General features: G+C 32.3%; 6 protein-coding genes and 1 non-coding gene across 7 annotated transcripts; 3 read left to right on the top strand and 4 right to left on the bottom strand.

Moving 5' to 3' along the window:
• Window positions 1-5,117: 5,117 nt before the first annotated feature.
• Window positions 5,118-14,787, bottom strand: LOC114378212 (GTP-binding protein TypA/BipA homolog). Its single transcript, XM_028336765.1, has 19 exons — window positions 14,452-14,787; window positions 14,276-14,350; window positions 13,652-13,802; window positions 13,071-13,139; window positions 12,796-12,968; window positions 12,247-12,384; window positions 10,681-10,806; window positions 10,294-10,392; window positions 9,953-10,073; window positions 9,771-9,834; window positions 8,854-8,908; window positions 8,655-8,779; window positions 8,026-8,099; window positions 7,710-7,759; window positions 7,461-7,547; window positions 6,739-6,789; window positions 6,580-6,663; window positions 5,608-5,658; window positions 5,118-5,215 (listed from the first exon to the last, which is right to left on the bottom strand). The coding sequence occupies exons 1-19, from the start codon at window positions 14,785-14,787 to the stop codon at window positions 5,132-5,134; spliced, it is 2,013 nt and encodes a 670-aa protein (XP_028192566.1). The 3' UTR covers window positions 5,118-5,131.
• An 11,462-nt stretch (window positions 14,788-26,249) lies between these two features.
• On the bottom strand, window positions 26,250-26,322 carry TRNAR-CCU. Its single transcript has one exon. It is a non-coding gene; the product is annotated as a tRNA-Arg (tRNA).
• A 1,383-nt stretch (window positions 26,323-27,705) lies between these two features.
• Window positions 27,706-29,725, bottom strand: LOC114379235 (rac-like GTP-binding protein RAC2). Its single transcript, XM_028337861.1, has 7 exons — window positions 29,392-29,725; window positions 29,202-29,289; window positions 28,901-29,010; window positions 28,739-28,802; window positions 28,576-28,640; window positions 28,411-28,476; window positions 27,706-28,047 (listed from the first exon to the last, which is right to left on the bottom strand). Exons 1-7 carry the CDS (start codon window positions 29,488-29,490, stop codon window positions 27,946-27,948), a joined length of 594 nt encoding a protein of 197 aa, XP_028193662.1. The 5' UTR covers window positions 29,491-29,725; the 3' UTR covers window positions 27,706-27,945.
• Window positions 29,726-34,859: 5,134 nt separating this feature from the next.
• Window positions 34,860-35,432, top strand: LOC114378749 (LOB domain-containing protein 2). Its single transcript, XM_028337376.1, has one exon. It carries the CDS (start codon window positions 34,860-34,862, stop codon window positions 35,430-35,432), a length of 573 nt encoding a protein of 190 aa, XP_028193177.1.
• A 5,465-nt stretch (window positions 35,433-40,897) lies between these two features.
• LOC114380563 (glucosidase 2 subunit beta-like) lies at window positions 40,898-45,214 on the top strand. Its single transcript, XM_028339678.1, has 6 exons — window positions 40,898-41,073; window positions 41,238-41,351; window positions 41,847-41,942; window positions 42,517-42,663; window positions 42,741-42,884; window positions 44,263-45,214. Exons 1-5 carry the CDS (start codon window positions 40,968-40,970, stop codon window positions 42,842-42,844), a joined length of 567 nt encoding a protein of 188 aa, XP_028195479.1. The 5' UTR covers window positions 40,898-40,967; the 3' UTR covers window positions 42,845-42,884; window positions 44,263-45,214.
• An 829-nt stretch (window positions 45,215-46,043) lies between these two features.
• LOC114378750 (ervatamin-B) lies at window positions 46,044-47,451 on the bottom strand. The gene is given in 6 exon segments (XM_028337377.1): window positions 46,044-46,346; window positions 46,348-46,514; window positions 46,516-46,679; window positions 47,013-47,209; window positions 47,211-47,289; window positions 47,292-47,451. Coding segments are annotated over 6 exon segments (1,032 nt in total). The 3' UTR covers window positions 46,044-46,081.
• Window positions 47,452-53,513: 6,062 nt separating this feature from the next.
• Window positions 53,514-57,249, top strand: LOC114378413 (basic leucine zipper 61-like). Its single transcript, XM_028337005.1, has 4 exons — window positions 53,514-54,563; window positions 54,870-54,960; window positions 55,077-55,203; window positions 56,057-57,249. Exons 1-4 carry the CDS (start codon window positions 53,965-53,967, stop codon window positions 56,230-56,232), a joined length of 993 nt encoding a protein of 330 aa, XP_028192806.1. The 5' UTR covers window positions 53,514-53,964; the 3' UTR covers window positions 56,233-57,249.
• Window positions 57,250-72,089: the final 14,840 nt, after the last annotated feature.

Below are 72,089 nucleotides of genomic sequence, written 5' to 3' on the forward strand. Positions count from 1 at the left end.
GTGGGCTCGATCGGTTGCTCATGAAAACGAATTTGTTGTAGTCATTATGATGTCTGACACACATACTGGTAGTAGAGAAAGAAGTTCATTTGTGTTAATTGGTTGTGAAAGGGGTGGTCAGTATAAATATAGGAAGAAAGAATTTGTTAGAAGAGCACTAGGAGTAGAAAATGTGGTTGTCCCTTCAAGCTTCATGGGAAACTAGTGATTGGAGGGCAAGGTTGGATGGTTAAGTTGATTTGTGGGATTCATAATCATAAATTGGCGAAATCATTAGTTGGTCATCCATACGTTGGGCGATTGACTAAGGATGAGAAGACAATTATTGCTGATATGACAAAGTCAATGGTGAAACCAAGAAACATCCTGCTAACATTGAAGGAGCACAATGTCAATAGTTGTACAACAATAAAACAAATATACAATGCAAGAAGTGCATACCGTTCTTCCATTAGAGGAAGTGATACTGAAATACAACATCTAATAAAACTTCTTGAACGGAATCAATATATTCATTGACATAAATTAAAGGATGAAGTAGTGGTACGTGATCTTTTTTGGTGTCACCCTGATGCAGTGAAGTTATGCAATGCATGTCATTTGGTGTTTTTTATAGACAGTACCTACAAAATTAACAGGTACAGACTCTCACTACTTGACTTTGTTGGGGTAACACCAACGGAGATGACATTCTCTATTGGGTTTGCATATCTGGAGGGTGAACGTGTTAATAATGTTGTATGGGCTTTGAAACGGTTTCGAGGTCTATTTTTAAGACATGATAGCCTCCCTGTAATTATTGTGACTGACAGAGACCTAGCATTAATGAATGCAGTGAAAATTGTGTTCCCCGAGTGTACAAACTTGTTGTGCAGGTTTCACATTGACAAGAATGTCAAGGCCAAATACAAATCCCTAATTGGTCAAAAAAATGCTTGGGAGTATGTCATGGATGTCTGGGGTAGTCTGGTTGATTGTCCTTTTGAACAATAGTTCCATGAGTGCCTTCAGAAGTTTGAAATGGCTTGTTCACCTTGACTAATGTTCGTTGACTATGTTAAGGTAACATGGATAATCCCACACAAGGAAAAATTTGTTACAGCCTGGATGAATAAGGTGATGCACTTAGGCAACACAACAACAAACAGGTATTAAAATGTTCAAGTTTTTCTAGTAAGGTTTATGAATTCATGGAATTTAATTATTGTATCTGTTTATTGTTTTTTGTGTGTTTCACATGTAGGGTTGAATCTGCTCATTGAGCTTTAAAAAGAGTATTACATAATAGTCTTGGAGACCTGTATAGTGTTTGGGATGCCATGAACAACATGATCACGCTACAACACTCAAATTAAAGCATCATTTGAAACAAGTACACATGTGGTTGGACATGTATTTAAAAAAACCTTATACAAGAAGCTTCTTGGAATGGTTTCAAGGTATGCTTTAAATGAGATTGTTGCTGAGTTTGAGCATGTGCATTATGCTGGCAAGAATCCTTCTTCTTGTGATTGTGTTATGAGAACCACACACGGTCTTCCTTGTGCATGTGAGCTATCTAGGTATGTTGTTGGCAGCATCCCTCTAGATTCAATACATATGTTTTGGAGGAGACTTAGTTTTTCAGACCAAGGGTTATGTGAGGCCGAAGTCACCATCAAGGAAGAGATCGAGACCATATCTAAAATATTTGAGGAACTTGATGTTTATGGTAAAGTTACTCTCAAGAGTAAACTTCGAGAAATTGCATACCCTGATCAAAACTCTATGTGTCCTCCTCCGTCAAAGGTCAACACTAAAGGTGCACCAAAGAAACCGATGAATAGAAACCAAAGATCAACAAAGCGTGACCCGTCTTACTAGAAGTATGTTGATGTTTTTCATTCTGTTCAAAGTAGCAACTCTTCAGTGAAGCATAGTACATCATCTTCTAACCAGCCAAAGCCAACAAGGATCATCCCGATGTTGGATCAATTTGAGCCATTTATACAGGGTTTCATTGACAACATTGTGGATGTGAAAGCGGACGGTAATTGAAGATATCGGTCCATTGCCGCTTTATTAGGTATGGGCGAAGATTCTTGGTCGTTGGTGCGCAACCAATTGGTTAAAGAACTTGGCAAATGGTCGGATGACTATATCAACCTCTTCGGTGACACAGACAAATTTGATGAATTAAGGCGGTCCCTACTTGTTGATGGGTTTTCCAAGGTATGTTTGTTTAGGTTTTCTTTTTTAAGAACTAACTTTAAATAACTTTGATGTGTATATTTGTTTGATTCAGGTTAGTGTGGATACGTGGATGGATATAACGGAGATGGGATATGTCATTGCATCAAGGTATAATGTAATCCTTGTATCATTGTCCCGACAACAAAGCATGACATTTTTTCCTCTTAGAAGTCAACCACCAACAGATTCTTCTATGCACCGCATTATATGTGTCGGTCATGTGTTTGGAAATCATTTTGTTTAGGTACATTGAAGATAGTTAGTCTTATTTTTAAATTTATGCAATCATTTGTGTTCATTTGAGTTAATAATGTTTGTTCACGTACAACAGGTTTATTTGAAAGACCGTTGTCCTTTATCGCCTCTAGCATTGTTATGGTCTAGGAATTCTCATCCTCAGGCAAAGCAGTGGTCAGCTCCATATATTAGTAGAATGCAGAAGTACATAAGCTTCATGATGTTCAAAAGAGACTATGTCGACATAAATGAAGACTGAACATGCATGGTTGTTATGGACTTTGACATGTGTTTATCTAATTTTATTAATTATGTGATAAAATTTGTTGTGGAGGGCCTAATATTGTACAATTGATTGACATTGAAAATCATTTTTGTGATTTGTTAATAAAATAGTTCATGGTTCGTATGATAACAAAGAAATGGCTTCATCCACTCAGGCTCAGCGAACAACACCAACCTCTGCCTCTGCCTCTATATTGTTGTCTTGTTTGATTCGTTGAAGTTATTGATTGCTATTTAGTTAAATATGACTTTCGATCACGTATGTATGATACATCGTTGTCATAATTGATAACACATTGTCAAATGCATGCGTATTAAAGTTTGAGCGTGACACGACATTGACAGACTTGACAACACATTCTGATGCACGATACAGCTTGACACCACATTGGTTTAGTTGGAAACACAAACACAAAGCATCTGCACGCGTCTCTATTCTTCTAAAAGTGAAGCAATATTAGTGAAAACCATCTATATATATGAGACACAACAACACTCTAAAAAATCACACATTCTCTCTCAACCCAATTTTTAGAACAAAGTATGACATTTTTGGGAGAAACTAGCAGTCAGACGATTGTGAACTCCACATTGGGTTTTATTTTTCCAAATGGATCGATTATTCACAACGATAGTGGTGTTTACTTTCAAACTTCCACTCCAGTACCCATTCAAGTACCTAACGCTTGTGATTTTGCAACGCTAAAAACCAGAATATACAATACCCTTAAGCTAACTGACAAACAATATCTGGATGAATCATACGGATGAACTTCTTTCGTATGACTCATACAATTGAAGTTCATCCGTATGACTCATACAGATGAAGTTTTCTTCATACGAATGAAGTGTTCTTCATATGAAAGAAGTTCATCCGTATGAACGTTACCAATTCAATCCTAAATACGGATGAATTACATCCATATGAACAACTACCTACGTCGTCTACCCTACATCTGTAAATCATCAAAAACCACCAAAGGAAATGGAGGAATAAGGAATAAACTTACCTCGACGGCGGAGCAGCAACAAAATGCACCAATGCAGGTCGTCAATGGCACCGAAAGCTCGAGAAGATGAAGCCTAGAGGAGAGCACCAGCGGAGAAGAAGAAGAAGCGTTCGCAGAAGAAGAAGAAGCATTCGCGGAAGAAGAAGAAAAAGCATTCGCGGAAAAAGAAGAAAAGGGTGTTGCTGGGTGGGCTTTTTCTTTTTAAAATTAGCCCAAGGACATTTTTGACCATTCAAGTAAAATGCTGGGTGCACCAGCAATAGTGTTGGGTGCACCTAACAACACCCCAGAGTGAATCACCTTTTAACCGATAAGAAAGCAATAAAAATTTGCATCGTTGACACAAAGCTACCGTGTTGTCTTCCGCTTGAAATTAAAGCCCAAAAAATCATCCACACAGATGCAAGGGATTAAAAGTATTTTCATCATAATTTTCTTTATTTTTTTTTTACATACCAAACCATTTTAATTCAAATATTTTTCATTCATTTTCACTTTATTTTTTTCTATAAAAAACCTTTATTTTTTTTCCTATTTCTCTTTTTTTTTTTCTTTTCGCATCTACCTACTTTTCCTATCTATTTCTTCTCTCAACCAAATGCCCTAAAGGATGCGTATAGAGTAACATGATTCTGAATTTCTAACCTGGCTGCTATAGTTAATATTGAAATTTGGAAGTTGATTTATGTGACCAATGAATACATAACACAAACTATTGACACAAATGATTTTCATACAAAAGTCGAGAAAAAAACACAAATCAATAAAGAAATTCATTTTTGTTTTAGGGTTGATTTGATGGTGTTCAAATAGGAAAGAAAGGAATAAAAATTTTAAAAAATTTATGCAAGTCCCACCTCTTTATCTCTCTACTTTAAGTCATTTATTTTTTTATTTTTTTTCCATCTCATTCCACTCAACCAAACACACCCTCAAGGAGACATTTTAGACTTGGAGAAAGGTGATTTTGACATATATCAAACCCATAGCATCAAGCCGACCACAAGGACTAGTAATTTTTTATTTTTGAGACAACGCAAAGATTGCTTTAGGAAATGTCAAAGTAAACCATTAACTCGTGCTCAAATGAAATGCCCTTTCAGAGTAGTTATAGTTTTAATCTTTTCACCAAACGTTTTTTGATATTACATCAAAATGAGCAACTTGTTCCATTGCTAATTATTAATCACTCTTTAGAAAATACAAAATTGAGTTGCCTTACCACTACCAAAGAATATTTCTTTCTGCTACTTGAATTATGGCAGAATTTGGTAAGAAAAAAATTGCTTGAAATGACTATATACCATACACTGATTAAATTAATTTTACAAAATTTAATCGAGGATAAACTCCTGGCTTTGTCCTCTTCATTCCTTTGGCCTTTTACTCATGGCTTTACGCTTGTTAACATCAAGGTATTTCTTCCTCAAACGGATGGATTTTGGAGTAACCTTCATGAGAACAAAAGAAAATGTACGAGAAATGCAACAGTGAGATCAATCAAGAAATATTATTGTGGCCAAACGAATATCAGCTATATAAGTCAGTTGTAAGTGCTATCAATGCAGCATATATCTATGTTAAAACTTAAAAGAATCAAAACAAGAAAATACAGATAAATTTTTATAGTGTTTTGGGAATGAGACTTTTTTTAGTGTATAGTGATCTCATTAAGATTCAAACTTATAATCGCATGTGTATTACTCCAATCCCCCACCACTAGGATTGGGAATAGGAATGGGATTGACGAGCACTGGGAAATGAAGCACCCGTAGGTCCTTTTTCATCAAAAGGTATCGGAAATATTTTGTACAATGATAATAAATTGCATGCAGAAACTTACCTCAATAAGCTCATCCGAAGCTACATACCCTATAGCTTCTTCAAGTGTCATCTGCAACCAAACCACCATCATTTGTAAGTAAATATGATACATGTTAAGTTAAGCCCAAGGACTATCACAATATTGCCGCTTTCCACTAGCTGTTTTTTAATTACGTACTAAATATTTCATACAGCCACAGTGATGCCAGGTCTAAAACATACAATTAGCTAGGTTTCCTTGAGAGATTTTGCCATAAATGCACGGTGGAATCCAAGAAACCAAAGGACAGAGTGCATTGAATATTGATGGTTTGATATTTCACCATTTGATATCACACTTCAAAATTATTCCATGCTTCATTAGTTTCCATATTTGAAAACCATGCGATGTGATAAAGAAAATTAAGAAAATATTTTCAGTGTTCAGTCAGTAAAATATTTAATTGAATTTTGAAGTGAGAAAGCAGTTGTAATATACTCATACAGAAATAAACCTGATATTTAAAAAAAATGGGTTAAATTACTCAGCTGGTCCATATGAACTATTTGAGAATTTTCAAGTAGGGTCCCTAAACTTTTTTTTAATTGGATCCTTGATCATGTAATTTTTTCTTTGATTCTGTCTGATTTTTAAAACCACCATAAATTGTCATTTTCTAATGGTTTTTAGTCGTCATAAACTAGTCCCAGTGAAATGCATAAAAAACAAAAAAATAAAACTAATCCCAGGGACCTACTATTTTAGTTTAGAGACCTACTTGAATATTCCCAAATATTTTAGAACCAATTGAATAATTTAACCTTAAAAATATTAGGGCATGTTAACTCATAACTAGGTCTAATCAAATGATGAATCATACAACTAATTGCTGAATAATCATATGCATGAATGCATAAAAATCATGAACCCTACTTGGTTATGTAGTTATAAGAATTCTCATTCTAAAACGAGGAAAATGTAAGAGCATAATTTTGTCGGATAAATACATACAAGGCGCGGGGGAGTCAGCTTCACATTATCATCTTTGGTAGCAGCACGGATATTTGTAAGTTCTTTAGCCCTCACAGGATTAACCTGAAATATCAGTCTTCGTCAGTGAGTCACCAACTTTGATATAACAATTTGATTCAAGCTAAGAATATTTCTTACATCAAGATCTGTATCCCGTGAATGTTCTCCAACTATCATTCCATCATACGCCTGGAAACCAAAAATCAATACAAGTATTATAGACAGCATAAGCTTATATATGTAATAGAAGCAAAAAAACTAGATGCACATCGTTAAGTTATTAAATTTAAGCCTCAATCCTGTCAAAGTGTTTCGCCACAATTTAGGAATAAAATACCCACGTGTTTTTGGGAAGAATAATCATCACTCGATTGATAGCAAAAAATTATCTTACAGTAAAATACTCAATTTATCTTCAGGAGTCCCAAACTCCCTAGACGAATAAAAGGCAATGCAGGAAAACTTTCAAACTAGATGGACTCGAGCCATTAATGCAATGTAGTGAATAAATATTATAATATCATATAATTCCTCATTCAGATAAATTATAACTAATATAAGCAAGAAAAACATGTGGACACAGTGCTTGCTGTCAGAAATTCATCTTGAATAAATGTGTACAATGAACTCATCATCAACCCATAGTAGGCAAAAGTGCAAAACAGTACGCAAAGAGGTAACAGAGACCTTTTTTTAGGGGAATAAGGTATTGAGGATCATTAAAAGAATGAAAATTGCAATGGAGACATGAGCAGCATATTATATTTGCTTTACAAGAACTTCAGATTAAAAGTGTTGAAGAACCAGAAGGGAGTCATTAGGTATAGTACATGAAAAAGAAATAGATGTGAAGTTCTAACCTCCATTCCAGGAGTTACAAAAAGAGTCCCTCGAGCTTCTAAGCTCATCAGTGCATGAGCTGTGATTGTACCAAAACCCATTGACACCTGTTCAATTAAGCAAACAGCATTCCACAAGAAATAGAACCACACTCAATACAAGTTTAATAATTTGAAACACAGAAGTATATCATGTGAGTAGGTAGTAACTCAGTGTAATTTAATTATTTTTAAACCCTTTTAAGTAAGAATAACAACCACCAAACATACCAGTACTCCTTTCCTGACATTGCCAAGAGGGCCTCGAAAATTTTCATATGCTGCAACATTACAATAAAATGCAATTATAAAAAATAAAATACTTAAAAAAGACATCAGACGATAAACTATGCTGCATTGCAAGAGGGAAAGGCTCAAACAAACTGTGGATGGTAAAATAAGAAACAACAAAGCCCTGCTAACATAAAATCTCATGGGGGCAATTAAACATGATTTGCAGAACATATAGCAAACAAATTGAAAATTGGCATATCATTACATGCCAGTTGGAAGAAAAAGATATTAATTTTAAGCAGAGAACACATACCATGGAAAGCACGATGCATGAATCCAGTTCCACGTGTGTCACTGCTGAACACGCTCCTGTACCCAACCAGCCCCCTGAACAAACAGCATTAAGGAAGTTACTAAATTCCTTGCATGCTTCATAAGATCAGATTTCACTAGAACCATAATGCCAAAGAAATTATATCTCTGGGATCCAACCACAGTACGGAAGCAACCAGAAATCTGGATTATGTATTAGTGAGTTATGCCTTCTGGATTCAATCACGCTACCAAAAGCTATTTTTGAGAGATATAAAAACTATATAAAAATTATAATTGAGTGTTAAACTGATGTCAATAAATTGAAAGGGCACTTAGAGATTATTCTCTTGTTTCTCTTTCTTGATTGTCTAGGAGAAAGGTTATTTTAGAAAGCCACTACCACTAGGATGGAAAGAGGTTATCATCACCCTCCAAAACAGGCAAAGGATAATAAGAAACAAATAACTTAATGCGATTTCTTCAAAAACATGCATCTATAGTATTCCCATTAAATAGTTATATATTTACCTATGATAATACAATATCAACATTAATAACATTTAAGTGCTGGGAGGGAAACAAATCAAAGAGATAAGTTCAATACAAGAGAAAGATAACCAAGCTAACCTTGATGGACAAGTCAAACACAATCTAGTTCGACCAACAGTTCCTGAGACAGGACCCATGTCTGTAACCTCTGCTCGTCTATGAGACAAGGCCTCCATTATCAAGCCAACATGCTCATCATTTACCTGGAATAGATCCATTATGATGTTAGAAGTCCAAACTCTTGAACAAGCATACTATGAAGGACAAGTGGAATTACCTCAATTGTAACTTCTTCTACGGGCTCAAGCTTCTGACCGTTTTCAGTTTTATACCTAATAAATCCATAGAAACGTTCAATAAACCAGTATAAAAAGAAAAAAAGAAAATGAAAAAGGTAAGTGAGCTCAAACTCAAAAAATGCATAATATATCATTTCAAAATCAGAAATATTGAACCACCAAACATTATAAAAAAATTTGCCAGATCAAACATTTTAAATGGGTAGACCTTTCAAGATCAATTAGACAAGAAAGTTTCATACAGAATGAATGCACATAATGCAAAAATAAATGACATGCCTTCGAAACCTATGCTCAGAGACACTGCTTATTGGATGTTATTCATGAACTTCTGCATTTGTTATTAGAATCATATAGTTTCAGGAGTCTTATTAATATGTTATGTTATCATTGTTATGTAGCAGACTTATACAAGACCTATAATAGTTTAGTGTTTTTGTAAATAGGAGTATTAGGTTAGTTTTTTTATCACATTAGACTTCTATGATTTCAAAGAAGTCTAATGTGATACTAGACTTCTATGACCAAGCACTCAAGTATTAAATTCTTGTAGTCTATATTTTTTACATATAAACTGAGTTCAGTATACGGTAAATGGACACGTGTATTGGTCATGACTCATTATTCAAGCCCAAAGAGCTCTTGCTAGAGGGAGCATGTTGGAGATACATAACCCAAGCCTCCACCAAATAGCTTAAGTTTTCTTGGGAGTTTAAAAATTCAAGCTTCCATTAAAACATGAAATAATGCATACAAAGTTTCCATTAAAACATTTCCTCAATATTTAAATAGCATGCCACATCCATATGTAGCACTAGGCAAGCAAAACCACATTGTGTAAAAACTGATAATGAGACAAAATATTTGGAGCCTTGTTCAGTCCTTGAAAACTCACATTACTTTGGGTGGTGAGACAGATAACTCAAACCCTTCACGTCTCATATTCTCAATTAAAATACCTGTTAATAAAGATGCCATAATCAGCTGTGTAAGCACAGCAAATCATGGGGTTTTTATATGCATATAATAACAGTGAGGATCATCAGATCATGCAATTTCAAAGAAACAGGAACAAACCCAGCTGTAGCTCTCCTCTTCCCTGAACTTCAAATGATTCTGATAAGCCTGGAAGCACATTTATGGCGAGGTTGGTTTCAGCTTCAGCCATCAATCGGTCACCAATTCTCCCCCCAGTCAACTACAAAAAGTTCAATATTAGTCTATTTACTCTATAAGATAACCAATAAGTAAAAACATAAAAAACTGTTTATGCAAAAACTAGAGAATGAACCTTCAAAGACAACAAAAGGGTAGTTCTGAACTGGGATTTGAGAAGCATACCCAACCCAATGTTTTTTACACAAGCAAATGAAGGAGGCAAAAGAAAGTAAAAGTAAAACAAAACAAACACCAATTACATGAGAGCCATCACGACCAGCCAATGGGGAGTCGTTTACACCAAAAGTCATGGAAATTGTAGGAGGGTCCAATTCAACTGTGGGCAAAGCAGACATAACCTGGGACATAAAAACATTTACCCCAGTTACATATCAAAGTAAATGCATAATTAAAACTTTGAATTTGTACAATTAGGTTAGGTTATCTAAGAGTACTTTTAATACAAATTAAGTATAAATAAATTTTATAAATATACTAATCAATTTATGTTTATCTATTTATTGGCTTAAAAATATTTTAAAAAGATGTAAAGGCCACAGCAAATGACCAAATGGAAATTTTCTACAAGTTAAATGGCCCTAAAAATAAGGAGCCAAGCCATATAAATGTAAAGATAAATTAAATACCTCCACAGTTGCAACTGTATGGCCTATTGCTGGACTTGACAGGCCAGCAATTGATATTATATCACCAGCTCCAGCACAATCAGTTAGAACCATGTTTGTACCCTTCTTTTTCATCAGTTTCACCACCTAAAAAATGAAAAACCATATAAAATTAGAGCTGCCAGTAGAAGGCCACAATATCTTAATCTCATAAGGCAATTACTAATTAACAAACTACACTAAGCACTTCAACATTTCAGTTCAGATAGGCATTTGTAGATAATTAGTATTTTCGGGAACTACTTATCATTTCCACTACAATATAACTAAATGATTGACGTGGGTATATCTTTAAGCATTGCCTAGGGCATAGAATACATAATCTGCAGAAGAACAAAAAATATATATATCCGCTTCACATGTTTAAAACTCACAGACCCTCTTCCAAAAACAGTTGATAAAGGACATGATTGATATCTAGACATGAAAATCATTAGCCTTTTCACAGACACTGTAACTGTAAATGTTGATATCAAAATAAGTGGCAGAGCTTGGTTGGAGCGGGGTGCAGCCATGGTCCCCCTAAATTTTTTTTCTTCCTTTAACAAGTATATGAATTTTTTATGTATGATACTATAAATAATTTTAAGTATATGTATTTAACATATTTGGCCCCCTCAACATATATTGGCAAGATCCGCCACCACTGATATCAATGATGGCTTTATGGTTGATTCCCCTGCTATTCTGGTACAATTCAATGTTAATAATGTTTGGATGAAATATTATACATAAAAGGGCTACTTGCTTATGCAAGTTACTCTAAACCAGTAATAAGGAACTAAGTATGACACAAGTAGCAATAAAAGACACCCTACTAAGAATAAATGAAAAAATTATTCACTAATGCTTAAAATATTGTTGATATTCATAAGTTCATTATGTCAAATATTCTAATCATGGATAACATAGACATAAACTTTTAAAATATATACCAAGACCATGTTCTAGGGAATACACCGAAGAAAGGGAAAAAGTAAGAGTGATGATTATAAGGTAAATTAATAAATTACACATCATGGGGCATTTGGTAGGGGAGAAGTTATTTTCATACCCAGGAAACATGATTCCGGGGAAAGTTGATTCATGGGAATGTGTAAAATACGTTTGGTTAGTCTTAATATGTTTCCTGAGAATTAAAGATTCATGTAAAATACGTAACTAAAATTTTCCCTCCACTCGGGGTAAAATTGATTCCCGGGAAGCATAATTTCCTGGCAATCTTTTTTAATTAATTGCATACCAAACATGAGAATCATTTCCTGCTTTAAGATTCTTGGAAAAGTAAAAACTTTCTGTCAACCAAACACCCCCTAGCTGAAAAATTACCAAATCCATTTAGTGAGTGTTTGGTTCAGCAAAATCTCACTTTCCAATGCATGTTGAGCCCAATGCTCCTCTCACATTGGATTGGCGTTCAACGTGATGGAATGCCAAATAAAATACAGCCTTAGTTGTTATCATTTACCAACCATAGTACCAGTCTATCCATCTGCAATAAAGTTCATAGACCTACAAAGTACAAACCTTTCCATCTTCAATCTTTTCAGCCCCAGAATCTTTATTACGTAATCCATGAACCCTGTCACCAACACGAACAATCCCAGAGTATATGCGTCCGGTCAAAATTCGCCCAAGATAGAAATCTTTTTCCATCATTGAAACCTGATAAGCACTATTAAGCATGGTATTTCACTAATCCCAAGTATACATGCAAAAGAAGTACAAGGAAAAACCAATAATTCAAAGAGAATACAAGAGAAAGAAAATGAAACCAGAGCTTCCTAGAGCTATTATGATTTTAACTCGTGGGCTCCTACAATTGATTGTGACTTGTATTATTTGGATAAAGAAGTAAATTTTCCAAGTAATGAACAGGGACCACTAATAATGTACACAATAGTAAATAGAATTGAGTCATCTGAATCCTCAATAAAATTTGCATTTCATCAAAGGGAAAAGTGCATTGGAAACAAAAGAAAAGAAACACTGCATCAATAACAGAACTTGCCCACAAGGAAACTTCTCAGACAAGAGACATGTAATAATAAACTCATTGAAATTTTAAATACCAACCAGCATTTGGAAAGGTGCATCAATGCTTGCATTTGGTGGTGGAACATGTCTTACAACGGCATCAAGCAACTGTGACATATTTCTGGCATCAGCAGGAGGATCCTTGGTAAATGTGGTAGACGCCCATCCTTCTTTAGCAGAAGCATAAAGAACAGGAAAGTCTAGTTGCTCCTCTATACACACAAATAAAATAATAAAAAAATTTCAGATAATGGAGTTTACATTACAAAATAATCAAGCATAAATATAACTATCAGATATTTCAATTGCTGTACCAGTAGCACCAAGGTTGGCAAATAGATCAAACACCAGGCTCTCAACTTCATCACATGTCTCCTCACTAACTGTATAAAGAAATAAAAATTACATGAATTAGGTCCTAACTCACAACTACAAAAGTACCCAATCAATAGATGGAAATAAGAAATACCTAACCATCAACATAAATTTTATTGGCTTAATTGGTCTTCCTATTATCGTCATTTCTCAAATTTGGTCCCCCTCCCTCATTTTTTTCCTGAATTTGATCCTCCATTATTTAATTGTGCAATGTTTATTCATCCATTAACTTGACATTCAATATTTAACTGAAATGCTAACTAGTAACTATCACTCTAATGCACATTCACGTAAGCACATCCACATCAGCACTCTACTGCCACACCATCATTTCCGTTAAATTGAATGTCAAATTAATGGATGAATCAAAATTGCACGATTAAAATACCGGGAAACCAAATTCGCAGGAAAAAAAATGGGGGAACTAAATTCAAGAAATGATAATAGTAAAGAGACCAAAAGTACAATTAAGCCAATTCTATTTCATGTAATGGGCAGAGAATCATGTGATGACTACCTGCAGGACGGTCTACTTTGTTTAAAAGAAGAATAGGCCGCAACCCGTACTTCAAGGCCTTTGCAAGAACAAATTTCGTCTGTGCAAGTGGACCTTCACCAGCATCAACAACCAAAATCGCTCCCTCAACCATACCAACAACACGCTCAACCTACTCTTCAGCCAAACACAAAAGATGAGAAGAGTAGCCAGAAATCAATCACTACAACTAGTATACAGTTTCCATGAATTAATAATCACTTAATTACTTCAAAATCCACAACGACAAAACACAAAAAACAAAAGGCAAATTTTAACATTTTTTCAAATAAAAGAAAAACTTTCCAATTTGCAATCAAACATGTTATAGGGCCAGTTTAATAAACTTCTCTAGATGTACTTTTCAAAAAGCACTTGTAGGACAAGAAAATAAGAATAAATAAATGAAATGAACTTCTTCATAAGCTAAAATTAGCTTTATGCAGAAGCTAATTTGTAAAAGTTCTCTGATATAGTTTCTCTAAAAGATGATTTTTAACTTGTGCATAAGCTAATTTTAGCTCAGCTTATGGAAAAACACATTTTTTTTTTTTCTTCTCTTATTAGTTCCTGACTAATTGGAACAAATTTGATGAAAAACCTCACCTCACCACCAAAATCAGCGTGTCCGGGAGTATCAACCATGTTCAGCTCATTCTCCTTCCACGAAACAGACGTGACCTGAAAAATTCAAGCACCGTTAACGCTTTTGCATTCTCGAAGATCCGATTCGATTGAAAACGAACCGGAGACGGTGAAAAACTGGAAATTAGGGCAGGGACCTTGGAAGAGATGGTGATGCCGCGCTCGCGCTCGAGCGAGATGGAGTCCATGGCGCGCTCGTGGGGGAGGTCGGCGCCGCACTGGCGGAGGAGGCGGTCCATGAGGGTGGTCTTGCCGTGGTCGACATGGGCGATCACCGCCACATTTCGGAGGTGGCTGGGGTCGAGGGAGGAGGCGGTGGTGGCGGTGGTGGCGGCGGCGGGAGCGGCGGCGAAGGTGCGTGAGAAGAAGCGCGAGTGGGAAAACGGAGCAGAGGGAGACGAAGAAGAAGAGAAGGAGGAGGAGAAGGATTTCCTGGTGGAGGACCAGAGAGAACGAAGAATGGGACCCGCCATGATTTGGCTCTCAGCTAGCTACGATGATGTAGATGCAGCAACACCATGGAAAGGGTTTTAGCTTCTTCCCACTTCAACACAGGAACAATACTCGGAGGGTTTTAGCAAGTATGTATTATATTATTACATTAATCATATTAGTATTACTATATAATAAAAATCAGTTCTTATATAAAATGGATGGTTTGGTTATATTTTTAATCTTTTTAATTAAATAGTGTGATTTTAAATTCTCAGTTTTTTAGTTAATTGTGTTTCTCAGTTTTTAAAATAAAATAAATTGAATTTTGTCATTGATTTCTTTATTTAAAGTCTTTAAAGTATTGGTATTTTCTATTTAAAATAATTTTGAAATTCTAGAAGTTAAATTTTTTGTAAAACATCTACAATGACATGTTTGTTTAAAGTTTTTTTTTTAAAAAAAAAGTGTGCCCTTTTCAGTAAAATAAGTCATTTATGTTTTTCTGATATATTTGCCTACACTTTTATTTTCCTTGTAAAAAAAGCATTTTATTACTTTTTTAAAAAAATAATTTCTAATGTGCTCTTTAACAAAATTAAGAGTGTGTTTTATCAGAGAATTTAAATTGTTTTAATCTAAAATTCATTATTTGAATGTATTTTTTTTATGAAGAATTTAAATTTTTATAATTTTAAAGCAGATTTTTAAACAACTAAAAATGTGAAATTTTAATTTTCTTCTAAAATGTGAGAAATTAAAATTTTCTTCTTGATAGAAGAACCTTCCAAAACATTCGCGTATCTCTTTTATAACCTTCGTCCTTTCTTCCACCTGAAAGCTCCCGAAATCCTATTCTCGAACTTGCGACTCTTTCCTCACACCGATGATCCTCTTCTTCAAGAAATATTGTATCAGCTCATAGAGCGTCGATTGGGTGCAAGCGTAGGAGGACATGTAGAACTGCACTTGTCAGTCAAAGGAGCGTTGATTATCACTCAGCGGAGGTACTCACCGGCGCGGAGGGCCTAGGCCATGTCTTGTGTTGTTGTTGACTGAATGATGTGATCGGTGTGGTGGTGTATGCTATTGTGTCCCGATTCCCTTGCAACTTCTCATGCCGCATCAATATTATTCTCTTTGGAAGCATACCAATCATATATTCTCTTCTCTTTGCATTCATTTTCTTTCTCTCTCACAATTTTAATTTTTTTTATCTAAACACAAAATTTTGAAAATAAAAGAATTTCAATTGAAGTATTTGAAATTCTTTGAATTTAAAATTTCTCAGAATTTTAAATTCCCTCATCCAAACACACTCTAAAGGTTTTTCTTCTACACTCAACAAAAATTATCCTACACCCAACATAATTTTTAAAATTCCAACCTTATCCATGTTTATTTCTTCTTCTTCTTTGGTTCATTGTGTTTTTTCTCTTCATACATCATTCTCCGTTTTGGGTGAGCTCCTCCTTCGTGGTTGGTTTGGTGGAGATGCACAGTTAGTTCACAGTTCATGATTATCGTCGCGGTGCAACAATGAAGGAGGTAAGTTTTTTCCATTTACGATTTGAAGTTGGATTTGTGAAAATCCGTAATAAACATACAGATTGACAATCTGTATAAGTTATACGGATTCTCAATCCGTATAACCTAAAAAAAATTATTTTGAATGTTTTTTTTATAAATTTAGTTATATTTTTAATATATATGTGTAAATATTATTACATTAAGTAGTTTATGCAAGTGTATAAAATATGAAATTTTAGATATAAAATTTCATATATATGCTTATCAATCTCAATGTAATATATTAGTATATGCAATAAAAAATAATAATAAAATCATGTGATAGTATATATTAAAAAACATATTAATTGATATATCGACATACCTATCTAGTGTAAAAGATTCTAAAATAAGTTTCAACATAGAAGTTTTTTAAAATAAATAACTTATTTGTAAATAATTACAATTATGTATGGGTTTTTTTTAGGTGTTGTTAGTTTGTCATTGATTTTTTTAATATTTTATTAAGATGGACAAAGATCATTGGAGATATGATAACATAATCTCTGAAGAAGTTAATATAAGTGAAGACAATAGAGAGGAACCTGGTGTGTTTAAAAATATTGATTGTTTTGATGTCTTCAATATTTCTCATATATTGACTTTGTATTTTGTTAAAGTAAGTAAATGAATGTCCCTTGAAGACTAAATATGTATTATCCTTTTTGTAGGTGTTTGCTACCCGTGATGACGTTTTGCATTAGGCTTGCTCTGTTGCGTATGATATCAGTTTTGTAGCGATGATAATGAGGTCAGACACATATACTGGAAAGAGAGAAAGGACCTCATATGTTTTAATTGGTTGTGAGAAGAGTGAAAAATATAGGACATACAAGAAAGATTTAGTACGAATAGTGACTGATAATAGAAAATGTGGGTGTCTTTTTAAGTTACAAGCAAAACCAGTGTTGGGAGGTGAGGATGGATGGTGAAGTCAATATGTGGGAGTCATAATCATGCATTGGCTAAGTCATTTGTTGGATATTCATATGTTGATCGATTGACTGAGGATGAGAAGATTATTATTGATGATATGACAAAGTCAATGGTCAAACCAAGGAATATTCTTCTCACTTTGAAGGAGCACAATGTCGATAGTTGTTTAACAATGAAGCAAGAATGCAATGCAAGATATGTACACTGTTATTCTATAAGAGGCAGTAATAGTGAAATGCAACAACTAATGAAGCTTCTTGAACGCGATCAGTATATCATCGGCATAGACTAAAAGATGATGATGTTGTACATGATGTATTTGAGAGTTATCCAAATGCAGTGAAATTAACCAATGTCTGTAATTTGATATTTCTCATAGATAATACCTACAAAACAAACAGATGCAGGCTGCCTTTACTTGACATTGGTGGTGTGACACCTACTGGGATGACATTTTCAACTACATTTGCCTATTTAGAGGGAGAACGTATAAACAATGTTGTTTGGGCTATAGAACAGTTTCGAGGTATATTTTTTGAGACGTGATACAATGCCTCGAGTTATTGTTACTGGTAGAGATTCAACATTGATGAATGCAGTGAAAATTGTTTTCCCTGAGACAACTAACTTGTTGTGTCGGTTTCAAATTGATAAGAATGTGAAGGCGAAATGTAAAACCATTGTAGATAAAAAAAATGCATAAAATTATGTCATGGAAGCATATGAGAGTTTGGTGGATAGTCCTTCTGAGCAAGAGTTCGATGACTGCCTTATGAAGTTTGAAATTGCTTGCTCACCATGGTCAATGTTTGTTGACTATGTCAAACAAACATGGTTGATTCCCCACAAGCAAAGATTTGTTAAAGCCTGGAAGAATAAGGTGATGCATCTAGAAAACAGAACATTGTAAATGTATATTGGTTTTAATAACAACACATCAATGGATAAAAATAATTGTTTGTGTTTACTTGTTTTTGTTTTTCAAATGCAGAATTGAGTCTGCACATTGGGCCTTAAAAAAACTACTGTAAAATAGTCTTGGAGACCTATGTAGTGTTTAGGAGGTCATGAACAACATGATCACTCTACAACACACTAAAATTAAGGCATCTTTTGAGACAAGCACACATATGGTCAAATATGTTTTTAAAGTTACCTTATACAAGAGACTAATTAGCATGGTATCAAGGTATGCGTTAAACTAGATTATTGTTGAGTTTGAGTGTGTAAATTATGTTGGCATTGATAGTTATCATTGTGGATGTATAATGAGAACTACTCATGATCTTCCATGTACATGTGAGCTAGTTAGATATTTTCTTGGTAGCATATCAGTTGACACAATCCATATGTTTTGACAGAGGCTATGTTTTTCAGACCAAGGTTTATCTAAGCCCGAAGTCAGCATAACCGAAGAGATGGATGTCATATCCAAGCAGTTTGAAGAGCTTGATGTATGTGGAAAAGTGACTCTAAAGAGTAAACTTCAGAAAATTGTCTACCATGATCAAAATTCTATGTGTGCTCTTCCTGAAAAGGTCAAAACAAAAGGTGCTCAAAAGAAACAGATGATCAAACAACAAAGATCAATGAAGCCTGATTCATCTTACTGGGATTATGTGGATGCATTACATTATGTGCAAAATAACAATTCTTTAATGAAATGTTGTGCATCATCATCTGAACAACCAAAACCAAAGAGGAATATGCCAATGTTGGATCAATTTCATTCATGCATTCATGATTTCATTGAAAACATTGTCGATGTCTAAGTTGATGGTAATTTTGGATATCGTGCAATTGCTGGCTTATTAGGTATGGGTGAAGATTCATGGTCTTTGGTTCTTAACCATTTGATGAGTATATACATTTGCTTGGTGACATAGACAAATATGAGGAGTTAAAGCGGTCTCTACTTGTTGATGGATTATCTATTGTATATTAGTTTTTTTGTTATGTATTCATGGATAAATTTTTTTGTAAATAATCCTAATTAAAATTGTTACGTGCAAGTTACCATGAATAAGAAGATGAATATAACTGATATAGGTTATGTGATTGCATCAAGGTATAACGTCATCCTTGCTTCTCTTTCTCTCCAACAAAGCATGACATTTTTTCCTCTTAGAAATCAACCACCGAGAGATAGTTATGTACATCACATTATATGTATTGGTCATGTGTATGCCAATCATTTTGTTAAGGTATAACAATGACCATCCTGGTTGTTAATTTTTTATTATAACATGTGTTATGAATGTTTGAATGTGTATTTGTCTATATAACATGTATTTTTAAGAGATGGTTCCCTTGCCGTGAACAACTTTGTTATGGTCAACACATTGTCATTATCAAGCAAAACAGTGACCTACTCCTTATATTAGTAGAATGCACCAGTATACCAATTTCATGAGGTTGACCACATAATATGTTGATTTATGATAAGATTGAACCTTTTGTTATTGTTTGGACAATGTTTGTAACTTACATAGTTGTCACAACATGAATAATGCATGTAATGCAGCAATTAACATGTTTTTGAATGGACGTTCATATAATTATTTTTGTTATGTATTCATGAGTTGTAGAAATATTTAGATTAGAAAAAAGGCAGGTTTACCAAACATAAAAGGAAGAATTATTTATGGGGTTTATGGTTTACAAGGTTTAGGGTTTAGGGGGTTTGTGATTTACGAGGTTTAGGATTTAGGATTGACTTATTTTAGGGTTTATGAATTAGGTTTTAGGGTTGATATGTTTTACGGTTTATGATTTATGGTTGATATATTTTATGGATTAGGAAGGACTTCTGGTTCTAACCATAATCTACAAATTTTCACATTAATATCAATTAATGTCATCGTTCAAATAACATTCGAGTTTCATATTTCATAACAATTTTTTTTCATTCTATTACTCAAAAACTAACTAACAAATTTACTAATAAATCTTCTAAAATCCTATTGTATTATTAAATATAGTATATTTTAAAAAATATAATAAAAACATTTAAATTAACCTTAAATGATTAATCTAGCAAACTAAAATATATCATCAAAATAAAACTACAAATTTATTTTTAGTATTTTATAAATTACTATTTAAAAATTCATAAATAAGTATTTAATTATTTGATAAATCAATGTACAAATTCATTTTTAAAATTTTATATTTCAAATCACTATTTTGTGCAAACTAAAATATATGATCAAAATCAAAGTATAATTTTATTTTTAATCATTAATAAATGACTATTTTAATACTTTTATATATTTATAAATGAATGAAGAAATTGGTTTATATATTTATTATACTTCAAATCACTATTTATATAGATATTTAATAATATTAATGTAATAATATTTATATAAATATATTAATAAGAAACATTTTTATTATACAATATTACCTATTTTTGTTTAAATAAATTTTTAAAAATATACATTATAAAAAATGGAAATTTTTTTATTTAACTATTTTATAAATAACTATTTAAAATATATAAAAGTATTAAAATAGTTTTTAATAAATTAAAAAACAACAAAATTTATACAATATTTTTTAAATAAACAAAATTATTAAATGAATTATTTATTAAATAAAACATATATAAAACTAACAAAAACACGGATTGAGAATTCGTATAATCCATACGGATTGACAATCGGTATAAATTATACATAATTGTAATCTGTATGGATCATACGGATTGACAAATCATATGATCCATACGGATTGTTAATTCGTATGATCCATACGCTAATCTGTATTCTCATGCGGATTCCATTTCACATGTCCCATATGGATCTGTATGGGTTTTACGCAGTCAAACAATTAAAAAAAAAACACAAACAAATACTCATGGCGGGGAGGTGAGATGAATGGTGAAACTCAATGGAGGGGAGGGGACATGCTCGCAACGCAGCAAGGAAGGAAAGGAAGAGTTGTGTCGCGACGTAGCAGGAAAGCAAAGGAGGACTTGTGTCCCATGAATGGTGTGTGGAAGGGTTAGGTGTATTTGATTTTTAACTTAAGGGTGCTTTTGAAATTTCACTATTATACTAGGTGTAAAAAAACTTTTAACGGTGCAAGAAGAATATCCCCAAAATTAAATGTGGCTTTTTTGTTTCTACCCAATAAGCCATGCATACCAAGATACTTGCCATCACCCGCACTTTCCCTCTCCGAGTCCAACAATAACGTCCTTGTGATTTCACATTACCACTAAAAGTAACATTTGATTTGTGCAAATTTACCGCTTGGCCAGACGTCTTCCATAAAAAAGATGAGACACAAGGAGCACCTCTACAAATTCTTACACCAAACATATGTCTCATTAGGGGTGTGAAAAAAATCGGTTTGGATTGAATCGGATTATAAATGAACTTAAATCGAATTAGTTTTTTCCTGAACTAAGTGTACTATTTTATAAAACCAATTTGATTAATCGAATTGTTTCTTCAAAACAAGTTTGGTTAACTGAACTGATTTTCATTTAAATTATTTTACTTAAAAAAAATACTTCGAAAATCAGTTCAAAACTTATTCGACTCTTATAACCAGTTAAAAACTAATTCAGTTCAAAATCAGTTTTTTAAAATCAGTTCGATTTTGAACCAGTTTTTAAATTAATTTATCTATTTGGATATAAAACCGAACTGATTAAAATAATTCAAAATCAATTCAATTCAATTTTTTTATCAAACTAGTTTTTACACACTGCTATCTCCCATACTCTTAGCTTTCTTATCAATGAAGAGAGTTATTCTGTAGAAATTATGAACAAGTAAAGAGATACGAGATCACCTTAATGCAATCCCCTTCCGAAAATGATCAGACCCACCAAATCTTCATTCACCGTAATTAAGTAGGATATAGAGGTCACACATAACATAGTATAACTATTCCACTTTGGATCAAACCCAAGCTTACAAATCAACTACAAAAAAAGAAAAGAAAATTGATTATAATAAACAAAATATTTGTAAGAGAATGAGACTCATTAGCCTTTTAGTTTTCGTGGACCTCACACTAACGTTGTACTTGGTGGCGAAAAGATAACAAAAAGGAAAAGCGTGGAAATAAGAGAGACCAAACAAACTGAGTCTATTTGGTATTTATGATAGGTCCACTAGAATCTATTTTGATACAAAAGTACTAAGAAATGACAAAGAAATGTGTAAAGACTCTACCTATATAATTAATTTTGTATAACATTGTATTACTTGGTACCAGCCCGTCTGTCTCTTGTTTTGGCTTAATTTGTATCATTCCATGAAAATTCACTAACCCTGTGTTTGGATGGGAAAATTTAACTAGGTAAAGTATTTCAACAGAGATATTAAATTGCCTTTCAATAATCTAATATGTTTGGATGGGGTATTTTAAAAGTAATTAAAATGCTGTCATTTTTACAAAGTATTTTAATATACTAATTTGAGAGAATTTGAAATTCTCATTAAAAAGCAAAGAAATTAAAATTCCCCGTAACCCTCTCTCAGCACACCACGAGCGCTCTCTCTCTTATCGCACGCACACCACGAGCTCTCTCTACCTCTCAGCACACCATCACAAGCTCTCTCTCTATTTCCCTCTCAGCAGCGTCACGAGCTACCACTCCTTCTCCGTGGCTTTTCTTCTTCTTGCTGGTAAGTTCCTCTCTCCCTCACTCATCTCTGTTTTTTTTTTCTTTTTTCAAGTTTATGTTTGTTTGATTTTGATTTCATTTTTGTAGTTATAAGGGTTGCTTGATTTTTTTGATTTATGTTTCGTTTTCTATTTTATTTATTTTGTTTTTGTGATTTTGATATGTTGGTGGGTGTGAATTGAATGGATTTGGAGTTGAGATAGATTGTGAGCACCATATGTTTGTGAATATGCGTCAAAGAGAAATAGAGAAACAAATCTATTTGAATTTCTTGAACTGTATGTTTTATGAAGCACAAACCACTGCAACCAACTCTAGATCTATTTGTTTTATGAAGCATCTCTTCTTATCTAAACAACGATTTCATGATTGCAACTTCCACTTTATGCTGCCCATCATTATAATTATTTGCGTTATGGGCAGAACAAACCTTGTTGCTACCATGGATTGCAGACATGTCCTATTGCTTCCTTTAAAATTTGTCCAACTTTGCTTTCCATTTTTTGGTTTTAGATCTCTTTTTAGTTTATGTTTTTACTAAGCATTTAGTCCTTTTAATTTTTTGAAATTGTTGTAGTCCAATTGAATTGTTCCAAGTCAACATAAATTAATTGAGCTCAATCCAATCTTTGACGTTTTGGTCCTTAAAATTGAGTTTCTCCTTGTGAAACGTTTGCAACATGCAAACTTGCCAAATGACAATGGCAAAATGAAAGAGAGGTATAGAAAACTTGGAGAGTAAAAGGGAACCACAGGGAATATACACAAAGATAGAGCACTAGATAGTGGACCTTGGAGAGTTACAAGTGATTAGGTTGCAATTTATAACAAGCACACTTACTCTTTTGAGTAACTTCATGAGTGCATGGTGACTAGGTTCTACTGCAACCTTTTGTGAACCAAGGCTTTCCATGTCATGCCTTCAATTCATTAGGAGCCGCCCACTTGGTAAAACTTGGTCACTGATCAGAGTAGTGGCTGGTTGGGTAGTTAACAACACCTCCTTGAAGCAAGTATGAACAAGTTTACCCTCTTCTTAAGGCACATGATTTTGAAAATGTTATACCTTTGTTGGGTACATATATATTTTTCAGCAAGTCTGTGTTTAGAGTTCAAACCTTAGAAGACCATTGACCCTTTTGTGAACTCATTCATGAGTTTAGGCACATGATTTTGAAAATGGTATGTATCCCTGTGTTGTGTGCACTTTTTTAAGAAACTCCAAGCTAATGACCATGGGTATCTGACTAATCAGACCACTGTTAAGAAACCAAGAAGGTAACTAAAATAGAAAAATAAACCCAACTGAATGAAAAGAATACTGTCTTTTTATTCAGTTCTAAGAAATTCACAGCCAGAGTCAATGGCTCCTAGACAGACTATGCCTTTGTTTGATTTAAAATTATGAAAGTACTTCTACAAATTCCAATATAAAACTGCAAGTTTCAATAATATTAATTTTTTTTAGGATTAAGACCATTATTAAGAAGAAAAGGTTTGTTGTTTTAAGAGTAAAAATACTTTTTAACTCTCCCAACTTCAATCCAAACATTCATTATATCTCTGCTAATTCTCCAAACTGGAGTAACATATAGGAGTATTCCCCCCCCCCCCCCCCACGTGCTCAATGCCTGTGCATAGTTGATTATTATTTTCAAGTGCAGGAAAAGATTAGAAAATGTTAACACCTTCTAATACTTGCTAAACCTTACCAGGTAATATCTGATACGTTAGTCATCCTATTCTTCAATCCTTCCTGTTTTTATTAAGTTAATCCAAACTCTTGCTGCCATTCATGAGAAGCTAGAGTGTGGATTCATCATCTAATTTATATCTCAGCAATGCCATTCTTTTTCTTGTATTTATTTATTTTCCATCCTCTTTGTTTTCTTGCCTCAGACTAGAAGGTGCTCTTTCTGTATCAGTGGATAGAGGCATATGGGTAAATGGCTTCAAGTGAGTGGACTTATTTGGGGAAGTTGGTAATTTATTACTGTTAAGGAGACCATGAGTGCCAAGTATTTAGTGTTTACAGGATATTCTTTAGGTTGATTTCCTTCCTTCCTAAAATAATTGTTCATGGTGTTTCTCCTCTTTAGTCAAATTTGAATGGTCGTTATCTATGATTCAGTTTTCATGCATGCCTTTTGATGGCATTTCAACTCACCAAGCTTATAACCTTCATCTTTCATGCATTTTTGGGCAATGTCAATGGATTGGTATTGTAGATATCAAATAAGCATATGTAAACTAGTTATTTGTTTCCTCAAGAAAATTAAATTGTCCAGATGGGGATCATTTTGTAGGCCTATAAAGTATTGAATGGAAAATGGTGAAACCTGATGAATAATATATGAGAAATTGATGGATTTTTTTTAATGATGTGGAAGTGGCAATGGTGGTTGTATTAATGTATATTCTGTAAGTAAAAAAAGAAAGTCTGGCTAGATGTAATAGTGTAGTACACTTTTTCTTTTTTGGAAGGTCGAGGGGAAGACTTATTCTGATCACACACATCTTACATCAACTCTAGGTTTTGGTCTCCTGCTATGCCTGTCAATAGCTACTCTTCCCAGTCAAGTCGTCCTTGACATGCTACTTGCAGTTTATGATAATGAGAACTACTATTAAATTTAACTTGAAAAAAGAAAAGAACCTGACAGAGTTGTGACTTCTGAGTTCTGACCCTACTCTCTTTCACATATTTGTATGCATATGTATCTCTAATGTCTTCTCTCCCTTCCCCATGCAAATATCTCCAAATGATTAAAAGCATGTTTGGTTTCATGTAGAAACCACCCTAAACCTTGCTTGTGTATGAAAAGAAACCTCAAACACGGTGGAATCCTGTTTGGCACAGTTTCAGGCAAAATTAAGTTTGTTCTGAAATGTAGTTTTGACTCCTTAAATGCTGAAGCAACATTTTTGTTACTTTTGCATTAGGGGAGAAATGTTCATTTATGATTTTGTGTCTTTTTTTATGATTTTTGTTACTTTTGCATTAGGGGAAAAATGTTCATTTATGATTTTCAATTTTCAAATTATAAATTTGTGTCTTTTTTATGCCTAGTTGAGCTCATATTTTTACTATAGTTATTTGTCTTTCCTAGAAATCTTTAACTTCCTCATCCAAACACATGTAATCGAATTAATTAATTATCTCATTATTCAAGATTATCATTTTTTTATATTTCTCTTTTTGAATCAAACATTTCTCAATTTACTCTATTTCTCACCTATTTTTAGGTATAATATTTTTTTTATCTATTCTTTTAGTCTTATCAAATGAAGGATAACTCTTCAATCCTCCCTTTTAACTAATAAATCAAAACATATTAACTATCAAAACATCGCGCCAGGTAGGGGTCGAACCTACGACCTTCTGCTTAGGAAACAGACGCTCTATCCACTGAGCTACAAGCGCTGTTTTAATAGCGTTTTCACAGGTTTAGTATATACTATATTAAGTTTGTCATGTTCAGTCGAAATCCATGGTCTCTGCTCCTACCATTGGCTGGTAAGCCTAAGCTTTGATAAAAGGAGAATGCCTAAAAAACTCGAAGCGCGCCAGGTAGAGTCGAACCTACGACTGTACCATCATTCTACCCTAAAAATGGTTACTGTACCGTGTGTGTGTATATATATATATATATATATATATATTTTTTTTTTTTTTTTCATTTAAACCAGATATATTATTCATTGTAGGATGCAATCTTATTTCAATCCCATATAATTATTATGAGGGACAAAGTTATATTCCTTTTAAGTATTTAATAAAGTTGTCTAAACAAGATTCAAATTTAACATCTCTAAGATAAAATAACTACCTATCAATTAATTCACACATTTGGTGATTATTGTATTTTTTTTTCTTCAATACATAATGGTTATTATATTGCATATACATTTAGATTTATATTCACAATGAATTTTTTGAAACTACAATTACTTTGAAATAAGTTAGCATTGATTTTAAATAAATATAAACATGTTTTTTTCAACATAAAAAAGTTTAGGTGAGTTACTTGAGTCCTAAAGATTCATAAGGATAAAAATATATCTCAACATTTAATAAGTACTTATAAAAGTATTTATAGATTAGTCACCAATGATATCTCCACATAGTAGAAATCGAATTCACGTTTTTGTGGAATATAAATTTATTTTTTATCAAATAGATTAATCATTTCGGTATATATAAATGTTTTAGGTTTACTTATACTTTGAGGAATTAATTTTTAGTTCAGAATAAATTGAGTAAAATAATAATTTTAGGTAAATTTTATATTAAATAAAATATTTTATATTATGTTTTAATACTAACTTACTTTTAAAATAAAAAATATCAAAACATAAATCATGTTTTAAAAAATCAATTATATCCTAAATTAATTTTATTGTAGATGAATCTTACATACGCCCCAGACACATGCTTAGTATTTTAGTTGCGGTTCTCCAAGAGCATACCTTCTTTTATTCAAGTTATGTGAACTAAACTTACGATGCTCAAACTATGATTAACCAACCCATCATCATTTTATATTAAATAATTGCACAAATCCTTGCATCACACGGTTATTTTATATTCACCTTTTCATCTCATAAAGTAAATCAAAACAATAATGAGACAACAATTCTACGGGCATTATTAAATCCGAATTCAAATTCCAGAATGGCTTGTTTAATTTGCAGCTGTATCTAATCACTCATAAGTACCAATAATAGGCTACTAGATTAGGTTGGCATTTATGACATTAAGAACTTATCATTTCAATTTAGGTAGGTTCATTGAAAACACAAGAACTCAGATTTGAAGCATGTTATGTGATGTATATCATATAATCTTGAGTTGAGTCTACTTTCATCAAATAGACATATTAGAGAACAATATAGTATAGTTTACAGTACTTATATGTTCTAATGGATTCATGAATCAAAATGAAAAGAAAAAGAGAATCCCGGGAAGAAGGATCTGAATGTTACAGGATGGGAATTTAACTTGAACAATACCACTGCAACTGCAATTGCAATTCAACAACTTGAATCAGAGGAAAACACAAGGCGTGTTCTTCTTCTTTCCTTTTTTCTTGGACTTAGGTGGTTGCAAAACAACCTTGATTGCAGCATCAAACACGGCCTTCACATTCTGAAACATTTCATCAAAGACATAAAATTAGTCCAAGATCCTTACTGCCAAGTGCCAAGTTTGTACTTTGGGGAGCTTTTCTATAGTGTTGATTTTCAAACAGTTGCAAAACTTCTGTTGAAAGATTCATACTCCACTGTCTTATTTTATATATATATGCTTCTAATTTTAAATATATAATTATGATTATGATTATAATCTTCAAACTGATAATTATATGTAACTAAAGCATAATCTTCAGGTCCTGGCTTTGAGCCTTTGACAGGTAATTTGACATATTCTTCTATAATGATTTCTTTAGTGGCCTAACACGTTAAAAACTAGCTAGTTTGGCTACATGCATCTTAACAAAGAAATCAGAACCTGCTGAGTCTTTGAGCTGCACTCTATGTACACAGCAGCACCAATTGCCTTCTTCAGTTCTTCTCCCTGCCCAACATTTTGTGGGATTTAGGTTTGGAACCAAAAATATATACCCTATTCTTCCATGACTCCAACAAGAAAATGTGTCAATTAGAAATGACTTGCCTGGGCAGTAGCTATAGCTGTGGTTCCAGGATGATCAATCAAATATTGCCTGTCTTCCCTCAAATCTGTAATCAACCAAAATGAAATGACAATTACATGGTAAACTACTAGCTTAAGCAAGTGATGCCAAATCATTCAGTAATTATGTAGTTTTAGATGATACCAAGTTTAGTTCCAACCAGTACAATAGGCACAGTTGGGGCATAATGTCTCAATTCAGGAATCCACTGTATAAAATTGGCCTAATGTCAGATTCAGTGGCCTGATATTTGTACTAAACAACAGATTCTTTGTTCCTTAAGAGACAGAGATTGGTGATTAGAACCTTTTTAGATATATTTTCATAGCTGGCTTTGCTGATGAGGGAAAAGGCCAGCAAGAACACATCTGCTCCTCTGTAACTCAATGGCCTAAGCCTGTTGTAATCTTCCTGTCCTGAAATCGTGAAGCAAAAATGAAAGAGTAAAGAGTATCACATACTCTACATGAAGAATTAAGAAGTATGATTTCACAGTTCACAAATATGCAGTGGTAGAAATCATAATAATGTTCACTTATATGCATCTGGTAATTGCCTTGAAGGTACCTTACAAGGCAACTATTTTTTTATCATATGTAATGCTTACCAGCAGTGTCCCACAATCCCAGGTTAACTGTGCTGCCATCAACCACAACATTTGCACTGAAATTGTCGAAAACTGTAGGAACATAATCCTTGTTTTTTTCCCCACAAAAACAAGTGAGTTTCTTGTTGATAAAACAAACAAAATTTGCATGTTGAAAGCACTAAAACATCATGATCATGCCAAGTCATACCGTGGGGAAAGTGTTGCTAGTGTAAGAGATAAGCATGCAAGTCTTTCCCACAGCCCCATCACCAACAGTGACACACTTAATAAACCGTGTTGTGCTCATCTTTCACTAATGCTGCATCTACCACTTTCTTCCTTCCATCACTGCAAGCTCCTATCCTATATTTTTTTTACTTGAAAATTTGGAACCAAAACTAAAGGGTAACTAAGTGAGGATCAGTGGGGACAATTCGAATTTTGAATAGAAATGGAGGGGGAGAGAGGAGCATTTAATAAGGCAAGCCCTTTTGCACCAACTTTAGTGTGTCCCTTTTATCTTTACCATTATTGCATTTGGCTTTCTGTTTCTTTAAGGGGAAGGCCAAAAAGCATTAGGATCATTGATCAAAGGATGATGCGTTTGGTGCTCGAACCGTGCTAGTAGTTTAAGTATTGCACAAGGGAGATCAGGGTGAATAATAATGAGTATTTAGTGAACTTTGCTTGGCTAAATTGGCAACCCAATTAAGAACTAATGCCATAAATGATAACCAAGACCAAGAGGATCAGTTTACGCAAGGCCAACAAGAAAAGCTGATGGTTAAAATATTGCTTTGTGAGTTTAGTGGTGTCAAATGTGCAATATTTGAAGAATAAATGATCTATTGGTCACACCGAATTACATGTGGTATCGTGACTTTTTGTAAATTAAGAGGCAAAATTTGTGAAAAGCCACTACTTTTATTCAACGAGAAAATACTAACATGCACACATTTTCTCTTCTATTTCACTACCATTTTGTTTCTTTTTTACCCAAATCTTTTTAATTTTTCTATTTACTTTTTCGTTATATCATTTGTAATATTTATCATTTTATCTCTCTTTTACCTTGCTTCTTAGCGTAAGCATGCTCGAGCTGTGTAAGTTTCAGTAATAGGAATTATCTAGTATGTTTTGTTAATCATGCATACGAGAATTCCTTGCTCAAAAATAATATACTCATTTGTACATTTATTATAAAAAAAAAATTGTTTCACACATATTTCAAAACTTGTGACTTGTAATTATGATAAGAAATTTTTTAAAAGAAAAAAAATCTAATTTAGTTGTGAAAGAATAATCTGAATAAATAAATAATTATGGGTCACAAACTGTTTTGGAAAAAAACTATCATCTACCAGAGGAGGCAATCATGCTCAAGTTGTATATGATTATTACGGGTGACAAAGTTTTCATTCTAAATATTTAAGATAATTGTATATTAGACTCAAACTCAAGATTATTGGTTAAATTAAACCAGTTAGATTTTTCAACAAAAATTAATCATCAACAAAACCAATAAATACTATATATATATAATAAAATGAATTAAGCTTTTTTTGAACTTATAACTTACTTTTAAGTTAAGGTTGAAAACAAGAGCTTTAAAAAAGAAGTGCCAACTTGTTTGTCAATTTTATTTTTTAACTTATAAGATGTTTTTAAGCTAAAAGTTGTTTGGTAAAAAATTTCAAAAGTTTTAGTTTTAACTTTTAACTAAAACTAGTTATCTTGTCAGATAAAAATACATATTTATAAAAAAAATATAAGGTGTATTATTAATTTAATTTACATAAAGTTATTTTAATGATAATAAAGATAATAATATATAGATATTTATTTTTTTTTATTTTTAAAAATGTTAGAAATTAATTTAATTAATAAAATTTTATTTTAATAATTATTTGTAAATAATATATGTAATACTAATATAAAATTTAAATATTAGTTTTAAATAATATAATATTTAAGTTATTCTATATTACATAATTATATATATATATATATATATATATATATATATATATATATTATCTATTAAGGTTAAAAAATTCACCCAAAAAAATCCATAAAGGTTAATAATGTTTTATTATTTATGGACATTACATCTAAATAGAAATTGTAGGCAGAAGTAATTTTTTAGTTTTTTTTTTCTTTTTTGTTCTATCAATTTTATTTAAGTAAATGATATGGTGAGCCAAATTGACTATTTTTAATATGCAATTCCTAGTTAAATGGAGAGAGATTTCATTTTCTTGAAAATACAGGGTATGAGAGAAAAATACTACCTCCCTAAGTCTATTTTTCCATTATGTTTTGTTGTTTATTTTTTTTTATAAGATTCTCTTCTAATCGTTTAGTATATTAATTATGTTTTTTATAAGCTTAATTATATATTTAGCCTCTTAATTATTATCTAAAGTTCAATTAAGTTCCTTGATTGTTAAAATATTTAATCGGTTCCTTAATTGTTTGAATCACAATAATCATAGATTTCCGTCAATTTTTTTTAATAATGTTGACCATCAGAATTCTCTTTTCATGTTCTGACCTTTCGTATATTCCTTCCTCCACCACCAAGAAAATATAGAGTAATAAGAATATTTAAATAGATTTGATTTTTTATTAGATTATAAGAATCGATGGATAAATAATGCATCCCTAGAAATGTATAAAAAGTTTTATAATATAAAATTATAATGTATGTAGAAAATTATATAAAATCATCAAATCAATTAAAGTTGTTTCTCTAAAACCATATTTTTTTTCTTTGGTTTGGAAGACTCCCTTGTTTTCTTTGTTTGAGGGAACTATTATAAAAAAAAATCAAAATATAAACAGAATTATATATATATATATATATATATATATATATATATATATATATATATATATATATATATATATATATATATAAAATACAATTTGACAACCTATATAAGTCACGCATCAGACAATAAACTGCATCGACTAGGAGCAAAGCCAAATAAGCTCTCCATCAACCTACTTTGAGAGTTTACTCACATAACAACTAATTTGTTTAATTTTTAATAATTAAAGAGCTTAAAAATAATTAAAAAAATGCAAAAGGAGAATAATCATTGTGACTTGTAAGCTACAATTTAAGATGAAGACTAATTTTGAAAGTTATAATTCCAAATTTTAGTTGTTTTCATGGGGGAAAAGTTGTTTATAAGATAAGCTGTTTTGGACATAAGTTGAAATTTGTATAAAGTTTTTTTTCTTTCTAAGAAATAATTTGTTTTTATAATATGAAAATTTGTAACTTAGGATTATTTTCCAATAACTTGTTTTTCTCAATTTTTTTTAATACTCTTTTACTATGTAAAAGCTCATTTTTGTGGCACCAAAATGAAAATAATTATTTTCAAACCACTTTTTAGCAAACAAAATTTGATTATAATTATAATCGATTGTAAAAATATTCGATTATACAAATAATATAATCAATTATTTAAGTAATCTAATTTTTTCCATTGTCCCAAACACATAAGTTTTAAAATAATAAATTTAAATAAAAAAAATAAAAGGAGATCTACACATTAATTTAATTATTTTGTGTGTGTGTGTATATATATATATATATATATATATATATATATATAATATTTTTTGAGAGAATTTAAGTAAAATAATTAATAAAATTATATAATTTAGGTTTACTTTCGTAATTTTGAAAATTATTTTCCAAACACTAGAGAAATAGATATTTTGTACATATGACATTTATAGTTTACAACTCTTCTCAAAGAGATTATGATAATATATATAAAAATATTAGACTTACCAAATTGCCTCACGTCAAGAACATGCCAAATGATTATTTTCAAGATTTTCTTCGCAAAAGTTGCATGGGCAACCCCTAAAAGCTTAATCAGTCAACAACATACAACATACTAAGGAGATTCGGTTAAGAAAATGAAGTGAATATATATAACATTGGCATGAAAAATTGAGTTTAACGTATTATGTATTGTCTCATTGTTTCATAACTTTGACGCATCAAGTGTTAAAATTAACCTATATATTGCCTATTGTAATAAAATATTACTAATATATGAGTCTAAAATTTGAGTTTAATTATTGTGTAGGATAAAATTTAGCCTATCAATAAATGAAAAGCATCATTTGTATTACTTTTAAAATTATTACTGTTATTATTAAAATTAACAAATTTATTATACATACATCATACTTTATTCTGAAAAACAAATTTGATGATTCTGGATAAAAATGATTATATATGATTGAATGACAATTAAAAAACTTTTACGCCTACCAATCCATTCTAATTAAATTCTTAAAAATTAAACTCAATAAATAAATATTTTTTTAAAAAATTGTTAATCTAAGAAAAAAAATAATCCAAAAAGTAAGGTGATCACCGAATATTATTGTTGTTACTGTGTAAATAATTACTTCATAACTCTTTCTCTCTCTCCCCCATTAAGACAAACACGTACGTGAATATCTCCTAACAAATTGAGTGGAACCCTTCATCTAGAGTTTACTTAGACTTCTTCCTACAAGATGCATAAATAATTATCACTCCAAGAGACATGAAACTTAACCATCTTTTCATGCTCTACCTAAAAAAACAATATTTTTCCCTTGCATAACTGGGTACATATATGGATATGATATTGATTTTTCATTCACTTGAAGACAATTACAACTTTATGGTCAAGGTTTGTATCTTACATTTTACTATATTTTCTTTTCTGTCTCGATGTTTTTCTTCTAAAAAGAAGAAATATGTTTGGATTTTTTGCAACCAAATTTCTGTAAAGCTACAATTTGCAAAATTTGGATCATTTATTAATTGTTGAAGTAGTAGTTAATAAAGGAGAGTGTAACCAATAACCAAATTTTTTGTTGCATAGAAAATCATGTTGCAAATGCAGCAAATGATCTACATTTAAGATATGTTTGCATTATCATATGAATTCCCTTGAAATATGTGCATGGCCCCCTAGAATGCGCTGCATGCAAGCATTATCATACTCTTCCTCTCATTCAAGTTTTTCTATTGGTTCTTTTAAATCATTAGTACATAGTAAAACAATTAACAACTCAAAAAAAAGATAATTATACATTATACATATAGTTTTAGATGATACATAAATTGTTGCAGCAAAATTAGATAATTGCATTCTTCAAAAGCATCTTTTATTGTTTATTTTTCATTTTATTTATCTTTTAAAGATTTAGTAATGGAAATGGGGAGAGTAGGATATAAATTGAATTGTATAACATTTTATTGGATGAAGAATTAAGTTTTGCATATGTTATCAATCATTTTGGTGTTTCAACCTTTTGCTACCAAACTTTTTCTTCATAAAAGAATATTAAATATATGAAATTATTACGTATTTTGAACTTAAAAATTCCTCCTATGATGAGAAAATAATTTATGTGATGAAACTGAAAAGAAATTTTACACTATCATCCCATCCCATTACGAGTGTTATGTATAATAAATTTATTGATTTTTATAATAATTATTTTGAAAGTCAAATTTATTACAAATTCTAATTAAGTAATTGTATAGTTTTTTTACACTATATAAAAATAATTATTATAAGTATGATTGATTATATCATATTTACTTAAAATATCTTCACAGGATATATGCAAAGAAATAATAGTGGAATGCATCCGGCATGTGCAGCATGCAAGCATCAAAGGAAGAAATGCAGTGAAAACTGTATATTGGAACCTTACTTTCCATCGAATAGAAGTCGTGAGTTCTATGCTGTGCACAAGGTTTTTGGTGTTAGCAACATAACCAAGTTGGTAAAGAATGCTAAAGAGGAAGATAGAAGAAAAGTTGTGGACTCATTGATATGGGAAGCATGTTGTAGGCAAAGGGACCCTATACAAGGTCCTTATGGAGAGTACACAAAAGTTTACAATGAGTATAAGAAAGTGTTGGATGAAATTAAGAGATTCAGAAGCCAAAACCAACTTTTGCAAATTCCCTCTCTAGGGTTTAAGTCTGTACAAGATTTGATTGCTTGCAATGGAACCAAAGGGGAACACAAAGCGTCAGTTAATAATGCATCAAATTATCTTCATGGGAAAAAGAATGGTATTATTGATACTAATATTTATAATACTTATTGTTCGAATTATTTGCTAGAGTTTCAGAATATAAGGCCAGAAGTTGTCATACCGTTTCAGCAACACTCTCAACCATACTACATTACAGGTATCAATCTTTGATTTTTATTACATTAAATTGATGAGTTCAATTTTCTTTTTCCTTTATGAGGTTTGGGATGACACAACTACATAATGTGGTTTCAAGTTTGTTATTTTATCTTGTGATTAGTTTTACTAAAAGGTATGTTTGGAGGTTAAGATACAATATATATAGCAATAGATGAAATAATAAAACAAGATCAAAGTAAGAGAATACGATGGTGATAATTGTAGGAACATCACAAATAATAGTGATTGTGGTGGTAAAGATGGAGATATGGGTAATAGTAGTGATGAAAGTGATAATAAACATAACACTGATAGATGTAATAATAATAGTGATTAAGTAGTGGATAATGACAATGATGAGGTGGCAGTAGTGTCAGTGATGGTGGTAAAGTTAATGGTAACAATAGTGATATGATTGATGGTAGATGATAGCAACAATAATAAATATAAATAATTTTGGCTTAATGAGACTCGTACCTATGAGTATCCGTTCAAATCCGTTTCAATTTTGACGGGAAATACTCGAGTTGACCGGCTATGGGTTCGGGTTTAGGAATTACCCGACTTTTTTAATCGGGGTCGGGGTTGGGGTTGGGGTCGGGGATGTCACTACCTGTCCCATACCCATTTCCGTACCCGTCCCGATGATGAAATTATTAAAATTTTATTAATTGCTTGTTAATTTTTTTTTATAATTTTTACATAATTTAAGATTATTTTTCTTGATGATTTTTGTAGACAAATGCATTGCAAAGAATTTATTGATATATAAGTAGTTAAAAATAAATGTAACAATCAATTTATTTTTTTAAAAAAAATCAGATTTTTAATATAATTTTTTTACAAAAAAAAAACTTTTTTTACAAATGTGAACCAGGGACGGAGCGGGGACGGGGATACCCGATACCTAACAGATACGGGGATGAGATAACAAATTTTAACCCATCAAATATTGGGAACAAATAAGAGTATAGGTTGAAAAGTTGGAGTCGAGGACTAAGGAGGAAATACCCATCCCCGCCCCACCCTGTTGTCATATCTAACAATGACAAGTGCATGGAGGTAAAAAAGAATAATGTTTATCCTATCATTCTTTTTATTTGAACTCCCCTACGATGTAACATTGTAACTAATAACCATTGATAATATATTAATTGGTTCACCAAATGGTTTAAAATAAAATAGGATAAATTATCTTATCTTGTGAAACCATTAAACCAACCCTAATTCCTAAACTTTAAAGCTAAAGCAATTTAGAATCATGATTTCAACAATCCTTTTTTAGATTTTAGGATTTTCTTAATCCTAGTGTAATATTGAGATGATAATTATTTTAATCTACTAGAATTAATCTAGAGGTAGGAGATACAGGTAGTTTGTACAAGGTTCAAATCTTGTTGACATTATTATAACATAAATAATACTATATTTATTTTAGAATGAAATGAACAATTACGAAAAAGTATATATTAAATTATTTTTATATTATTAAATATAATAAATACTTTCATTTTCTTTTTAAAAAATTATAGTCTTGATTCTTCAAATAGCAATGTTCTAAGGATGAATTTATCATTTTTTTAAATTAGAGTATATGGTAGCATATATGTAACATGTTTTTTTTTAAGAGTGAGTTTATGTGCATGTGAGAGAGAGATATTACCTCTAATCTAATGTGTGTGTGATAATACCTCTGAGATATGTTAATTAATTTGATTTTTTTTAATGATACAATTTGGTACTTCTACATAAAAAAAAAACTTATTTTACTCCCGTATTAACAACAATTTTTAAAAATAGTATTTGATTTGAATCCATCGTGTTACACATTTACACCATCCTTTCCCTTATTTGTGTTACACATTTACTCCCATATGTGTGTATCTCTTCCCAGCATGTGACATGTGAATTTTTTCTTTTATAGCAACCAACTCATCTTTTGATGCAAAACACGTTCAACATTACAAGGCAACTAATGAGAACATGATTGGGAACTACCATAGCAACTAGAAACCCTGCATGTGACGGGTGCTTTTAGTTTAGTCTTCGGGTGTATAAGAAATAATTTAGCTCTTGGTAATTACAATTCCATCTGGTACTTGACACACAAAACAAATGTTTTATATATACACCACTTCAGTCTATAACTCAAACCAAAAACAAATAACATCATAGCTAGGAAATGTAGTCTTTAATAATTTTTGAATTTTTTAATCATAAAAACAATTAATTGAGTTTTTGTTATGTTTCAAATTTTTTAGGCGATCAATTCAATCAATGAACGCCAGGACAAGGAAGATGTCATATGGGGTGACTGCCATGCATAGTTCTGTATATTTGATACAGATGATCAACATTGTCACAAGGATGCATTTAGAATATGAATTTCAAAATTGAGAGATTTGAAAGAAGAGTTTAATTTTTATTGAGAGATTTGAAAGAAGAGTTTAATTTTTATGTATTGTTAGTGTAATTTTACATTATTAATTAATTAAAATCATTCTAAGTATGCCTTTACAATACTTATTATAAAAAAAACACTATTTTATAATTAGATGAAAGTTTAACGTAAATTTACATTACTAATTTATTTGAAATAAATTGTTAAAAATAGTATAAAAAAATGATAATCTTCTTATCTTTGTTATTACTATTCAAGTTTATCTTTTTACCTTCGCATAGCGAAGAGCCTCTGGGCAATGGGGTACGAAGTTTTATTGTTGAAACGAGATATATGAGTTAAACATTGCATTTGGCTCATCTAAATTACAATCTTCTCTTGGACAAAATACTAAGTCACAAGTTTGCCTTTGACTTAAACATTTAACTCACTTATACTATGCAAAGAAATAACTTTATCAAGATAGAAAGTTAAGATGAATTTTAACACCTATAAAAAAGAATTATTTTGTCAATAATGATTCTTTGTCTAGCCAAACTACTATTATTAAAACTATGGGACAACTTTGGATTTGTTAACAAAATGGGCCAAATTGCCCCACTTGACCCTAGGCCACGTGAACGAGGGCCAAAAATGCCCCATAAGGCTAAAAAGACTACAAGGCCTTGTGGATTAGGGCAACCCATGGGCCTTAAACTTAAAACTATGATCCATGACTAAGTTGAAGAGACTCTAATTGAGGTTGAGCTAAATATACACTAATTGAGATAGTGTTGAATATGTCTTGGTTGAGACCATGATAAAGATGCTTTAGATGTCGTCAAGACAAAAATGATCTACCTAAAATTATGGTGAAAATACTTTGATTGAAGTCGAGGTGAAATTACTCTTGTCAAGAAGCCAAGGTGAAATTACTCTTGTCAAGACCAAGTTGAAGATATACTAAATAAGACTAAGTTAAAGATACTTTGGTTTAAGACGAGCCAAAGATACTATGGCTCAGGCCAACTTGGATATACTATTGCCAAGGCTGAGCTAGAGATGTTCTGCTTGATGTTGAGTTGAAATTCATTTAGTTGAGGCCGAGGTGAAGATACTCTAGCTAAGGCTGAGCTGAAGATGCTTTGGTCAAGGTTGAGCTCAAGTTACTTTGGTTAAGGGTGAGATGAAGATACTCTAGTTCAGACATAGTTGAAGGTACTCTGGTCAAGGTCAGGTTGAAATTATTTTGGTTGAGATTGAGATGAAGATACTCTATTTGAGTATAAGTTAAAGATACTTTTGTTGATGTTGGGGTGAAGTTACTTTGGCTAAGGTTGAGGGTAAGATACTACAGTAGGGGTTGAGGTAAAATTGTTCAAGTCAAATTGAAGACACATTGATTGAGGTTGAGTTGAAGATACTCTAGCTAAACTTGACTTGAAGATGCTTCAAACTAGGGCGAGGTGGAGATGCTTTAGTCAAGGTTGAGTTGAAGATATTTTGGACGAAATAGAGCAAAAGATACTTTTGCCGAAGCCAAGGCAAAATTACTTTGGCCTAAATCAAGTTAAAGACACTCTAGCTGAGGTTGAAATGAAATTGCTTTTACCCAGACTAAGTTGATGATACTCCGACTGAGGTTGAGCTAAAGGTACTGTGATGAGACTAAGGTGAAATTATTCTAGTTGAAGCCAAGTTGAAGATACTTTAGGCAAGGTCAAGGTGAAATTACGCTCACATTATGTTCTAAATTGAGTTGACAATATTTTTTTATATTTCTACACTAACTCATCTTTATGTTTGAAAACATTACATTGATACCCCTCATATGTTACACCAACAACCCTTTAATGTTTGAAAACATTACACTTACATTCTCTTATGTATTACATTAATACCCCCTATAAGGGATGCTATTGTAATGGTTAAAAAAGGAGGTGTTTGTGTGATTTCGCAAAACCTAAGGGGTGATTAATGTAATTTACTCTAAAAAATTCCTATAATAAATCATGAAAGTTATTTTTTTTTCTTACATTAATTTATTTTGAGACATAAACTAATTCGTTTTAAAGAGTAGAAATCACTGAAATAGATTTTATCTCTCTCAACAAAATTTTCGTCATGCACATGACCGGAAATCATATCCCAATTAACACACTTAAGAAATCTAACTATCTACCAAGTATGCTAACCATGAAAAGTTATTTTCTAACAAGTACAATTTCCATTTTTTACTTATTTTTTATTTAAATTATTTTAAATTTTAAAAAATATTTCTAAAAAAGTTAACCAAATATGTTTGTAAATATACTCTAAAATAACATTTCTAGTTATAATATTGCTAGAAATGTACCAACAATAAAATTGAACTCCCTCCCCTTTAAGCAAATTTGAGTTATGTGGTGTGGATAAAAAAATTTGGTTGTAAAGATTGGTCATTGACAGTCGTGGTAAATATTCCCTTTGTTTTTTTTTTATAAACAATTTTTTTTTCAAATATAAATAAATTTTAACTATTTTTGTTTTATTTAATAAGATTCTTTAAAATATTCTTAATTTAAGAGGGATTTGTATTTGATATTAAATTGCAATGAAAGATAATTTAGAAAAAATATTTACTTTTAAATTGAAATTGATACAATTTACTAGTAACCAAGTTAACTAATTTTCTTAATAACTATAAAATCAATTGCTATTTTAGTTTATAAATGAAAATTGAGGGATTACTTCGTATTTATGTCATTCTGCCAAAAAAGAAAAATTAAGATAAATAGTTAAAGTCATTTCTAAAAGGATAGTTAATTTATGAAAGATGAAAATTTTTAATTTGATAGCTGAATATGACAAATTAATCTCGTATATAATTTAGTCTTAAATTTTATAACTTAACGATAAATTGATCATAAAAAATATAATTATTATTAAATTAATCATTAAACATTACACTTTAATAATAAAATAATATCTCAAACTTAACTGTTTTAATTTATCACACCTTTTACCTGTTTTAAAATTAAATTTATATTTTCCACACGTCCATGAATGTAAAAATGATTGCTAGTATCAAACCCGCCCTAGATAAAGTCAAGTCAAGTCAACAAAATCCCGAGCCTCGAAAATCGAAAGTGAACACCCTCTCATCTCATTCATTCTCCCACAAAGACATGGACTCGCATTGCCTCTTACGTTTCCGCTTCGCATGTTTTGTTCTCTTCGCTTCCGTCGCATGTTGCTTTTCACACCCTTCTCTCCTCGGTATACACCCTCTAGGTAGGTCCCCTTGTACCCCGCTTCAAAACACCTAAGCTTGAATCTTTTCCCAAGTGGGTGTTCAACCCAAGTCACACGTTGCAGCTCCCACAAAATCATTTTGCTCTTATTTGTATGTATATTTTGATTATTTTGATGAGTCTCGAATTGGGTTTTGGGTGCAGATGAGAAATATTACAACTCTGAGGTGATCAAGTGCAGGGATGGATCAAAATCCTTCTCCAGAGACCGTCTCAATGACAATTTCTGTGATTGTCCTGATGGCACTGATGAGCCTGGTATGTATGCCAGATGATGAATTTTATGGTTGTGTTATTTCCTATTTGCAGATGATTTTATGATTCAGAGAGATTTGAAAAGGATGAAACTTTGATGCAATCCTATAGGTATTCTTAGTGCTGTTTTCTAATTAGAATTGGAGTTTTAGTGCGATAATTTGAGTAATAAAGGTTTCATTAAAGGTCAACATAGATTGTTGAGGTGAAACACCAATTCCGATTGGAGAGCAACACCAAAAGCACCTATTAAACTGCTTTTTAGTTTTGTTCAAATTGGATATCAGACAAGACAAATATTTGTTTATCTTAAGCCGTAGTTTTTAATATCATTGACTTTTATTCTTTGATCATATGCTGAATGTTGATACTTTGATTGTTTTTCTAGCTTTCAATATTTTTTCTTACTTTTTCATGTACATCACTGTAGCAAAATAATGAGGTGGATTTTCATACCATTTATAACTTGTTAGGGTGTTGTTGTTCATTTTACTACAGGAACTTCAGCTTGCCCCAACGGAAAATTTTATTGCAGAAACCTAGGTAGCAAGCCGCAGTTTATAGTTTCTTCTCATGTTAATGATCATTTTTGTGGTAAGCATTTTTTCCTGTGTTTTTATACCTTGTACCCCTTTTTCCTGTTTCCCTTTCTGAGTTTTGATCAGGTCTGTTTGGAATAGCACTTTGCACATGTCTTTGGAGGTTTGCCAAGGCAAAATAATGGACTAGATATCTAAGTAGTTACTAGTTACTACCTAAAGCCTAAAGGCTTTGTGTTCTGAAAAAGATGGAGAGTCAACGTTTTCCTTTGAAGTTATCTAGACAGTGAAATGCATAAACATTTCTCAATCTCCATATTTTCTACTACGAATGGATTTGAATGGCCTTTATAAATGAATAAAATTTTGATTGACTTTTGGTATGATGTCTCATTCTGTTCTTGACCTGATTTAAACTCATTACCTATTTGAGATTAAATGATATATAGATTTAAATTCATTAATATCTGAATTTATGTTGCAACTGAGCTGGTTTAACATTTTGAATGAGCAATCTGCCTTCGCATAAATTGGCAATGGAGATTACTTTTCCTTGGGTCAACATATTTAGGCTCTTTCTGCCTTCAACTCTGAGTTCCACTTCTAATTTTCATTCAATATTGCTGCAGATTGTTGTGATGGGAGTGATGAATATGATGGAATCATTTGTTGCCCAAACACATGTGTCATGGGTGGGAATGCTGAGTCCACGTTTAGCAATTGCAAGTCAGAAGCAAGTCAAAATGGAGTGAAGTCAGAGGAATCAGTTCATACTGGTAAGCTATTATCCAAGAACTTCTTCCATGTGTTTAGAACCTCATAGGTAAATATAAATGTAAACTTCCTGGTTTAGGTTTGAAGTTGGTGATTATTCTACAAGTGGTTCTGGTTATTTTTCTGGTATTTCTCTGGAGTTTTCGTTGCCGCACCAGATCTAGAAGGAGACATTACCGTTGAATTGAAAGAGACTTTGCTTTTTACCTGACATTGAATGGTGGTAATATTTTAAAATATTTTCTTCATTTTCCCTTTCTGAGTTCTTTGTGATCGTAATTTAATATACTTTTGAATTAGTTGATGTCAGGGTTCATTTCATAAGAACTTTCCATAGTATTTGATGAACAACAGAAACAGTGAGAATTAGGAGAAAGCATCTTGGAATTTATCATCTTTTTAATTTGTTTTCATTCAGGAAAGATACTTAAGAAACCATATATTGCATGCAGTACAACTTAAGATATAAAACCTTTTTCCAAATATATTTTTAAATTGACTGGTTGTTGCTGTATCATTGAGGCATCAGGATTAAGTTGAAGAATATAGATATAATAAGTTTATTCTACAATATGATGCTTCCCTTTGACCATGGCAACTATTTGTGGTAGCTTAACACCTTTTGTTTTTTTACACATTGATGTCTTATTCTCTTAAACTTTCAACATATAATTAATGGTTCTTTAGTATGCTATTCATGCCATGGATATTAGTTTTTTTTTTTTTTTGTTATGGTAGATTTGGCTTAAAAGATCATTATGCTATAAGGCAAGCTTAGCAAACATGCTTATCTATTACTTGTTGCTATTTAATATGAACTTGACTAATTTAATTTAGAGTGGTGTATTTCAATGTTCAGTATATTGGTTCTGTTCATATATTTTACATTGTAATATTTAAATAGTTATATGTTTGTTATTGTTAAATTAGACATAAGTGGCTGTACATTTTTGTGTACATATCATATCACGACTTTTGTTATTGATGTACCAAATGAGTTGTTACTTTATTGTGATTTTATAATTATGTGATAATTTTTCACCAGTGGTAATGTTCCATTCTTTATAACATGATGGAGAAAAAATTGATATTTTATGTGATAAATGAGAGGGTGGCTGACATGGGTGAGTTAGTTATTGGCACTGCTGAGTTCAGAATGGGAACAAAAGGCATAATAGGTCTTGCTAGGCGTAGGAGACTAGGAGTAACCAACTGAGGAAGCCTAAACAACTCTTGTAGGACTATGTTCATTAGTACGGAAATGAGAATATAAGCTAGGGAATGGATGAGAATTGGGGGCACTGAGAATTGTTGTAATCTCATTTTCTACCTTCTGTCTCTTTCCCTTTTTAACTTTCATCTTCTAACTCATATACTATTGTTGATGTTTATCTCTATAGTACTGGTAAACTGGTTATAGTGTGAATCAAATAATACATTACTCCATTCTGATACTCTACTGTTGTTTTCTGTTTACACTGCAATCTTCCATTACATTTTCTCAATCCCTGGCCTTATCTTTTCACATATTTATACTGTCTCTTTAGTCTCTAGGTGCCATATTGATCAGATCTAAGTATCTTTCTGACAAACCTCTGCAGGGTTTCATGTTTGTTATGGTACAAGTCCAGTACTGAATTAATTTATCAACAGCTATGATTAGATCAACAATGCACCAATTTCTTCTTCATTTATGCCCTTTTATGAACCAATGCACTTCAATTAGTCCATGGTCATCATTATAAAACCTAGAGCAGGTTACTGGAGCACAACGGACTCAATGTTCTGGTTGCATTCCAGTTCCTCAAATCCTAGTTTCTCTCATCTGCACCACGAATTCAATGTCTGTCACACAGTCATTTTGTATCTAATATTTTACTTGAGGTGCAATCAATTGGATAACATCTTGACTGTGGGACTTGTAATATATCTACTATCATATCTTCGTACAGTTGATCAGTTGGAGTTGAAGTCCTGAAGGTTATGGATTTAGAGTCACAACATTGTTATGAGTGCAGTTTGCGAGTTCAAGAGTTTCCAAGGCACTGAATTTAATGAATAGTGAAATATGGATCATCCGGCACAAGGAACATTGGTGAAATTGTTGGCAGCACTACGGTCAAACAGGGAAATATATAAAGCTGTTGAGATTATTGATTTCCTGGAGACAGTTATGCCCTACTAGATTTGAAGATTATATTTAGCAGTGACTGAATTTAGTTGTATTTGGCAAGTACATCAAATTACAACGATAGTACAATAACTGTGGTGCACTATTGATACACACACCCACCGGGAAACAATTTAAGAAATTAATTGAAATGGAAAGTTAATCAAATTTGAAGATAGGTTTGGCCAGTATTGGTGAGTGGGAGATGACAGATTTTCATTATAGCTCTTAAATCATAGCTGTTAAATTATTGAGTGGACCAAGTATAGTTCTTAATGCTAAACTGGCTGGCATGTATTGCAATTTGCAATAGGTCCGTGGCATCTGAATTTTGGTGTCGTGATTATTTTTCTCAATCATAATGAATTACACTACTGTAGGATGATCTTGCGCAGAGAAATGTGTCTATTTGCCAAATAATTGGGAGTATGATACATGAAGCCATTAAAAACAAGAGTGAGAGCATATATATCGGAAGTGGATAGAGCATTTTACTATTGAATTAATTTTGTACCAAGGCAAAGAGAATAAGTAAGATAAAATAGATTGCTGTTTGAAAATAATAATAATAATTGAAAATTTTAAGAATGCAATGGACAAAGTTTGAGTAAAATATTATATTTGGTGTTCCTGTACCCACATTTAAAAAAAAAATCCGTTTCCAAATCTATAGGTATGTGAATTGTTGAGTATCTAAGTACCTGTACCCATAGTAATTATTTTCACTTTAATTAAAAAATCAATCAATAAAAATTAATTAAAATACAAATATAAATTAATTAATCAACTATTCAAAGATCTTTCAAATATAATAACCTAACAAATGATTTTGGTCTTTTAAGTAAAGGTGATTTCTCTGATAGATTAATTATCATCAAAACTAATGGGTATTTTTCATTAATATCATATCATAGTCACCAAAAATATAATCATGAAAAATTACAAACATAGCATTATTTTTTAAAATGCAAAGAATTTTATTCATCGGCATACTTGGAACAAAGCATGCTCATCTCCCAAATCTAAGAAAATAGGGGGAAAAAAATCAGTCCACTGATTCTGTTTTACTAACTATTCTTAGTACATATTTACTTCATATAAAATTAAATAACTCATCTATTTTGTCTCCCTTTCGTAGCACTAAACTTTTTTTCCTTTTGTCTATATGCTTGAACTTCTCATGAAATTATCAGTGTACACAAGTTTGTTGAGGTGACAATTTTAATTCTACAACCACAGCACTGGACTACTTAATCCTTGAGAGGGTAACTAGCTTGCATGGCAATGCCACAAGTACCAGCTTTATCAAAAGCATCACGTTTCATCCTAATATAACCAGATTCACCCCAGTCAGCACCCCATGAGTTCTTCACAATCCAATACTTATCAGAAGTTCCTTTGCCGTACCCTACTATAGTCACACCATGATTGAGTTGCTTTCCACAAATGCCAGAGAAAACACCTTTTAAATAAAGCTGAAATGCATGGCCTCCAGCATCAATTGCCACTGACTCGTTGATTAGCAGCAGCAGCTTTAGCTTTGAGCATAGCCTCATCATTAGCAGGTACTTTTACATGCCCACTTATATTGGCTGCATGATGTAAAGCTTTTTCCTTGTTGCATGTGCCATCTACCCCTTCATAAGGGTAGTCTTTGGAAGTGGTTAAACCACCATTCTTTTTATATGAATGCAAATGCTGTGTCCATTAAGCCACCTTCACAGCCTTGGTTTCCATCTTCAACATCACAGTCTCTGAATTCTTGTTCAGAGAGAGAAACCAGCTTCCCTGATTTTATTTTGTTGATTCCTTCCACAGCAGCCACTGCAGAAAATGCCCAACAACTTCCTGCATGAAGACATAACTTGAAACAAGTTATTGTAATTTGTAAGGATGTTCCTTAAGTTGTGTGAAATTTCAGGAGAAAACCATGTGCTATTCTAGTTAAAAAAACTGAGTTAATCAGAAATGACACTTTTTTAACTTTCATTGCCTTTTTAAAGTGTATAATTTACTTGTTCAGGCTCCAAAATCAATAGTGACCATGTTGAAGATTCAAATGAGAATTTATTAAAGGGAAAAAAATGCTTAGTAACATAGCTGAACTGCATAATTTGTGAAATTGAGAAAACATACTTTGGCACCCCTAAAACATGCACTTTTTATTTCAAGAAACTTTACCACAATTGCCTTGATCCTTGATGTCAGATACTGCTCCTTCCTTCCTCCAATCCTTGCTCTCTGGAAGATCCTCATGTTCATGATACATGAATCCTGTATGTGGAAGGAACCTAGTTCCAAAACCCAGATAAGGACTAACAAACTCTTCATTAGTAAGATCTGCAAATTTGTTGTCAGTGAGATTGTAGGAGTTCTTGAGAGTTTTTGCACTCTATATACTCAAGATTTGCTTGGTAAATGCCAAAACGGACCTCCCATTCTTCTTTATCTTTGTAATTCGATCATTTTGTTTAAGCCATCTTTCAAACCTCACCCTCATGGCTTCTAGGTTGGATGAATTATACCAGTGCATTGGAGGACATTCACTTGCACTTATCCATGCATTACAAAAGATAAGAAGATTGAAGATAGTGTAGGTTAATGTGGTAATTGTCTTCATGGCTTTTTCTCAATGCAAATGGAGAATGGGAGCTTGCATTCCTATTTATCATAAACAAACATACTTTCTGTTCTTTTAGAGGCGTTTCAGCCACATAAGTGCCTTCTTATGTTCATGTCTTTCATGCTTGAGAGTTTTAACAAGGCAAAGCTTTTTATTTTACACTTCATTTTCTCTGCATGACCTTAAATTAAGATGTGTTACGTGAATGCCATGGACTGCTTAAGGTTTTACAAGGCAAAATATACTATATAGTTGATAATTATGTGATACATTTGAATGTTAGATAGGTCTTGTCATCAATCAGGAAGTTTCAATTGGTATGAGAAGTTTAGTCTTTCAAATTGTGTATGCAAACGAAAGTTTCAATAGCATTCCTCCTATATAAGAAGCGACTTTCTTAACTTGAGGACTCAATAGAAATTATTGAATGGTTCGGAACTACTATTTGTATATGGTTCTGGTTAATTCGTAAATGACACGTAACTGAATTTTAGTAACTCTTTTCAATAAATTGAAAAACTCGACTTCATAGGCTAAGACTATAAACACCTAATGGTTAATATAACCTAGACCATACAATAATTTCTCAAGATGCACCTCCAAAAGACTTGGCCAAGCCTCTGCTTTCTAATTTGCCAGCTCCTCTGGCTATACCCTTTTTAAGTGATTGCTAACATGAGTCAGACAATGCAGTTTATCAAAGGGCATCAGCTGCTAACATGAGTCAGACAATGCAATTTCTGGGATGTTTGGACCACTGAGTTTACTAGTTTCCCAATTGGTTGAATCGATTAATCTAGTCTAATTTTTAATTTATACATTTCATATAATATTTATTAATTTTTTTCAATGAAACAGTATCTTAGGTACTTTTTTTTAACACATTCTATCTTAACAGTTGAAATTCATAGAAAATAACAAAATTTCATAAATCTCATGTTATATTTAACGATTCTCTCTCTTAATTTTATACTCCTTTCTGACTAAAATATAAACAAAAAAAAAAACTAAATCACTCCTATAATAAAAATAGTTAACATCATTTATTTTTTATAATCTCAATAAAAGAAGTTAATTCATTTCTTAAGCATACATCTTCTACATTAATTACATAGAACGAAAAAAAAATTGTTTAAAATAAGACTCCAATTAAACTGAAGATATTTTGAAAATATTATTATTAAATAGGAAAAAGATAGTTAAAGTCTGCTTATGTTTTAGTCTAACACATCAATTTTTTTTTGCTTATATTTCCATCCAGGGGAATAATTTGAAATAATTAGAGATAATAGTGTGTTTCTAATCTTTCTCCATATTATAATAATGTTTGACTCATCTTGTTTTGTGCTTCTATTTTATTTGAAGGGAGAAAAAGGGAGAAAATGTATCATAAAAGCTCTAAAAACAAAGGGAGCTTTTAAAAAATATATATATGAAAACAGAAAATAAAAAAACTTTGTAAATTACCTTTTAAAAACATTAGTTAACATAATTTATTTTTTATAGTCTCAATAAAAGAAGTTAATTCATTTCTTAAGCATACATCTTCTACATTAATTACATAAAAAAAGAGAAATTTGTTTAAAGTAAAACTTCAATTAAATTAAGGTATTTTGAAGATATTATCATTAAATAGGAAAGAATTAGTTAAAATCTGTCAATGTTTTAATCTAACACGTTGATTTTTTTTTTTTTATATTTCCGTCCAAAGGAATAATTTGGACTAATTAGAGATGATAGTGTGCTTCTAATCCTTCTTCATATTATAATAATGTTTGACTCGTCTTATTCCGTGTTTCTATTCTCTTTGAAGGGTGAAAAATGTATGAAATACATTTTCATAAAAGTTCTAAAAATAAAGGGAGCTTTTAAAAATAGATCAATGAAAACACAAAATATTTTTTTCTAAATTACCTTTTAAAAAGATTAATTAACATCATTTATTTTTATAGTCTCAATAAAAAAGTTAATTCATTTCTTAAGCATACATCTTCTACATTAATTGCATGGAAGGCAAAAAAAAAAGGGAATTTTGTTTAAAGTAAAATCAATTAAATTAAGAATATTTTGAAGATATTATCATTAAATAGAAAATAATTAGTTAAAATCTGGTTAACACATTGATTTTTTATACTTATATTTTTGTCCAAAGGAATAATTTTAAATAATTAGAGATAATAGTGTGTTTCAAATCCTTCTCCATATTATAATAATGTTTGACTGGTCTTATTCTGTGCTTCTATTCTCTTTTGAAGGGAGAAAAATTGTATGAAATACATTTTAATAAAAGCTCTAAAAATAAAGGGAGCTTTTAAAAAAAAAAATCAATGAAAACATAAAATAAAAAACTTTCTAAATTACCTTTTAAGTTCTTTTAGTCATCCTTCTCCTTCTTTATTCCAAATTAAAAACAAGAATACCCACTATACCCAAAATTAAAAACAACTTTAGTATAAAAAATATAAAATTAACAAATCAATTTAAATTTAGTTCTGAAAAATATTTTAAATTTAACTTTAAAGTTTTGAGGTTAAAAAAAAAGGCAAATTACTAACTATGAGGCTATGACTTTTTTTTTCATTTTTTATAAATTTTAAAATATCTGAAAGATAGAATGTAAATAAAATTGTAACAATTTTAATCAAATATTTTTATTACTTTTAAAAGTTATTTTCCTAAAATTTGTTTTAGGCTTAAATAATCGTTAAATTGAATTTAGTGGTTAAAATATTCTACTAGCAACTAAAATATTATTCTGTACTTGTGGAATACACCAAAATACCGACTAGTTCATTTCTAATAAATAATAATCATAATATATCTCTCTCCCTCTCTCAAATATGTACAAGTGGACACATGGGAGCATTAAGTTTATGCAGCACTTGTATTTTGTTTTAATGAACTCATGTTTTTTTTTTTCTTTTTTTACAGATTAATGAACTCATGTTTAAAAATACTGTTGAACACAATTATGTTGTAAATAACAAAGGGAAGTATAATCAATAAGGTCCACACAATTGATAGATAGGTAAATTCTTTAAGTATGCTAATAAGACTTCAATTTCTTTTATTGTATAAATAAAAAAATTATTAAAAAAAGATAAAAATTACTTTTGTGATCTTTATACATCAAGGATTAAATCTCATGATTTTTGATTATGAGTTTCTCATAAAAGAAAAAAGAACAAAAGATTATATATAAAATTATATGCTTTGTCTTTTTAAGTATGTCTCTCACTTTAGATTTAAATAAGTTGATTTTATTTTATTTTAGGTAATTTTTTAATTGAGTTTATGTGTGTACGTATATAATGGTCCTGTTTTGTTATATGTTGTAAATTTCAACGACCTGTCTAATCAGCCTATCTCGAATAAATTCTGTACTTAATAGTTTTCATAACTAACAATTCAATTGAAATGTTTTCCCAGCAAGCCAGGCACACACGAATATATATTATGACATCTTTTATAACCAGAAACATATATATTCAGAATGAATAACTTATCATCAGATAATTTTATTTGAGTGAAATAAGGTTATTATAATAATAAAATTTTCCTTTCAAACTAGTACTAATATAATTATATATTTTATATTTGAACTCAAAATTATTAATTAAATTAAAACAATCTGTTACAAAATATTAATTAAAATATATAATTATATATTTGATGTGTTTAAATTTTTCTATTAATATAATATATTAATTGTTAGTCGGAAATATAATGGCATTAGTTTGCCTCAACGAGAGGTACTATATATAATGATATAAATGAAAATCTATATAGATTTATATATATGGGTACAGTTTGATCTTACTGAGCTAGCCAACTTGCAATTCATATCTCTATTCCAACAATATTATTTTATATGTCGGAGGAGAAGACAAGACCCCACACACATGGATTCTATTAATCAGTATAGAATCCATCCGTGAAGATGCTCCATTGGCAAGCACTTGCTTGATTTAGAATGTGGAAATTTTATATCCCAATAGGCACCTCCCCTAATGATGATTTGAAGCTTTGTCACATATTTTTCTCCATTAGAAAATAAAATCATGAGTTCCACTTAAGATAAGATCATGGAAGAAAGAAGGAACCTAGAAGCACATAGGCACGCATAGATAAGCATACCCAGAGAGAGAGAAGCATATACCCTACATGTGGGAATGGTTTGTGGACAAAGCAAAGAAACCATATATAGTGCAAACAATTCACATGGGCGCATATATAAAATGATCCTTTACAATATAACACCTCTTTCTTCCTCTTCACAGCTATATAAGGTCCCAAATTCCACCAGTCCACACAATTTCTAACTATCTCAATTACTGCACCTAGATATTTTTTATTTTATTTTTTTACCAAACAATAATCACAATTAATTAAATGATTAATAGTGACCCCTCGCACCCCATGCATAATTCCATCCTTAATAAATGTATTCTTAAGCACGTGATCTTTTCTTCTTTTTTTTTTTTTTAAATTAAGATCGTAAGTGTTATTGGTTCTTAGATAAAAATTCCAACCCATATGATTTCAACTGTTCTTAAAATTTTAGTTTTGAAACTCTCGACCTGAGAGTTAATTAGTTTTTTCCGATACATTTCCTCACACGCATAACATGCACTTTTGAGCTCGATATGTGTGGATAATATAGAATATAGTCCATTATTACTTTATAATATAACGTATGTGTTTATTTTAATCTTACAAAATCTAATCTATTTATAAGATGATGACATCTTCATTTATATATTATATCTTGATATTATTTTTAACAGACATGAAACTTATTTTTTTTTTCTTTTTCTGTTCATCAGTAACCACCCCGAGTTATCCTAGAGACATTATTATTTTGGCACAGTACGTCCTCACCATTCATTCAAACCAATTACCTAATTTCGTTCTCATCTTTAGCTGCATTATTTTCACTTCAAGCTTATTTGAACCTGGTTAGTTACGAGTTTGACTCTAACTCCCATCATTTTTAATTACCGTGCCTAATTATTTCAAGAGAAAAAATTGACCAAACAATTTACTCCCTCCATTCTGAAATATAAGTCATTTTAAAAATAAAAATTTGTTTCAAAATATAAGTCATTTTAGAAAATCAAGGAAACATTAAATACATTTCTCTAAGAATACCCTTAATCATTATTAAGAGTGTTATTCTCGAGTTTCATAACTTCAGCTTCCACATGCACGATCTATTTACCATTTCGAAGTATATATTAATCACAGAATCCAACTAACAATAACATTTCCAATATTTAGCCCAAAGTACATAACACTTGCACGGGTGAATTTGTTCCAATGTAGATTACTCACAAAACAGTGACATATTTTTATAAAAAGCTGCAAAGTTTTTTATTTTTTCAAAAACAATGAAAAATGTCAAAGACACTATATTTTCACAAATAGTTAAAGATTGCATAGATTTAAAGATAGTTCAAGGTGATATACAAGATGATGAAGAATAAAATCGATCCTCTCTAGAAGTTAGCATAATAATTAACGAAACTTGTTAATCTTAAAATGCAAGGCACCAAATTGGATTCATCATCATAAGTCTCAATACAAATTATATATTAATTAAATAAAATGATCCATCTTCGTTAAAAAAATACGATTCATCATCATAAGTCTCAATCACATTCTTATAATATCACTCGAACTAATAATTTTGATACTAATTATTAGACATATGGTGAAGGAATTAGGGTAGAGGTAGATATATAATATGGTAATAGTAACAAGGAAGAGGACAAAGGTAAAGTATATAAATGATGAGACTATTATTATAAGGGGCATCCTACTAAAAGGGACGGTCACAAGGGCACGTGGTGGCTGATTCCCACTAGTTATTTTATAATTAAACCACTGGCGACTTTCCAGTAATGCCGTTGAGTTGAGGAGACCCAACCCCTTTCTCTCCTCCCAGCTGTTCTATAGCTGTCCAATCTCTCTCTCTCTCTCCTCCATGTGACCCCACTGCACAAACACATAGATGCAGATACCCCAGAGATTTATTGGGATTTTAAACCCTAAAACAAATTGTTGTTATTATTATTATTTTCCACATATTAAAAAATAAGAAGAAAATAAAAAGTTAGACATCATTATTGTGTGATTTTATCTTGTTCTTCTTCTCCTTGTGGCCTTCTTCCCTCTAACATTCCCTGTGGTTTCTCTGAACATATTTATATAAAGGTTGTGCTATAGCCTTAGAGGCTCATTTGGTTTAATTTGCCTATGTCATATCATATGTACTCCTTTTTTCATTTCCTCTCTCATTTTTGGAGTATTTGATTTGATGTGCATATATATACACACACATTACAGGTATATATATGCTTAGATAATCAAAAAATATATACCAAGTTTTGTGTTTGGTTTATATATATAGTTCTCTCTTTCTCTCTCTTTCATTCTTATTCTTCTTCTTCATCTTCATCTTTTCATCTTCTTGTTAGAGTGTGTTGATTAATTGGTGTGACTCAAAAAATGGCTCAATTGCCACCAAAAATTCCAAACATGACACCCAATTGGCCAGACTTTTCTTCTCTTCACCAAAAGATGCCTTCCCTCCAAACCACGTCATCAAACCAAAACCCTTCATGGGTGGATGAGATTCTTGAGTTCTCAGTGGCGAGGCGCGGGGCCCCCCGGCGGTCGGTGAGCGACTCCGTCACTTTCCTGGAGGCACCATTGCTGGACCACCATCATTGCAAAGGTGGCAGTGTTGTTGGTGGTGGCGGCGGCAACAACGAGTTCGAGAGGTTCGATGATGAACAATTCATGTCCATGTTTAGTGATGAAGCTTCAGGGAACAATAACAATAATAATACCATGATGGCACACACGTTGTCCTCCTCCAACCCTTCTACACCCTCTGATCACAACAGCATCAATGATGAGAAGGAAATGGAAAATAAGGAAGAGGAAGAGAAGAAGCAATTGAAGAATGAATCGGAGGATGAGGATAAAAGCCAATGCAAACAAGAAATCACACAACTTCCCAACAATGATGACAGTAATAATACTAGTAATGCAAATGCAACATGTTCCAGTGAAAAAATCACAGACCCCAAGAGGGTCAAAAGGTAATTAAACATTCATGTCCAATTCTATACTTTTCCTCGTAAACTTGCATTGCATTGGTCCATATATGACTTTAATTTTTTATAATAACAGTTTCTAAAAGAAAATGGATAATGTGTTAATTAAAGCATTAAAATAAACAAATAATGTATGCCGGTATATGTATTTCATGTCCTCCTTTTTCAACAATATTAAAATTGTGACTATTTAGTGTTTACAAGCATGTTCTTCATAATATTGATGTGTAATCTTTTTTTTTGTCCTTTAATTTCATGTGATTAATTCACGATCTCATTTTGCATAATCAGAATCTTGGCAAATAGGCAATCTGCGCAAAGATCAAGAGTGAGGAAGCTGCAATACATATCTGAGCTTGAGCGAAGTGTGACTTCATTACAGGTGAATTTTCTTATATATAAAGTTTTATACAAGGCTTATAATTGGATGTGTAGTAGTAATCAATGTGGTTTTTTCTTTTTTTTTTAATAACCCATTTATTAACTTGGCCAATGAAGGCCGAAGTTTCAGTGTTGTCTCCACGGGCTGCATTTTTGGATCATCAACGTTTGCTTCTGAATGTCGACAACAGTGCTTTGAAGCAAAGAATCGCCGCGCTGGCCCAAGACAAGATTTTCAAAGATGGTACTTGCTTTACGTGTTATCTTTTACTATTAAACTACATCATCTGCCCAAATTTTCTTGTTTAAGAAGCTAATTGCATTACTTATTTATTGATTTTGTTAATGTTGAAAGTAACGGTTGAGTAAGTATCAATTAAGAGTTAATTAAATGTCTCAAAGTCAAACTAAGGCTAAGAACTTGGTGATTAAGATGTAAATTTTCTAAAATTATTATTATCAGTTAGTTTTGTATCTTCTTATGTATAGTACGGGATTAGTTTGTTTTTTCCCTTAAAATATGAAATTAATCTGAGTTATTTTACATACATATCCAATTTGAAGGGTATCAAACTGAAAGTTAGATATATATGTATTACTATCTCTGAAATCTTCTTTATCTTAATTAGTGTCACTTTCATGGACTACACCAGTGCATGATAAAGAGTTAATTTGTAGCTTTATGCTTTTAGTGTTAAGTTCACGAGAAAAAATAGATAATAAATAAAGCAAAATTTAATGTATCTAATCTGTACTTTTCAATTGCACCATTAAGCATGCCACTCCTCGAAGTTGGTCAAGTATATATTCTGGATCATATATAAGATATTAAATAGATTGCACTGTTTGGCTTTTTTTTGGTGCAAGTTAGCATACTAGTATAGTACTTAATTTCATTACTTTATAACTTATAAGGCAGAAGAAACAAGACCAATTAATTATTAAGCTGTACAGACTTATACTGATTTTAGTGAAAAGGATTTGCATGCAAGCATATTTTGATTTGTGTGCTAATCATGCATGTGCCTTGTCATTAAGTAGTTATATTAGACCGCTAACAAAGCATCAAATAATAATGCAATCACGTACTTATGCAGCACATCAAGAAGCACTGAAGAGGGAGATAGAGAGACTGAGGCAAGTTTATCACCAACAAAACATAAAGAAGATGGACAATAATGCTGCAGCGTCACCACCATCCCAGTCCCCATCTCCATCACCAAAACCACGATGTGAAACTCACACTGAAAAGGAACAGCTTATCAATGTTTGAAGTTTGATTTTGAACCCTCCCTTTGAAGACTCACTCACCCTTTATAGACTATGATCAAACATATCAACCACCCAGTGTAAGCTAGTTTAGATGATCTGTGATTCTTTTCAATTTTTCAAAAGAAATTGCAGAATGTTGAAAATGGGAGAAAAGGCAAAAAGAAAATGTAAACAACTTAAATGCATTTATAGATGTTTTTGATATTATCCTCCAATCAAAATTAGAGTTTTCTCTCGATAATATGTTTAATTCATTAAATGTCAACACACATTACAGAAATGAAACCGATTGGAAAACAACACCAAAAACACTTATTGCAATTAAGTTTTGTCAAAAGATAAAAAAAAAATATTTTGTGACTGCTTGTAGCTGTAATAAATGGCATCACGTACTGTTGGGTATCACGTACTGTTGGGTAGAGAGAGGGTGAGAATTTTTATTAGGCAATTGATGATTGATGAAGGGAAATGTTGTTAACCGAGAAGTGAGGGTCACATTACATAATGGGGTGTGGTGAGGCCACATTGGTGGTAAGCTTTTGCTATCAAACTGAGGCAGTCACGTGATTTGTTTACTTTAAAGAAAAGGGGACCACTCAAGTTGCATGATTGGGAATGCAGGGAAACACATGTGCACCAGTGACATCAAAGAGAGGGTGGAAGAAAAAAACAGTTGTGTCTGCTTTAACTAGATGGGAGAGAGAGAGAGAGAGAGAGAGAGAGGTACCTGTCGGAGATTCTTTCAGTTATTTTTTTTATTATTTGTTGTCTTCTTGATTTTTTTTTCAATTTACTTTTTTTTTGGGGGTTTCAATATTCAAGTTGGAAAACAAAGACTGGTGGGCGTGGGTGTTGGGATGGATGAAAGGAAGGTATGTCATTGTCAGTGAAAGTCTTGGCTCCTCTCTGGGTTTTGTTGTACTTTGTGTTACTGCTTTTAAGGGATGTAGTGTAATTATCTTTATTTGACGTGTTAATTTGAGAGGAAAGAAAAATCAAAGTGTAAATATTCAGTTGACTTTGACTCAATTCTCGTACTTTCCAATAAACAAATTAAGATGAAAAATAGTGGCAGTTTTAATTTTATTTGAGGGTGAAAAAGTGAATTTCATCTATGCATCGATATATACAAGTTAACCGTTCTATAACCATGTCATAACTAGGACACTAGGGAGGTTAAACTTTCACAATGGTAATATTGAAAAAGTGAAATTTGGTAAACACTTGATATTAAGGTTTTTTTAATAGCAAAATCAAACTTATTTTATTTCATTGTTAACAAGAGCAACAATAGGTTTTTTTTTTCTTAAACTGCATCTTCTCTCTCTTCTTTATTTCCAATAAACATTCGTTTCAAACTTAAATCCTCAAATTTTTTGTCTTGATGGAACACGACTTCTCAAGGGCTGTATTTTTTTAAATTTAATTTTTAAATTTATATTTTATGAAAAATATTTTTTATTGATTTAATTTTTAAAATTTTTTTTTATTTTTTTTAAATAATATTTTTTAAGAAAATGATGCTATTAAATATACTTTTTTCCTTATATTATTTAATTTTTAAAAGTTGATAATATTTTTGGTTTAATAATAATTAATTTATATAAGACTTTTGAATTTTTTATTTATTTAAATATTTTTTTATAAAGAACACAATAAATATATAATTATCACATGTGAGTTATATTATATAAAAAAATTAAAGCACTCAAATAACAGAAAATACTATCAATAACAATTGAAAATAATAAAACAAAATTGAAACATAAATCGAAAATAACATAATGTACTAGCAATAACAATTCAAACATGAAAATGAAAAAACTAATCATAGCTTGAAATGTGTTATGTAGTGGACATGTCTTCTTTCAATAGTTAAATTATTGGTTTGTTAAAAATAGTTAAAATTTATATTGGACAAAAATGCTTCCAATAGTTAGATTTTGTTAACACCTTTAACACATCTTCATTGGTTGTCAACTCTATTATTTCATATTTGATTAATTTTTCTGAATACTTTGTATGATCTGACTGTCAAAAGAACAATTGTTTGGTCAATTATGATTCGTGAATTCCATAAGGGGGAACCCCTATAGACGCAACTTGCTTGATAACATCCTTGAATTTTTCGATGCTACGTTCCTAAGGAATTTCAAATCTTATTGAGTTTGTATCAGTGAAGGAGTGACCCAAAAAATCACCTTGTCCTGGTATCTTCCACTTGCCGTTGTAATACAACATATTGCATCATGAATATGAGTGATGGTAGATTGGAGTAGGTTGAGTATACCATCAAATATTTTGTTGATGGTACATAATAATTCTATAGGACCAACACATGAATATTGCTCATTGCACGTTAACATTGTGGAAACATCATCATCATTTTTCATTTGCAAAGAATGAAAAAAAGATTGCTGACCTGCATCTATGGATGGCTGTCAGTAGTATATTTCATCCACAAATTGATCATGGTTAGCCGAAGGGTGTTGTACATTCTATTCTTGAGTGTCTCAAAAGAACACTCATTAGGAACTTGCATTGGTATTGGAGTAGGACATTGAAAATAAACACCAGTTTGGTTGTGAATGATTTATCCGTTTGGAAAAATGAATGCTAATCTCGAGTTAGAAATGGTCTAAGTGTTTGTTTCTCCCAAGAATGTCATAGTATTGAGATTAAATATGGTTTGTGAAGGTATGTTGTGTGGAATTGTGTGATTGTATTGAGAGTGTTTGGTGTTATTTATAGTTGTTTGAATATTTGCCCCGTTGATGTTTATTGAGACATGTCATTATTGTAATTTCACTTTTATCGATATAGTGCATAATGTTTTGAATTTGGACTGTGATTTTACCCTGCTACCTGGTGTACCAAACGTCTATTATTACTTTCAGACTTGAATTTAAATTGAGTTATCAATTCAATGTCAATTTTGTTAGTGAAACATCTATTGTTTTTTCATAGACGTGGATAAATTGCAAAGTATTTTCAATTTTGACTGTGATTTTATCCTACTACTTGGTGCACCAGACAATCCATTATTACTTTCAGACTTGAATGTAAATTGCGAGTTGTCAAATTAATGTCAATTTTGTTGGTGAAACATGTATTATTTTTTTAGAGACTTAGGTAAATTGCAAAGTGTTGTAAATTTCAACTGTAATTTTACCCTGCTACCTAGTGCACCAGACATCCAATATTACTTTTAGACTTAAATTCAAATTGTGAGTTATCAATTTAATGTCAGTTTTATTGGTGAAACATCTATTATTTTTTTTCAGAGACATGGGTAAATTACAAATTGTTGTCAATTTTGATTGTAATTTTACCCTTCTACTTAGTGCACCAGACGATTCATTATTACTTTCAGACTTGAATGTAAATTGTGAGTTGTCAAATCAATGTCAATTTTGTTGATAAAACATGTATTATTTTTTTAGAGACTTGGAAAAATTGCAAATTGTTGTGAATTTCGACTGTGATTTTATCCTACTACCTGGTACACCAAACGTCCATTATTACTTTCAGACTTAGATGTAAACTGAGTTGACAATTCAATATTAGTTTTGCTTGTGAAACGTCTATTATTTTTTTAGAGACGTGAGTAAATTGCAAAGTGTTGTCAATTTCGACTGTGATTTTACACTGCTACCTAGTGCACCAGACGTCCATTATTATTACTTTCATACTTAAATTTAAATTGTGAGTTGGCAATTCAATGTCAGTTTTACTGGTGAAACATCTATTGTTTTTCTAGAGACGTGAGTAAATTGCAAAGTGTTGTCAATTTCGAATTTGAGTTTACTCTGCTACGTTGTGCACCAGACGTCCATTATTATTTTTAGACTTAAATTTAAATTGTGAGTTGTCAATTCAATGTCAGTTTTGCTGGATAAACATCTATTATTTTTTCAGAGACTTGGGTAAATTGCAAAGTGTTGTCAATTTTGACTGTGATTTTACCCTGCTACCCAGTGTTGCAGGCATTCATTATTACTTTCAAACTTCAATTTAAATTTTGAGTTGTCAATTCAATGTCATTTTTTTGTAAATAATAAAGACTTAATTAATTTGCGCAAACTTATAAAAAACAAGTGTCTGCGTTTTAGTTAGTTGTCATTTTTTGGACCAAACTGTCAACATAAACGGAAACAAATGATTTATTTCATTACCTAAATTAAGTACTACAAACAACAACTATAGAACGAAATAGGCAATGAAAACTCACAATTACTTAATGTTAAAGTATTAAACACCGACATACCACACCACGGGAAAATGTCAAAACAGAAAGAATTAACACATGGATTATCCCCAAATTACCAACTTCGTTTGAATATTGGTTCGTAGAAAGGAGACGTGTTTCATCCTTCCGGCCTGGAAGAGGAGTCACTATCACTACCATGGTCTTTGACCCAACAACTCTCGTATTCATATAATAGGTCCTCAACATTGGAGGTTGAGTCATGTTGGTTGTTTGGTGGGTTATTGTTGTTGCAAATTGTGGCAAATAACTTCTGAATGGTAGTGTTGGGTTGTTGTAAAAACTGTTGAACATTTGTTGAATGTCAGGATCATCTCCCAGAATAAAATATGTGTACATATATGGTTGTCCTGGCTCAAATATGAGGAATCAAAAGCGGAAATGTTGGATATGTTGGTGTGATTCAATGTTTATTTTTTGGTGAACAAGTTCAAGCAACTGTGTAAGGGTTATGACCTTGTTGACCATGAAAGTTTTTGTGGTTACTAATGAAGGTGGTGCCCTTATTAGTGTTGCAGATTTGGCCATTATAATAAACATAAACCTATGCAGTTAGGTGACACATTGTGGTAGGGGTTGAGATGAATATTTGAAAGTTCTACGAATGTCTTCAACTAGTAGTGGTATTTATAGAATTTGTCGGTTGCAAGCAGGTGTTCACTATTTAGTTACATGCACTGGTAAATGGCATGTGAGTCTATCTAGAACATGACCTCGAGATGCGATAAAGGTTAGTGGAGATAAATTTTATGAATTACATAAGATGACCACTTAAACATTGTTTTAAGGGTGGAAAACATATTTTTTTTTGTTTTTTTACTATTAATTTGAGGTCCTTCTTGATGAAATTGTTATACGATATATTTCTTTTTGGATTCTTTAACATGAAAACTATGAAATAAATTTGTGACGGATATTTTTAATGTATTGGAAATAAATTTTATAAATTGCATAAGATGACCACTTAAACATTATTTTAAGGGTGAAAAACATACCCTTTTTTAAAATTTTTTATTCTTAATTTGAGGTCGTTCTTGATGAAACTGTTACACGATATAATTTTTTTTGGATTCTTTGATGTGAAAAATATGAAATAAATTTGTCATGAATATTTTTAATCTATTGGAGATAAATTTTGTAAATTGCATAAGATGGCTACTTAAACATAGCATAACATAGCATGTCCACTTTAACATAATTTTGAAATCTACATTAAAAGGGTAGTTAAACATAATTGATCCCATTATCACAATATTTTATAGTTCAATGACCAAGATGATGAACAGTCCCACAGGGCGGTGGACCTCAAATACGTCGTGAATTTTCTCTCTCTTGTATCACTAGTTCTCCCTCATGATGATGATGTTGTTGTTCTGTCTCAGTGTGGGTTGCAACAATTGAAAAACTTTGTCATTGCTCTCCAAATGAATATGGTGCATCGAACTGTTGTAAAAAAGCTAAATATGATGTTGTAGAATTTGGTGTATTCACATCGACACCAAATAAATTGGTCATCCATTCATGGCTAGTTGCGTCGACTGACTTACGAGTCTGGCCAAAATTTTGATGAACATGTGAAGGAGTACAAAACATTGAACGAGGATGTAAAACTGAGAAATGTGTTTTTTTAACAACTATCCTTGGAACATTATGGGTAATTGTTGTGCGTGAATCATTTAATTGTTGTGCAATAGACAAGAACAAAATAGTGTTTTGCCTATACCATTCCATATACTCAAGTGTATCTGTCACTAGTCCTTGAACCCATTGTCCAGTTAAAATATCATTGTATTTGTTTTTCCATATATTAATCCACCCCGCATGACATTCCATCTAGTCATTGTAATGATTACCTCGCATGTCAATTTGGTAAAGTCGATCAAGATTCATAGGATCAACAAGGATATCTTGATGTAGTCCAAATTGTAGCTTGACTCGGTTTGTTTGATGCCATTCCACAATGGCACAAATAATTGCAGTATATGCAAACCAAATCTCCCTGTCTCTGCATGCATGTCTTGGTAAGTGCTCTTCGAATCCTCTATATGGGACCCAAGAAAACTAAAATATATACTAACAATGCAACATTAGTAAATGTTAATATGTACATATTGATGTTGTGGTTAATGATAGTATTATACCTGATGGTTTTCCATATGATCTATACGAGATCTATACCCGGCCAAGTCACCATGAAGTGTGCCCTATGTTCTAATATACCACTACTCCATCTAAAATGTAAACGAAACAAAACCACTATTCATTGTAATGTTATAATGCGCGTCATTGGAATTAAAAATTTTGATTTCACTATTTGTAAATAACCTTTTAGCGAGAGAATAAGTTGTTTCGGACCGTGGGACTCTTGGTGCAATAAAAGGCATGCGGTACCAAGCCCATGACTGCAATAGTATGGCACAACCACCCATAACTTTACCAATCTCTAATGATTCCTGACACAGTTTACAGTTTTGATTGATTATGCAGTGGTTTGATTTGATATGAAAATCTTGTGTTTATGAATGATTTGAATTGATTGATTGCATGGATTGAGTGAATTGTGATGCCTAGATCACTTGCTTTGAATAAGTATGAAGTAATTAGAAGAGAAAGAACATGAATTAGGGGCATGACTGAAAATGTTAGTTGGTTTGACAGATAAATTGTGAAGGTAATCATTAGACACAATCTGGTGAGTGTGTGATCCTAATTGTGAGAGAACCACTAGCATTGGGTACCGATTTTTGCATGAATCTCTGATTACTGAATGAATGCATGAGTTTGAAGATGATGAAGGCTATGATTGATTGAAATAGCCACTTAGCCAAAGAGCTTACCCTATTCATGAATGATTTATCCCTTGCACCCATGTTGAGTTGAAAATTGATTGATTGACTTGAACCTTGAGCTTGTAAATTGTAATCTCCATCTACCTTTTCTTAGGTTGTAGGAGAGCATCACAGTTCAAGGCAGATTTGTCCCAAATTTGGGGCAGATTATTGGGTGACAACAAGTGTGGTAAGACAAATAACAACACACACAATAATATTTTTTTAAAAAAAATAGCAAGTAAAAGCTACTAAAATAAAATAAAAAAAAAGAGAAAATTCAAGAATAAAAGTTAAGTGTGTGCTGTTATTGAAGCTAAGTGAAGCAAAGTGCTGTAGATATTGAAAGGCAAGTAATAGAGCTGGAATAAAAGAGAAAAAGGTTGATCTAAGGATGAATGCTCTCCTAGAACTTAAGCTTTTGCATCCTAGAAAAACCATGAATTGTTTGTAGCCCAGCCTCATTACAAGCCAAGAAAAGTCCTTCAGATTCAATTTGTGTGTTTGTAATTGTATGGTATGAGATGAAATTCAAAAGTTGGGACATATGTTGGTTGTTGATTGATAAATTGCCTAAACACTTGTGCTTGAGTGAAACAGTGACTGTGAGGAATTGGCTTGATGAACCTTCCTTGATATCTATCTTGCTTGCTAGCTTATTTCACTTGTGTTGCTTAATAATCATGCTCCAATCTTTGAAATTCTGCATATCTCTATGAGAAGTTGTTGGTTGAAAGCATTGCTTGCCACTTGTGTTCATGTGATTGAATTCTTTGAAACAAACACAATTTTGAATAACCACTGTGAGCTTGTCACTTGAGGACAAGTGAACTTTTCTTTCTTTGCTTGAGGACAAGCAAAACTGTAAATTTGGAGGAGTTGTTAGTAGTCATTTACGACTAACTTTTGTATTGATAAACATTATGAAATTTATGTCTTTTCCCCAATTTATAGTTCTTTTTGTAGGTTTGTACATATTTTTATGTTTGGTTTAATTTTTATGCAGTAGATATTCCCTTCATTGTGAATTAATTTGTTTTCAACTTTAATTTCAGGTGAAAAGATGAAGAATAAGAAGGTTGTTGTGGCTGGTGTCTCGCTAAGCGAGGCTTGTGCGCTTAGTGAGAATCATCCGCTAAGCGAGGCATTCAACCCGCTTAGCAAGTTGGGAGAATCTAGAGGAGAATCTGCCAAGCATCTGCGCGCTCAGCGCGTCATCAGCTCGCTCAGTAAGTCGTTTGTCTTCTCTCGCGCTAAGCGCACCCAGCTCGCTCAGCGGAATTTCACTAACTGGTTGCTAGGGGTGAAGGAGACATTCCCGCCACTGTGTAATCTGAATTTTGCTTCCAAAACCTCCTATTGTAACTAAAAGGTGATAACTTGCCATGGAAGGCTAAAGCTTTTGTTGGGAATTTCTGCTGAGCCTTGATGTAAATATTCTTTACTATTTATTTAATGTTGTTTTGATGTGTTCGTTGCTTCTATCGACATTTAATTCTTGCATGTTTTTGGTCTGATCACCCATTTGTGTGTAAAGTTAGGATTTTTAGCATTGGAAAATGTTTTGAATCCTTTGAACTGGATAAAGCAGGACTAGATAATTGTATTGTTTGGACACGGAGTACAGGGACTCTAGTTTTTAATATGTTGTGATCTTAATGTTGTTCGGTTAGGCTAAGTTTGATGATGGATCCGAGAATGAAGTGTAATTAGAATTAGCCCATTCATGCGAGACATCGATGTTTGGGATAATTGTCCTCAGCATAGAACACAGAAACAACCTTAAATAGAGAAAGACCCTTAATTGCATCAAGTTACTCAGTAGAAGGACCCAACGTTTTAATCATCTGTTTATCTTTCGCATTTACTTAGTTAATTTTGTAGTTATCTTTAGAATTGCAATTATATCTTGTGTTTATTTTCATTTCATGATTTTATACAAATGTCTACTTATTGAATAAACGTTTTCCCGAATGAAACAAACTCCTTGTGATTCGGTACTCGATTCTTACCGCTTTATACTACTTGTGTGACTCAGTACACTTGCTGATAAATTTCACAGTTGTAAAAGAGCGAAACACCCATCTATTCCAAATCACATTACACTTTGTCTCATTGTAAGGCCTCAAGATTCAAAAGCACATTAATACAATTGTGTTACTGTCACGCATCAAGATTCCAATTCGCGTGAACCATGGACCAGTGATTGATTGTATATATAAAGACACCATATCACCATAGACTTTGCATAGTTGCATCAGATCAAATTGCGCGAAAACAAAGAGAACAAGCAAAATGAGTTCAAAACCTATTTGTGTGTACATTTATATCAATGGTGAGATTATTCACAGTTCAAGTGCAAAGGCAGTTTTCAGAACTAACAAGACAAAATTGTTACTGTTGAATCCAATAATGACGTTGTCAAACATAATCACCATAATACATTCATCAATTAGAGATAATGATGTTACACCTATAATTACTTCACTTTGGTATCGTTGTCTTGCATACCAATTCAATGGTCGTGTTGAGTATAAGGAAATTCAAATTATTGACGAATAAGGTGTTTGGTGCATGTTCGATACATTTGCAAATATGACAAGTGCAATATGTATGGAACTTAAAGTTGATGTTCATAATTCATTATCACCCTCTCAAGTTAATGACCTAAGCTGGGCCGAGATAGAGCAGAACCTACACAATTCCCTGAAATTAGAATGAATAATTTAACATATTTTGTTGTATTGCGTTTAAGTTTTTGTTAGTCTTTATTATGCATTTGTAGTTGTATTGCGTTTAAGTTTTTGTTAGTCTTTATAATTACTGCACTTTGGTATCATTGTCTTGCATACCAATTCAATGGTCGTGTTGAGTATAAGGAAATTCAAATTATTGACAAATAAGGTGTTTGGTGCATGTTCGATACATTTGCAAATATGACAAGTGCAATATGTATGGAACTTAAAGTTGATGTTCATAATTCATTATCACCCTCTCAAGTTAATGACCTAAGATGGCCGAGATAGAGCAGAACCTACACAATTCCCTGAAATTAGAATGAATAATTTAACATATTTTGGTGTATTGTGTTTAAGTTTTTGTTAGTCTTTATTATGCATTTGTAGTTGTTCCATGCTTTTCAGTTTTTTTTTTCAATTTAATTTAATAATATGATCCTAAATGTTTGATTGCAGAGATGCAAAATAGTGTCGTGAGCAGTCACAACGCAAAAAAAAAAAAGACTATCGTCTGTAATGTGTGCAGCTGCACACTGTTCACTCACATGCATCGACAATCGCATCAATGTGGTTCTCAATAATTCGAGTGGGCTCAATGCACGATGCGGAACAGTGTTGTGAACAGTCAGGATGCAAAAAAAGGTTGTCGTTTATAATGTGCGCAGGTGCACACTGTTCACTAACATGCACCAACAATTGCATTCATGCAGATCTCAATAATTTGCGTCGGCTCGGTGCACAATGCGGAACAATGTCATGAACAGTCACAATGCCAACAAAAAGGTTATCATCAATAATGTGCACAACTGTACACTATTTACTCACATGCACTAATAACCGCATTAATGTGGATCTCAATAATTTGCATGGGCTCAATGTGTGATGCAGAACAGTGCGATCAACAGTCATGATGCAGTGGGCGGATTGTTGTCTGTAATGTACGCAGTTGCGCACTCTTCACTCACATGCACCGAGAACTGCATTAATGTGGTTCTCAATAATCCACGTGGGCTCGATGCGTGATGCAGAACAGTGCGATCAACAGTCATTATGCAACGAACAGACTATCATCTATAATGTGCATAGATGTACACTGTTCACTCACATGCATCGACAACCGCATTAAGGCGACTCTCAATAATCCGCATAGGCTTGGTGCACGATGCAGAATGGTGTGGTCAATAGTCATGATGTAACAAATAGAATGTCGTCTTTAATGTACACAATTGTACACTGTACCAACTCTTCTACCTATGCCTCCCACCTAACTCTCTTACCTAACTTTGTCACATAACCCTCACACCTAACTCTCTTACCAAACTTTCTCATCCTATATATAATCCCACCATTTCACAATACATCACATACAACAACATTCTCACAAAACAAGCCTCTGTTCCTAACTCTCACAATCTTCTCACTCACATCCCACAAACACCACCCATGACTCCACCTAAAGAAATATCGATTGTCATTCGTCACCATGGTCAAATTGCAGACAATCCGATTCCGGGACTGATGTACTCATGTGTGAACCCAATATTTTTATACGTGAGTTGGTCTATTACATTAACACAATTGATTCGGAAAATTAACAACCGCCTCCCTACTCGAGCAACTGAAACAATTGTTTAGTTGTTATATCGTTTCCCTATTTCATTTCATCATGGCTAGGCACATTTATTTCAGCACAACTACACGACAATGATGATCTCAGAGGCATGCTGGAAACAATTGTCCAAAATCTAGAATTGAATTATATCGAATTATATGTTGTTACTAAACTTATTCATCACCACAACCACCGTCTCCACAACCACAATTACCGTCTCTACAACTACAACTACCGTCTCCACAACAATTATCGTATAACAACCTAGACCTTGTGACACCCTCTGTAACGACCCGCCTCGTCGTTATGATATCACCACTCTAAATCGCGAAAAAATTTCAATTTTTAGATGAAAAACTTCATTAATTTGCTTATGAAAAATGAAAGTAATTTTTTTTCTCAACATACATTCACCAAACAACGAACCATTACTTAAGTGAATATATATATATATATATATATAAGAATAGTAACTCAGTACTCATCATACACATAATGGAAAGTAAATTTGTTCATACATATAATTAAATTTGTGATTTACATCTTCAAATCAACAAAAAGAATTATGGAACTAACTATGGAGGAGTTGATTAACAAAACACAAGTGTCTCCCAAAATAATCCCAACGTCATCACGAAAGAATCTCACTTCTCGTCCACTACTGCTGTCATTCTGCTCCCACGAACAATGGTTCACGATCATCACAAGTACCAACCACACGGTACAAAAAATTAAGAGGGGTGAGTTTATTATAAAAGAAATTAATACAAAAATCAAATAACCACAATTAGTAAGAAAACATTAAAAAGTATCATAAGCTTGCACCAACATTCATTAGTCCAATACACACTCAACAAATTGTCAACATCCATCCATAATTCCAATCATTCATGCTCAATATGATGCATGTACCAAACCTCAACTCTCATATGCAATGTGGTACCATCCTCAAGAAAATAGCCTAAGCGTGTCCACACGACACTTTCACTTAGGAAAACTAGGCAGTAAGTGTCGAGGTCACCCTATCATGCACAAGCAACTCCCCTCCCCACGGTGATCGGCCTGAGTCTCAAGGGAGTTCCAAACTGAGTGACATGCCCCCTAGTACAAGTATTCCTCCTCACGAGAAACTACAAGTACTTACTGACAAAGTTTATACTATTTCCATGTCATATGAAGTATGAAACATGGGCACTATCAAATGCATTGACTGTGGATAATTAAAGATTCTAAGTCATCCCCCTCCAGAGATGCTTAAAACTCTTTAGCCACTCTATTAAGGTCACTGCACCCCCCCATGAACATACACATCATACAACGTATGAAACATGGGCACCATCAAATGCACTGACCGTGGATGATTAAAGATTCTAAGCCATCCCCCTCCAGAGATGCTTAAAACTCTTTAACCACTCCCTTTCCCCCACCAGGGACATCCAACAAGGTCACTGCATCCCCCCATGAACATACACATCACACAACATATGAAACATGGGCACCATCAAATGCACTGACCATGGATAATTAAAGATTCTAAGTCATCCCCCTCTAGAGATGCTTAAAACTTGTTAACCACTCTATTTCCCCCACCATGGACATCCAACAAGGTCACTGCACCCCCCCATGAACATACACATCACACAACATATGAAACATGAGCATCATCAATGCACTGATCGTGGATAATTAAAGATTCTAAGCCATCCCTCTCCAAAGATGCTTAAAACTCTTTAATCACTCTATTTCCCTCACCAGGGACATCCAACAAGGTCAATGCACCCCCATGTACATACACAACATCATCATAGTGTCTTTTTAGCATCATCAACATTTCATCTCAATATCACTCTCAACATCAACATCATCTTATCTCAATGATATTATCAACAAAAACAACATCATCTCATATTAACATAATCATCAATAACAACATCAACTCATATTAACATAATCACTAATGACAACATCATTTCATGTCAATATCATCATAAACATCAACCTCACCTCATATCAATTAATGTCATCAATAACAACATCAATAGTAAGTCACATTCCACACATACATACATCTATAGTTCATGCCTAAGATTCACACTTCCCAGGTCTTCAGACCACACAAGTCTAATAGTAATGTTATTAATCAATAATAGATATATTGCATCCAATTAGTCAAAAATATTGTTTTCTTGAAAACCAGCATGTAACAGGGACAGGCATACATCTCCACAGTTAGGTTCCCTGACCCTAACTATGGAATTAAAAGCTATAAACTATAATAAACTCCCCTCACCTATCGCGAGCTCTCCTTCAGTTCCTCTTTGCATCGCTCAAAGGTCTCCCTCGTTCACGCTCGTCAGTCCAAACTCAAGATTCTATATGCCAAATTGAAGGGAATTTAGTATAGGTTTCAAAAACAAGGTTAATAATCATATTCGGAGCCAAATACCCTTGTCAAAACATAAAGGGTTGAGGGGTGTTTCGGATTCTACTAGAAGGAAACATCATTTTAAAATTCCGATCACGCCAATGTGACTAGGGTTCAGTGAAGGTCACGAAAATAACATTAATGTTATAAAAAGATAACTTTTACGATGTCCTATTCTTTAGGGTTTTTCAAAGAAAGTGTAAAAATACCCTATTACAGTACCCAACACACAAGAGACACTAAGAGGAACTCAAACTAACTAGGAGAAGGGCTTAGAAATCAAGATTACCTCAGAGAAGCTATGAAATAGAGGATTGAGGGATTTTCTCCACTGAATCCTTGAGGAGGATTCTGAGGATTCCGCTCCGATTAAAGTGTTTCTCTTGGTGTGGGGGTTCGACGACAAGCAATGGCGGCTCGTGGCGGCCACCAGTGGTCGTGGGAGGTGGAAAAGGAGGTGTTAGGGTTTGGGTGGCATTTTGGAGAAGAGGGGAGTGAAAAATCATGTTTTTCACTCTGAGGAACGTATTTATAATCTGCAAATCTCACTTAGCGAGCTCGTCTCGCTAAGTGGGAGTCCACTTTTCTTGCTCAGCATGCAAATTCTCGCTCAGCGCAACTTCCTCTGCACTATGGCTCGCTCAGCGGGCTAATTCTCGCTCAGCGTAATTCCCTCGCGGGTTGGAATTACACTTAGCGCGCCATCCTCACTTATCGAGACCCCAAAATTTTTTATTTTCAAAATCCCAACGGTCAGACTGTGGAACTGTGTCTTAGGAAACTCCCGAATAAAATGTGAAGACGATCCAACGGTTATTGAATCTGTGATCATAATTTTACTAAACTAGGTTTAGGTAAAATCTGAAATCTCATAATTCCAACTTAGTTCAATAAAAGTTCACATAATTCAGCATCCACATCAAGAAATTCACACATGACTAATTCAAGTCATACCTCCACTCATTCAAGTCAATCATATAGTCAAATAACATAATAAATACAATTAAACATCGATTTATAACTAGTAATATTTCAGGGTGGTACATCCTCTACTCTGACATGCATATTTATATAATATCATACATGAAAATGCGAAATTAATTAAAATGATTTTATTCAATAAACATAAAAGAGCTCATATGAGTAAAAGATCCACATTCGCGTTAATTATCAAATTAAAAACTTATCAAATAAGGGTATGAAAACATCTCTAGCCCAAAACAAGGTCATCTATTTTTTCTACAAAAGGAAACAAGTTAAGCAGTGGAATAACATAAAGTAGCATGTTCAAAACATTATGCAAATAATACAAAAACTCATGTCCCAATCTCAGATCCTATTAGAGCATTGTACTTCATCGTCCTCTAGCATAAGTTTCTCCATAGTCATCCACCTAATCATCTGCTCCCACGAACACAAATTTTGAGATTATCACATGATTCAAACACAAACATCACATAGAGAGTGAGTTATCACATTCCTAACTAATAGAGAGAAACAAAACAACATAGATATACATATAACATAAATGAAATACAACTTACTTAAACAAATTTCACGTCATTCCACCTCTTATCGTGTGACATCACATCTCAACACTACACATCTCACATTTTCACATCATTCACGTACTCAAGGATAAAAAACAATAGCACTCAACCAATCAATATCGATCAATACACAAGCGTTATGCAACAAATACTAAGACTCAATCCTATATGTAATGTGGTACCAGGTCAGTAAAAAACCTCATCGAGTGCCTAAGAGTACATGACAAGACAGACCATACACTGGTAAGTCAGGTCACTCTCACTAGGTAAAATCATATGGAGACCAATTAGGTTCACGTTGTTTTGCGAGAATGCTCCAACCATATGGGGTCAACACAAGCTTAAAGGAACACTTAAACTGGGTGTGTTTACCCCCAAGGCCTAGACTTCGAAGAGTCCGTCAGGGCCTCTCCCTCCTAATTCAAGTCCAACCCAAAA

This window comes from Glycine soja, chromosome 12 (assembly GCF_004193775.1).
Source record: "Glycine soja cultivar W05 chromosome 12, ASM419377v2, whole genome shotgun sequence".
In the NCBI taxonomy this organism is placed as follows: Eukaryota; Viridiplantae; Streptophyta; class Magnoliopsida; order Fabales; family Fabaceae; genus Glycine; species Glycine soja.

Excerpts from the sequence above, each read along its gene's own strand:
- LOC114380563 (XM_028339678.1), top strand. The coding sequence starts at position 40,968 with ATGGACTCGCATTGCCTCTTACGTTTCCGCTTCGCATGTTTTGTTCTC. Across the intron at positions 41,074-41,237 it reads CCTCGGTATACACCCTCTAG|ATGAGAAATATTACAACTCT; the intron begins GTAGGTCCCCTT and ends TTTTGGGTGCAG. Across the intron at positions 41,352-41,846 it reads TGATGGCACTGATGAGCCTG|GAACTTCAGCTTGCCCCAAC; the intron begins GTATGTATGCCA and ends ATTTTACTACAG.
- LOC114379235 (XM_028337861.1), bottom strand. The coding sequence starts at position 29,490 with ATGAGCACAACACGGTTTATTAAGTGTGTCACTGTTGGTGATGGGGCT. Across the intron at positions 28,641-28,738 it reads ACTGGTTGGAACTAAACTTG|ATTTGAGGGAAGACAGGCAA; the intron begins GTATCATCTAAA and ends GGTTGATTACAG. Across the intron at positions 28,477-28,575 it reads CAGCTATAGCTACTGCCCAG|GGAGAAGAACTGAAGAAGGC; the intron begins GCAAGTCATTTC and ends AATGTTGGGCAG.
- LOC114378413 (XM_028337005.1), top strand. The coding sequence starts at position 53,965 with ATGGCTCAATTGCCACCAAAAATTCCAAACATGACACCCAATTGGCCA. Across the intron at positions 54,564-54,869 it reads GACCCCAAGAGGGTCAAAAG|AATCTTGGCAAATAGGCAAT; the intron begins GTAATTAAACAT and ends TTGCATAATCAG. Across the intron at positions 54,961-55,076 it reads GAAGTGTGACTTCATTACAG|GCCGAAGTTTCAGTGTTGTC; the intron begins GTGAATTTTCTT and ends TGGCCAATGAAG.
- LOC114378749 (XM_028337376.1), top strand. The coding sequence starts at position 34,860 with ATGCATCCGGCATGTGCAGCATGCAAGCATCAAAGGAAGAAATGCAGT.
- LOC114378212 (XM_028336765.1), bottom strand. The coding sequence starts at position 14,787 with ATGGCGGGTCCCATTCTTCGTTCTCTCTGGTCCTCCACCAGGAAATCC. Across the intron at positions 12,969-13,070 it reads TGCCAACCTTGGTGCTACTG|AGGAGCAACTAGACTTTCCT; the intron begins GTACAGCAATTG and ends TTGTGTGTATAG. Across the intron at positions 8,909-9,770 it reads GTCTCACCACCCAAAGTAAT|GTATAAAACTGAAAACGGTC; the intron begins GTGAGTTTTCAA and ends TGGATTTATTAG.